This window comes from Octopus sinensis, linkage group LG18 (assembly GCF_006345805.1).
Source record: "Octopus sinensis linkage group LG18, ASM634580v1, whole genome shotgun sequence".
NCBI lineage: Eukaryota > Metazoa > Mollusca > Cephalopoda > Octopoda > Octopodidae > Octopus > Octopus sinensis.
In genome coordinates, this window is record NC_043014.1 from 17,618,744 (window position 1) to 17,673,743 (window position 55,000).

Sequence of the window (55,000 nt, forward strand, 5' to 3'; positions counted from 1 at the left end):
CATCTTTATATTTATCTAGCATTACTGCTCCTATACCGTACACATAAGTGTTTGAAGCTACAACAATCTCCGCTGCAGTATCGAACTGAGCTAACTACAAATCAGATATTAATATGTTTGCATATTTGGGATATAATTTTGGTAATAATTTGCCAGTCCTAAAAATGCTTGTAAGGTTGCTAAATTAGTCAAAGGAGACATATTTTTAATTGCCCTCGACGGGTCAGGTCGTCGTCCATATCTGTCAATGAGTTATCCTAAATATCTTATTTCCGGTAAGAAAAATTTACACTTTTTCTTCATTCAAATTAAAATTGTATTCCTTAAATTTTTTAAATAGATATTTTACGTGCTCGACGTGTTGATCCCTGGATTCGCTTTTAATGAGTATATCATCAAAATATGAAATTGCGAATTCACAGTCCGCTAAAATTGCATCCATAATCTGTTGAAAAATCGCTGGTACAACTTTTAAGCCAAATGGTAACCTGTTGTACTTATACAGTCCTTTATGTGTGTTGACTGTTATGTATTTCGAGCATTCATCGTCTACTTTAATTTATTGGTTCGCGTCAGAGAGATCCAATTGAGAAAATATTTTTCCACCGTTTAATTTCGCAAAAATATCCTCCGGAGTTAGTAGCAGATATTGGTACATCTTAAGACATTCGTTTAAACCAATAGAAATATCAGCGCACATTCTGATTTTATTATTCTTTTTCTTAGTATACACAGTTGGTGCTGCCCATTTAGAATATTCCAATTTTTGGATAGCTCTATTTTTTTTAGTCTCTCTATTCTTCATTGACTTGCTTCATCGCTGCGAAGGGTACTATTCGTCTAGGTTTAAATACTAGTATGGCGTTTTCCTTTAATAGAAAAGGCGCCTTTGTCATGGTACACAAAACTCATTTATTGGACAAAGTTTCAGGAAAAAAAAACTTTTTACTTTTTCGTTCAATTCGTTTGACGACTTGTTTTTACTGGAGGAAAACCATTTATATTTTTACAGAACAGATTTATGGGGAGGTCCCATAAATTAAACAATTCCATCCAATCAGTACCGAACAAATTTGTTGCATTATTTAACACAAAACTTTTTGCTTTCAAAGTTTTATCCCGAAATGTAACCTCAGTTATCATTCGTCTAAAAAAATGTAATTTTTTTCCTGGCACACCTTTCGCAACTTTTAAAGTGTCCATTGATTTAGACTTTCCTATTTTTTTCCATGTGTCAGTGTTAATAATTGTAATATCATTGCCTGTATCTAACTGCAACCTCACATTCACGTTCTTAATTTTCATGTACATAAATTTTCTTTTGTGAGCCTCGCCTGGACTTTCTATTGAGAAAACTTTTCCAGAATTTTTTCCATTTAGCCTTTTTATTTTTTCTGCTCTGCAATGTGAGCTTTTATGTCCGAATTTTTGACAGTTAAGACATTAAAAACTTTTAAACGTACAGTTATTTCTAAAATTTAGAGCTTTATTTGCGTCATATCTTAGATAAATAATTCTCTGACATTCCTCTGCCACTGCCTGCAGGGTCAAATTCTGGTCCTGTTCTAATTTTGTTAATATCCGGGCACGTATCACTGCATCTTTGCTTGCAATTAACAGTTGAACAAAAATTAGACATTTGAACATGTCCGGGGTTATTTTTCAGTTTGAAATTTTCGCACTCTCTATTGACGATTGCGGCATAGGTAAAGAAATCTTCATCTTTTTCTACTAAATTCAAGCACTCCCAGCTGGTATTGAACAGGGAACTTCTCTCGCTGAAAATTTTCGATAATAACTTAATTGTTTCATCGAAACAAATTTCACGTGTTTTTTTTTTTTTTGGCAGAATGTAGTTGCAGTATTTTTCGCGTTCGGTAGGGGATAATTTTCTTAAAAGTAGTCGTACCTTTTCATTGTCCGTCCAATTTTTGCATTCCTCTGAAGATTTCTTCATATCTTCGGAAATATGCAGAAAAAGTAATGCCTTCTTCCGGATTATAACTAAATTCTGCAATTGTTTATGCTATGCCGTCTGGCGAGAACGAGCCTAAAGTATTCTTGGACTTCAACCTTAATTCCAGCAACTGTTAGTATTGCTGTTGCAGTTAATAAGTCTTCTTTGTTAACTAATTTTTCTTTGATTTTGTATCAAAAGAAAAATGTCAAAGTCCGATGTTAGCTTCGAATAAACTCGTCGCCACTTTTAAAAACGGATATCCTCGTCGGCACTTTTGTAAGTGGATATTCACGTCGCCACTTTTATAAGTGAGTATTCTCGTCGCCACTTTTATATCCTTCTATACGCTGGATATATATATTTCACGAAGTGGGGATAGCCACATCTGTCTTCAAATTACTCCACTAAAACACGATAATCCAATAAATACAAACTCTCAACAATCTCAACAACTTCCTACGACTTCCACGAACTCTCAACAGTTCTCACGGCTGGTACCCATCTCAACCAATACGCTACTGTTATAAGAGTTCGGCTAGTCCATTCTTCCAATCCCACCGGGCTATCAGATTCACGCCGCAACAATATATATTTATATTTATATAAATAAGTTTTTGAGCCTACGAAACTCTCTGATTTGAATAGGGCTGAATCAAACTGTTTTACATAATAATAATTTCAAATTTTGGCACAAGGCCAGCAGTTTCGTTGGATGGGATTGTTGTGGCCAACTGGTACTTATTTTATCGACCCCTACATGATGAAAGGCAAAGTCTACCTCCACAGAATTTGAACGCAGAACGTAAAAGATGGGCGAAATACCGCAAACCAGTTTGTCCAGCGTGCTAACAGTACAGTACCGTGCAAATGTCCTTGGCCACTTTAAGCTATTGTAAATTTCTACTACTTGTCAACTTACAAGTGGATGTTTCACATTGCGTTGTTTTTTATAAATGAAACATTGGCCCTGTTGGAGTGATTTCAGTACCTAAACATTATGTCTTGTAGTAGGAGTTCTGAATGAGAGTGGAAGATGCGAGACGACCCTCAAAATGACTGTGCAAATGTTTTCGGTCACCTTATATAAACCAGTCAAGATACAGTGTTTTAAAACAGAAAAATGTCTATAATAGAAAATTTATTACATAATGCCCATTTCAAGAAGTTACTGTACATTGTTAATATTTCATGTAGCTTTCCTTAGCTTGAATAATTGCTTTAGTGCGCCTGGGAAGAGATGCACACAAATCCTTCACTATCTTCACAGGTATGAGATGCTATTCTCTGTGGCCGAGCTCTTCAAGATTGCGTGGATTCTTCTGACGAACTCTTCTCTTTAGTTCTGTACACATTTGCTCGATGATATTTAAGTCATGGCTCTGAACTGGCCAATCTTTCGATACAGTAACACCTCCATCAGCCAGACAGTTGTGTTGCACACGATCTGTGGCATAGAGATCCGTTATGCTGAAAAATCTCACCTTCACCCAAGTCTGGTATCAATTTGCCTTTCAGCAACTGGATGTATTTGGCACTATTCAAGTTACCGTCAATTTTAACCAACTTTCTTGAATCTTTACTGGGCTCGCATTAGGCAAGAAGTTGACCCATGACACTGCATGGACCTTGGCTTTTGTATTTGACGTTTGTTGCTTTAAGTGTTTTATTTATCTTAATATATATAAGCCAATGAGGGAGACCTGTACATGGTAGCTAGACCTGATAGAAATAGCAGCCAAATCTCCCTCAAAACACCCTACTGTCTTAATCCGGCAATTCTACCTATTATGTAGTTTGAATGAGAAACTGTAACTAAAGACTAAGATTATAAACCCCACAGGGAAGGAAAGAAGAGAGACAGCATAGAGACGGTTTTGGCTGACTGTCATCCGGTACTCCCCTTGTTGCTAGCTAAATGGTATGTGCCGGCTGTCTGAGCAACTGGTTGTTTTAATAGCGGAACAAACAGGCCATAAGGATTACAAAATACCGATTCTCACTTTGAAACTAACAATTTTGAAAATCGTTTTAGATCACGGAACATCCTCTCTCTCATGTATCCATGTTTAAAATTTCGGCGCGATCGGATGAACAATACTCGAGTTATAAGCGCACAGACAGACAGATAAGATTTTATATGTAGAGAGAGGGGGGGAGAGAGAAAGAGAGAGGGAGAAAGGGAAAGAGAAAAGTGGTGAAGGATAATTGTGCGCATGATGGGAAAAGTAGCTGAAAGAACTTCTTGGCTTTGGAGTCAGAGAGAGAGGAATTAAGCTGGAAGCCAGGAGGAAATGAGGACCAGTAATTTGGCCACCTCTGCTGACCTACTAATGGATGGGTGGAGGTGTTACGGTTCAGGGTCGAAACACCCGATGAACGTTGAATACCGTCTGATGACATCAATTCCTTCTGGCGAAAGCTCCATTCTCTTTGGTAAATGGAAAAAGGCACTTCCTTATAGGTGATATTAATAAATATATATACACACACGCACATGCATATATGGGTACAGGACGTCACCAACAGCAAAAAACATGAAATACGAAAACAAATGAGTTCAATACGCAAACAGCGAGAGAAACAAATGGAAAGCAGGACAAGTAACACAAAGAAGGACCCTTCATCAGTTGTAGGCTGTCTATCTACTCCTCATTTCGAGCACTGAACGACAATATAAATCTTCGAAGACAGTTGCTTCCATAAGTACTAAATTAAAATTTGGGACTTATAGAGGGTCAAAGTTGGGAACAAAAATAGGACAGTGGAAACATACAAGGAAACCGAACGAAAACAAAGATGGAGGGTCGTTAGACCAGAACGAGGGTAAAATAGCGAACGCTGGAGAAATATTTTCTTTTACAGGAGAAAAGATAGAAGAGAGGGATAGGATAGTGCTATCCTTAGGACAGCCCTGAAAGAAAAGAAAGATGATCAGGCGAGGAAGAGAAAGATGGACGATGGTCACATGTGAACAACGAGAGAGAGAAAAGGAGAAAGAAGAAGAGAGTGAGCGACAGATAGAAAACGGTGAAGGGGAGAAAAAAGGAATTAGAGAAAAGGATGAGCAAAAACGATGGGGTAGAAAACAGTACAGAGTAGAGTCGCAGCCAAAAGATTAAGATAAACTTACTTGGAAATGGATGCGTGGTGTTCAATCAAATAAGAAAATAAATAAGATATATATATATATATATATATATATATATATATATATATATATATATATATATGTATATGTATGTATGTATATATGCCTATATGGCTACAGGACGTCACCAACAGTAAACAACATGAAATACAAAAACAAATGAGTTAAATACGCAAACAAGAGAAACAAATGGAAAACAGGACAAGTAATATAAAGAACGAACCTTTATCAGTTATCGGCTGTCTATCTACTCCTTATTTCGAGCATTAAACGACATAGTGCCCCAGTACGACTAATAGAAAAGATAAAAGATTAGATAGATAGATAGATAGATAGATAGATAGATAGATATACAATTATACATGCACGCATATAAATATATATATATATATAATATATATATATATATATATAATATATATATATATATATATATATATATATACATACATACATATATATATATACACATATATATATACTTCTATGCGTGTATATATAATTGTATATCTATCTATCTATCTATCTATCTATCTATCTATCTATCTATCTATCTATCTATCTAATCTTTTATCTTTTTTCAGTCATTGGATTGCAGCCATACTGGGGCACTGACTTGAACGTTTTAGTCGAGCAAATGGACCCCAGTACATGTTTTCTTAAAGTCCGTTTTCATGCTATCTCTCTCTTTTGCTAAAAACAAACAACAACTGTTGTCAAGCGGTGTGGGGATGACAAACACACATACGCACACACACACACACACACACACACCTATAAACCTTGAACAGCCTTCATCACCGATTTTCGAATTTTATGGGGTCCTATAAGAACTGTCAACACCACTTGACCAATGCTGGAGAAATAAGTAGCAAACGGGCTTCCACACAGTTTCTGACTATCAAATTCACTCATCAGGCATGTGGCTATAGTAGAAGACACCCAATGAAATGCGCAGTGGGACTGAACCCGAAATTCCATTGTCGCAAAGTGACCTTCTGAATCACACAACCATTTGCATAGTTTTATTTGTTTGCTCATCGCTCATGTTTAAGGGCGTATAGGAAAATTTATTATTCGCTTATTCCTTTCATTTACGAACCTTTTCAATTTATAACTTATTAGTGTCGTTGATTAAATTAGGTCTATTTACTGCATATTATTCATTCAATTATCCATCTATTTATTCATATATTTCCATATTCATTATACTAGTAGGTATATTTAAATACCATCCTGTGATTATGTAATTATGTTTTATATATGTGTGCTTACTTAGCATAAAATAATGTTGCTTGATTATACTGTGTGTCTCTAATTCTTTGACGCCATATTTCATGTTGAATCTAATTTCATTGTTATAAATCAAATCCAGTTCAATGTGTATACAAACACACGCGCGAGCACACATGCACGCATGCACACACACACACATGCATGCATGCACGTACGCACGCATGCACAAACACATGTGTTAGAATCATAAAAAAAATATTATGAAATAATTCAGTTGCATTTATCGACTCAGAATATTCAGTTTCAGATGAGCTTGCTGAATTAGCGAAAGCAAAGTTTTTTCTGCTGCAAAATGAAATCTGTAAAATACAGCCATTTGTTTTGCAGTCATGTTTAACTCGTATAGAGTCCTCTTGGATTTCTGGTCTCCTTGATCTCTGACTCAAAAATTATCCTTTCTCTCTGTTTTCCGCTCTCTCCTCTCTCTCTTCCTTTCTCCTCTCTCCCTCTTCTCTCTCCCCCTCTCTCTCATACATACGTACATACGACTCTTTTCCTCTCTCCTCTCTCTCTTCCTTTCTCTCATACATACTTACATACCAGTAGGAGGGATATTTGAGGAAACTTTATTAGTATAACCAATTAGACATTTTTATTTCTTTCAGTCCGCCATGGCAGATAAAATGCCAGTACAAGAAATAAAATGGCATGCTCTATGGTTAGAACACAGCGATTTAAAAATTGTAAGCTTTCTAAATGTTGCAATACCTTTTGTGCACAACATTCGGATAGAATTGGAAGTGTCTGGCGAAAATGTTTCAACTGTATCAAGAGAAGAAAATATCCTACACAGTCCGACACAATAAGGACACCGCAACTTATCCAACAGATTCATTATTAATGACAATTCCAGGAAATCCCTGAGGACCATCACCAAAGAACTTCAGATGGTAGGGTGGACGATTAGAACTGTATTGCACGAAGACATTCGATACAAATCTTATATACTAATTCATATATTCAAAACACAGAAAAACCATTTCACCCATTCTAAACGGTTTCTTAAAAACGTTAGCAACCCTCACAGACGTGACATGCTTCAGTTCTTCTCTGAAAAGAAAAACTTCAACCAAGGCAAGCGTTTATCAGGAAAACTGGCAGATAGTTATATGCAGATCATTCTGTTGTCCTCAGAGTAATGCACATTAAGTTCCCAACAACTGTGATGGTTTTGGGAGTGGTGAGTAACGAAGTTCGTGTCATACCATCTCACATCTTTCCACAGAATTAATCTTACTGGATACGTTGAAGTACTGGAGACAGTTGCTAAGTCCTGGATGGATAAAATATATAGCAGAAGGCCATACGCGTTTCAACAAATCTTAGTACCATCTCACAAAGCCCACATAACCCAATAATGGATATAAGATAATCTTTAGCGTCATGTAACACCAAACTTGTCAGATTTAAATCCTATAGAGAACTAAGTTTAGAACACTGTTGAAAGGGAGACTAATCGACATCCTCATAACGCCATAGTTTCACCACAGGCCGCCATAGCTCAGATGATGTCCAAAATGAATAATGATTCCGGTCCTACATTGAAACTATCATGGATGATATTATTTGTCAGTTGTCTATTACCCGCCTTTTGACACGTGTTTTTGGTTTATTTAAATAGATTTAAGTAGTTATTCAGTTCAACCCTTTAATGAAATCGATTGGACCCCGAACACTGTATCCAAATTGCTCTGGAATCAAAATACTCTAATTTTGATGCAATTGTAACAAAAATGAAATGATCACTTCTCAAAAACCTGAAGTTTCTAAAAAAACACCTTTTGCTTCATAATGAAGATACTAATTTATTTCATTGCATTTGTTTTATACTTTTTATATTCATAATTGTATTCCCTACATAAACAGATCCAACAAACCTTTTGAATCCAGAGAATCTATGATTTCTTCCTTTCAAATCAATGGGGTAATGTCGGCGTAAATAAATATATTTTGGGGTAATTGGTTAAAAAATTTCTCCGACCCCTGTCATAGACGGTGCATTGGCCGAATCGTTAAAGCATCAGACAAAATGTTACGAGTGATTTATGTTTTATCTTATAGTTGTTTCAGTCTCTAGACTGCGGCCATTCTGGGGCACCGCCTAAAAGACTTTTAGTCTAATGAACCGACCACAGAACTTGTTTTCTTTTTTTAAGACTGGTATTTATTCTATATGTCTCTTTTTGACGAACCGCTTGATCATGGGAAGATAATTAAATCAACACCGGTTGTCATGCGGTGGTGGGGGACAGATATAGACGCAAATACCTCCCCCACACACACATGCGCGCGCGCGCACACACACACACATACACACTCAGACTTCTTTCAGTTTCCATCGACCAAATCCACTCCCAAGGCTTTTGGTCGTCACAAAGCTATAGTAGAATATACTTGTCCAAGGTACCGCGCAGAGGGACTGAACCTCGAACCATGTTGTTTGGAGGCAAGTGAACCATGTGGCTGGGAAAGCATTTTTATATACTCTGAACTGAAATCCAACCGAAATCAACTTTAGCTTTCAAACTTCCGGGAGGTGGGGCGGTAAACAATAAAGTAAAGCACCAGTCAAGCAAATGGAGTTGGTTGCTGTAATGTATCCAAAACGGAAATAGACGACAAAATTAGGTAATGGGAAAAATAAAAATAAAACTAGAATTTGAATTTTCAATTCAACATACATACATACATATATAGATACATACGTACATACATACATATACAACGATGTAGGTTATACCTACTTAGTTGAAGCTAACCTATGATATGTATATGCTATCTCTTTAAATGATACTTTCGAAAGTGCCCATAAACGCCTACGCACTTCAGACACACATACACACAGTCATAGCTCACTCGGACATACACACACGCACATAGACAGGCGACCTATATACAGAAAGTTACTGAAGCATAAACACCTTCCGCACGCAGTTATACACTTATTTACACATACATACACGCATTTAAATGTACATACATGTGGATGCTAGCCACTGATAAATCATCAAATAATGATTTTAACCTAATATATATATATATATATATATATATATATATATATAATATATATATTTGTATGTATGTATAAATACACCCCCTCTTGGTGGGGGCTATATAAAATTTTGTTGCTGAAATTTCTGTGCAATAAGCTGGTTATAATTTTACAGGACACAAAATATTTGTACAATTTTTTTTTAATACAATTCCTAAAAATATCTAATTGTAAAAATATATTAAAGTTTTTTAAACATTGAATGGCTATGAGATCTGGGCCAAGTGGGATATGAATGAAAGGGGTCCGTAGGCAAAAAATGGTTGAGAACCGTTGGACTAAACCATTCAAGACGGTGTTCCCGCACAACCGCATTACAATGACTAATATATATATATATATATATATATATGTATGTGTGTGTGTGTGTGTGTGTGTGTGTATGTGTGCGTGTGTGTGTGTGTGTGGTGTGTGTGTGTGTGTGTGTGTGTGTGTGTGGTGTGTGTGTGTCTGTGTACACATGCACACAAACACATATATATGCGCTCACACATATTTGTCACACATCAACACGCATATATGCATTTATGCCACTCAGACATCTAGTCACGACAAACACACAATACACACACTTCCGAGAACATCATACTCTCATAGACCAACAAGTATCATATATATAAATACGTATCAGTCACAATGACAACGTCGCACCCACTCTCATATATAAATATAATTACTGGGAAGAACTTTTATAACAGTCACCCAGCTTTTACACACACACACACACACACTCTCTCTCTCTCGTTTTGTTTATTTCTTTCATCTCTCTCTCTCCTCCTCACGCACACATACATTTATATGTATATACAGATATATATATATATACACACGAAGACAAATCGACTGTGCAAAAACATCATTTACGTCAAGTACGTCGAGGTTTAAAACTGTTTTTACCCACTCGCAGTCACAGACAAAAAAAAGTGAGTAGAAAAGTTATTGGAATTAATTTAATAAGAATTCAATTATGGCTCATTACTAAAAATGAATTAACAAATAACAAATAGAAAACTTTTTCTTTTCCTTTTCTTTTGATGTGCGCAAAACAAACCATTCCGTTTTTGACGTTGAGACAGGACAAAGTATTGAGAACACTTGGAGTGGTTTACTCTTTCACTTGTTGCAGTTATTTGACTGCGGCCATGCTGGAGCACCGCCTTTAATCGAGCAACTCGACCCCGGAACTTATTCTTTTGCAAGCCCAGTACTTATTCTATCGGTCTTTTTTGCCGAACCGCTAGGGGGGTGGTGGCAAACACAGACACATACACATATATATACATACATATATACGACGGGCTTCTTTCAGTTTCCGTCTACCAAATCCACTCACAAGGCATTGGTCAGCCCGGGGCTATAGCAGAAGACACTTGCCCAAGATGCCACGCAGTGGGACTGAACCCGGAACCATGTGGTTGGTTAGCAAGCTACTTACCACACAGCCACTCCTGCGCCTATATACGTATATATATATATACGATTGTATATTATTTTTTAATTTTTATATACTGTACACACACAAACACACACACAGACATTTCTTTTAGTCATTAGACTGCGGCCTTGCTGAGGCACCGACTTGAAGAATCTGTTAGTGGAATGAATTGACCCCAGTACATATTTTTTGCGAAGCCTGGTACATATTTTATCGTCACTTTACCGAAACGCTATATTACGAGGGTGTAAACAAACCAACACCGATTATCAAGCGGTGGCGGGGGACAAAACACACACACACACATCTATCTATCTCTCTATCTATCTGTCTGTCTATCTCTGTCTCTCTCTCTCTCTCTGTCTCTCTCTCTCTCTCTCTCTCTCTCTCTCTCTCTATATATATATATATATATATATATATATAACAACAACAACAAAAAATATATATGACGCCCTTCTTTCAGTTTCCATCTGCCAGAACTATTGACAAGGCTTTGGTCGGCCCGATGCTTTATTAGAAGTGGGTTGGAACCTAGAACCATGTATCCACACAGCCATGCCTGTGACTAAATATGTGTCTTTGTATTTATTTACTGGTTCTATATTTGAGCTACGGTCAGGCTGGGGCACCATCTGAAGGAGATTTTTAGACGGGGGATATCTACTCTAGATCTTATTTCAGTTTGACTCTGGGCGCTTATTTTCATTGATGTCTACTGAATGGTTATCTTTTTGTTTTTGATATAAAAGAATGTAACTTGATACACCGGAAAGCGCGCTCGCTCGTACACACACACACACACACACAATCACACCTTTTTCTGTGTGTGTGTGTGTGTATTCCTTTAGGAATGTCAGATTTTTTAATTCATATTTTTTTTTAAACTAAACAATTTGAAACTTCGGATACTGGTTGAATGTGTCACGTAGAACACGGTTTACTCTTAACGTTTTATTCACTAATTAGGGAATGGGTGAGAAAAACAGAAAGTTCTTTTTTAGGGAATACATACGTGTGTGTGTGCGTGTGTATTTTTCCATCTTATCCAATGTATCTTCTCGTCTATATAATGTTAGCGTGTGACATTGAGAGAGATTTGTCTGTTATTTCCAGCACATCAAGCAACTATACAGATTCTCACATTTTCTCTCATACACACACACATACATACACACACACATACATGCATATATACACATACATACATACATACATGTACATATACACAAATATACGTTTTAATCGTTTTCAGTTTACCCGATTATTTTTAATGTGACAAAGCGTAGGGAAAGAGAGAGAGAGAGAGAGAGAGAGAGAGAGAGAGAGCCGCTGATATTGAATAGATCCGAAATCTCTATATTCCATTATTTTCGTTGGTAATCACAAATAGAAAAAGGAAGCATTAACACTATTCCGCGCGACGTGTGACGTCCTGGACATCACATTTTTCAAAACATTTCTGATGATTCTTTGGTTTTCAAAGTAAGAAAACAAACAAGGAGAAACGGAGAAACCACCTATTCGATTTTTAAAATTATCTTTCTATCTCCTTTACCGCGCAAATCCTTCGTTTTAAACTTACTTCGAAACTTCTGGTGGTGAGGGATGATTCCACGTTAAAAGTACAGAAGTTAGGATTACGAAAAGAAAATCTTTATTTTCTTATATTTTCGATGCCGATGGCTTACGATAATTTACCTCTTTGAATTTGTGGTCATAAACCGAAAGTATGGCATGTAAAATTGTATTGATCCTTTGTCAGATAATTGATGAGGATTTGGCGACCTTCTGTATCTGTGTTCCGTTTGTGCATTTGCTTACGAACCACATGGTTCCGGGTTCATTCCCACTGCGTGGCACCTTAGGCAAGTGTCTTCTACTATAGCTTCGGGTTGACCAAAGCCTTGTGAGTGGATTTGGTAGACGGAAACCGAAAGAAACCCGTCGTATATATGTTTGTGTGTCTGTGTTTGTTCCCCACAACATCGCTTGACAACAGATGCTGGTGTGCTTACGTCCCTGTAACTTAGCGGTTCGGCAAAAGGGACGATAGAATAAGTACTCGGCTTACAAAGAATAAGTCCTGGGGTCGATTTGATCGACTAAAGGCAGTGCTCCAGCATGGCCACAGTCAAATGACTGAAACAGGTAAAAGCGTAAAGAGTAATATATATGTATGTATGTGTGTGTGTATATATATATATATATATATATATATATATAATATATATATATATATATATATATATATATATATATTAATATATATATATATTACAATACATTCTACGTTTGTATGTGTGTTGTGTGTGTGTGTAAGAAAGTTGAACAGGCGGTAATGGATTCAAAGTAAGCATTTATAAACAGAAGTGAGTATAAATACATATCAGCGGAAAAACAGGAAAATCTGGAAAGTGATAGTTCATAGTAATTCTTCACATGTGTGTTGTATATATATATATATATATATATATATATATATATATATATATGCATATGTATATAATTAAGAGAATAGCCTCTATTAAGTAATTCAATAGTGAAAGACTTTATCTATATCATATAGAAAAATTTGATATTCTATAATAAATATTATTAAAAAATCACTAAATTAAATAAACATTAAATTGACTACGCGCGTTTCGTGACTATATCTTTATATATATGCTTATATATATATTTTTAATGCATGTGTGTGTGTATATATATAAATTGTTTGGTATGCAGATTTTATGTATTATCCAAAATTCTGATTATCTCCTTTTCCTTAATATATGCATGTATGTATGTATGCTTGTGTGTATGTATATATATATATATATATATATATATATATTATATATATATATATATATATATATATTAGCCATGATAAGATGGCTTCTATACTTTACATTATCAAGCGATTACTGTTTCAATCTCATTCTGAGATTTAATTATGCTATATATATATATATATATATATATATATATATATATATATATGCATATATGCATGTAAGTATAAGAGGTGTACATTAAAAATTGGCATGTTAAAATTAAAATTTTTTCTCTGACTAGAAATTTACAAAATACTTGAAAGTAGACACCAAGCTCAAACTACTTTCATTATGTTAGACTGATAATGTTTAAAATAATACTTAAGTTCTGTAAAGGGATTGCTACTAATAATAGCAAAGCGATGTATGTTTACTTAAGTATCATCTTAAGTGGGACCATTTCCTTTCATCCTAACTACGCTCATTATTTTTGACGAATATTCAGTGTCATTCTCAGGGTTCCTGTTTACGTTATTAACATCAAATTTCGAGCTTTCGTTAAAGGAATTTGATATTTATCGGACTACGATAAAGAACATGAGTATTGACATAATGAGATACGCCAAAATCTTTTTCACTCAATTTTACATCGAGAATTTTGCAGACAAAAACGAAGTAATCTTTTTATATAGGCGCAAAGTCTGAAATTTCAGTTGAGGTGCGGGGGCTAGTTGATTACATCGACTTCAGTGCTCAACAGGCAATTAATTATTTTATCGACCTCGAAGGGATGAAGGCAAAGTCGACCTCGGCGAAATTTGAACTCAGAATGTAAAGTCGTAAGAAATGCCACGAAGCATTTTGACCAATAACGAAATAATGAAAATATTAACGAATAAAAGTATTCATTAAAAAACAAACAAACAAAATAAACTCTTTTTCTGTGTGTCTTTAAGGTCCGCCTCAATCAATGCTTCTCTATGTGGAACGTGGGTTACTTAGGAACGTAAGAATGAGACCTAGGTAACTAAGAAGTGAATAAAAGTACCAATATTATATATATTAGATGAATATATACATACATATACATATATGTATTTCTCTCTCTCCCCCCTCCTTCTCTCTGGCAACCAATGCCTAGTGCGCGCGTGTACATGAATTTGGTAAACAGAAACTGAGTCGTGTGTATATGGCATCCGGACAAAAGCGCCCTAAGGACAAAATGGCCCCGAACAAACCCCCCTTGTTAAAGTGTGAAAGTGAACAACCCACCCTCGGTTATTCTCCGCCTTCCTTATCGACCTCAGAATGTTTCTAGTTTCAATCCTTAGACTATTAGACTGCAGTCATGCTGGGGCACCGCCTTGAGGACTTTTTTTATTACTTGTTTCAGTCATTAGACTGCGGCCATGTTAGGGCACCGCCTTGAAGAATTTTTAGTCGCAAAAAATGAGCATTTTAAAATTTAAATTTAGTCTTTTGTCTTCTTCTCTCAACACTTAGAGATTAATGAGAATGAGCTGACCTTTTGAACTTTCTCCGGCCGTTGAAGGTCTAATAGAATTATGGCGCCGAAGGCTAGTCGTCCAAACGTACTTCTTATCGTTTCTATCTTTCTACCCATCTCTTGAAGTAAATACTTTTGTTAGAATTCAGACAATATGTATACATTGAGCAGTAAAGTCCTGTGTTCTGTCATTCTATTCTATTTATTTTCGATTGGATATATTTTTGTCTACTTAAACATAGTAATTTTGAATAATAAAAGTTTTTTTACAATCGCGATTTCCTGTTTTGTTTACGTGAAATTATAAAAACAAATTCAAGAGATTTGGTTGTTATTTCTAGCATGTGTAGAGACCTTTTAAGCTTAACTTCATGTGCTGGTTGAAAATAATCTGAAAAATATTCTGGGGGCAAAATATTTGACTGAAAATTTTTCAAGGTGGTGCCCCAGCATGGCCGCAGTCATGCAACAAGTAAGCAGAAAAAAAAGAAAGTTCTGGTGTCAATACATTCGACTACAAATTCTTCAAGGTGGGGCCCCATCTTGGCCGCAGTCTAATGACTGTAACAAGTAAAAAGGGGGAAAAAAAACGAACCCCCCCCCCCCGAAAAATATAATCAAGAGGGGTTTTGACCACTTTCACACTTTAACTATGTGGGTTTTTGTCCTAGGTGGGGTTAGGTTTATCCTAAGGGTCTTTTGTGCTACACTTGTGGATATATATGTATATGGTGGTCGTGGGCTGAATGTATATGTATATGTTGGTAGGGGGGGGGTATCTCTGTGTTTGTTCTCCCACCGCTTACCAACTGGTGTTGGTTTCTTTACATCCGCATAACTCAAGATATTTAATCACCAAGGCTCTTACCAACTAAACATGTAGTTTAAGCAAATGGGATGAATTAACCAAAAATAAACCACACAAAGAATACAAACATCTACATGCATACATACATATACACACACATATGTACATACTAGCATATATATATATATATATATATATATATATATATATATATGCTAGTATGTACATATGTGTGTGTATATGTATGTATGCACGTAGATGTATATATATATATATGTATATATATGTATGTATGTACATACACATGCATACACACATATATTTATATATACATACATATACTAGGATTCTCTCTTCAGGCAAGATAGCTTCCCAGTACCTCAACCCACATCCTTTCTCTCTCTTTCTCTCACCCTATAACTGCCATTCCACCTTGTCTCCATGCTTTTATTTATTATTTTGACATTCTTGTGCAGGGAATTTGGAATTTGGGGCAAAGCATATTATCCACCCTACCCCCACCAACCACCCCTTCCAACCTCCCATATTCCTCTCCTCCAAGCCTGACTATGTTGTACTCGCTTAAACCTTTATAACAACTGTCTTCTTTGTTGGATATTCATATATATTAAATATCACGCACCCACATACACACAAGCGTATATACATATATATATGTATATATATGTGTGTGTGTGTGTGTGTATGTATGTATGTATGTATGTATGTATATATACACTCACTACATTCTCAGCAGTATATAACCAAAACATATGGGAAAGAAAAAAAGTGTGAATTTGTGCTGGGGTATATATTCCATGTATTTATTTGAGAGAGAGGGGATGGGTTGAAGCAAGACACTTTTACTGATTCACTGACTAGCTGATGCCTCTCTATTTATCTCCATATATTATCTAAATTCATGTTAACCATAGCAACACAAACTGAACCTAGTACTTACCAGAACTATGATGCCAGATGTTGAAGTTGTGATCATCACATCTTTTAAGCTCATAGTATGTGATTTGAAGGAGCATTGACTGGTATTCCTAGCAGGTCAAACAACAATGTACAGATTCCTTTGTGATCTCTTCGTCTCTCTCACTTTATAAGTTCATGTATATATACACTAGCGTAGCTAGAGTGTGTGCCACCTGGGGGGGCCCTTCCATTTGCTGCCTCTGGATCCCACAAAAAAACCACATATTGCCTACAGCAGACCCAAAAGTGCTGCCCCCACCACAAGCTATGCCAGTATGTATATATATTATACATATGTATGTGTTTGTCTGTGTATATATAATATGTATGTATATCTATCTGTATGATGATAATAGTCCCTTGTAGTCCAAAATGGATGGTTCTGCAATTGTTTGTTGAACAACCTGCATAAATGGTTTGTTTACAGTGATCAAATGTTTGTGCTGTACATCAGCTCATTTCCTCCATCAGATCAACATTGCCTGAACAGGGGCTTGATGTATCATAGGTCAAGTGTCAAGATGAGATAAAGAACACAATGGCACTACCTGGTCCGGGAATTGAAACCATGATCTCACATTTGAGAGTGCAACAACCTAACCACTAGGCTATGTGTCCTTTCACACACATATACACACATATACACACAAACACACACACACACACACATATATATAATAAATATATTATATATATATATATATATATATAAAATAGATATAGTATATATATATATAATAAAGATATCAGGGACAGGAGTGGCTTGCTTACCAACCATATGGTTCTGGGCTCAGTCCCACTGTGTGGCACCTTGGGCAAGTGTCTTCAACTTATAGCCTTGTGAGTGGATTTGGTAGACAGAAACTGAAAGAAGCCTGTCGTATATATATGTGTGTGTGTTTGTTTGCCTATGTTTGTTCCCCCACCATTGCTTGACAACCAATGTTGGTGTGTTCACGTCCCCGTAACTTAGCGGTTTGGCAAAAGAGATCGATACAATAAGTACTAGGCTTACAAAGAATAAGTACTGGGGTCGATTTGTTTAACTTAAGGTGGTGCTCCAGCATGGCCACAGTCAAATGACTGAAATAAATAAAAGAATATAAAAATAAATAATATATATATATATATATATATAAATAATATTATATATATATATATATATATATGTAAAAAATATATATATATATAAAGATGCATATATGGATACAGGACATCACTAACAGTGCAAATAACATACGTATGAGAGATAGATACAAGACATGGACAGTAATTACAGGCCAAAATGTGTGAAATACGTAATCAATGAGAAAAAATGGAAAACAGGACAAGGTTACACAGATGTCAGTGGTCTGTCTACTCCTCATTTCGAGCATGTGTGTGTGTATGTATATATTTGTGTGTTTGTGTTTGTACTCCTACCATTGCTTGACAACCAATGCTGGTGTGTTTATGTCCCTGTAACTTAGCAGTTCAGCAAAAGAGATTAATAGAATAAGTACTAGGCTTAGAAAGAATAAGTCATGGGGTCCATTTCTTCAACTAGTGTGTAGTATATATATATATATATATGTATATATATACACATGTGTGTGTGTGTCTGTGCGCATGTGTGTATTATGGTTTTGCTTGGGCATGACAATACTAGTATCCAGTTGTTAAAACTCAATATAAATATGCTTTAGATAGAGTACAAAGTATGATATAGATTATTGGTGTTATTGATTCTAATGTAGATCATTATTACTGGATTACGTAAATCCTGTTGTCTTGTTATTCAACAATTTATCTACTTACATATACATATATGCATGCATGCATATGCATGTATGCGTGAATGTGTATATGTGTGTGTGTGAATGTGTGCATATGTGTGCAAAGATGTGCGTGTTTAGGAAACAAGAACCACTGTCATGAGTTCATGTCAGAACATGATAAAATTGAAGCCATATCTAGCAGTCTCACCTCTCATACATGCCATTCACAATGACGTTTCACCCTGATTTTGAGCCTGATGGCATATTTCTAGACATTCCACTGGCCTTTGGTGTGGTGAATGTTTAAACAGGTGGTTATCCACCAAGGCCTAATTGAGTTAAGGTGTGGTCAGAGATATTGTTAAACCTTCAAACAAACTGACCTACTTGTTAATCATGATATCATGACATGTATCTCGTGTCTCAGTCTCTCTCTCTTATCTGTCTAAATATATATACATAGATATATATGTTTATAAAAGAAATGATAAAGTTGGAAAGTGGAATACATGTGGAAACCTTATTACTCACAACGATTGTTTCATTTTTGCACATCCTGCATTGGTCCCTCCCATGTGGGGAAATGTACAACTAGTTTTAGTGCATCCCTCAGAGCAGAAATGTCTCTTCAGGTGATATAATAAGGGGTAACTTGTTAAATAAAGTCTGTTTCTCACAGATTTAATACAGCCTGTTGTTTGACTATAGATATAAGCTGTTGGGCAGGTGTGGTGAGGGATAGATTCTGTTGTGAAGTTATAGATACAGACTGGGAGTAATTAAGAAAAATAAGAAGAATAAAAAGAATAAGATTAAAACATACAATAAAGTGAAGTGAAACATGTGTGTCAGTATCCAGATATAGATACTTCTATACCCACACTTTTGACCCTTTGTATACACACACTCACTCAATATGTATAGTTAAGTACAATGTGTGTGTGTACACATTCACATGTATTAATATTTAAAATAGTTTGGTGACTTGAAGTTTCATGGGCTTCTAATAGAAACCTTGTCTTGTTCAGGCTTAGATTACACACATACACACATATATACATCTTTCATTCTCTCACTCTCTGTCTCCATCTTCCCTCCCTGACTCTGTCTCTGTCTCTGTCTCTCTCTCTCTCTCTCACACACCTTTCTTACTTTTTATTTCTAGCCGTAATTCTTCCATGAGTTCTGCTACTTCATGTGACAGAGAGTGAAAGAGAAAGAGAGAGACAGAGGGAGAGTGTATGTTTGTGTGTGAGAATGTGTGAGTGTGTCTGCGTGTACACATATATGGGTGTATGATGTGGTGTGTGTGTGTGTGTGTGTAAAATAAACTTACAGATAACAACACTTTTGGTCACAAACAAAAATAGCAGATTGGTTATTGACATATATATCACAGTATCACAGGATTAACCAGACCATCAGATGCTGTTATATGTGGTCTGATCAATAAGTATCTGGAATGTTGCCATAGTAACGAAGCTAAAGCATGCAGAGTGAAGCTGCTTGGCACAGTGATAATGGACTGAACTGAATTGCAACTAATCTGCACATCCTCTGATAACTTACAGATGGTTATTCAATGATTTCCCCTCACAGCTGCATGCACATCTGCAATGTTTTTTCTCATTTCTGCTGGTTGCAGGTCACCCAGAATGTTCGTCAATATTGACATTTTTTCAGCCATCTTGGAAACGTCTAAACCACGTGTGGCTCATATACTCCTCTCCATACACTTCCTACAACTTTGCATAGGTCTCTGTGCAGGTATCGACATGAACAACTTTCTCTGTCATGGTCAATATGATGATCACATGCTACACACCTTCCTTCCAAGCACTGCTGTAAGCAGCAGAAGTGAACTAGAACATCAAAACTTAGTGTGCATGTATAGCAGAGTTAAAGGTCACTCTTGGCCAAGTGGCTTCACTCTGTGTTCTTTAGCTTCATTACTATAGCAACAGCCGGATACTTATTGATCAGACCTCATACACTGCTTCTCACAATATGTTTCCAATTCTGTCTTGATTCTGTATTAACCCAAATTGCTTTACAAAATTATCTTCACATAATCGTGGAGGTTTTCCAAGTGGTGTTTCCTCATGCACACATATACGTATTTAATGGTCAAAACTTCAAATTCTTGTGGTAATGTCCTTACTTGTCCAGTCTTTATCTGTCCAGTCTACGATAAAGAACAACTCACATCAACATCTTCCTCTCCATCCAGATATCGAAATTACGGAACTTTACAGATCAGAACGAACTGTAAAGAACTCATCTGAAAATATTAGCAAACTTTTACAATACAACATCTACAAATACATCTCTCTCTCTCTCTCTCTCTCTCTCTCTCTCTCTCTCTATATATATATATATATATATATATATATATATATATATATATTATATATATATATTATATATATATATATATATATATATATATATATATATATATATATATATATATATATATTAATATTATATATACACACACACACACACTCACACATATATACAGGGGTGTCTTAGTTGTGTTATAGCCCCCACCTCACTGCTCCCTGGCAAATCAGTGCACTGGGCCATATAGTACTTATTTACTGAGAGCAAGCCACAGTATACATACACTGATCAGAATTGGCCTCTTAGCACCATGAACAAGATATCTATGTGACACTGCTAGAGACTGTGGTCAATCCCTGGCTGGAGGGAGTTGCTGCTGGAAGGCCATATATGTGATAGTAAGATTTAGCTCCTTGCTATACCTCCAGAAAGAGTCAGAAGTGGTTGTTGAAGAATTTCTATGACTTTACCAGGCCCAATTTCTGGCCTCCTAATCCCTTCAATTGTAATCCCATGGATTATTATGTGTTGGATACAGTTGAGAAAGAGACACTGACTGCTCTGTCTGAAACTGCAAGGCTGAGCTGGTGGCCAAGATCAATGAGGTATTCAAATATTTTCCAAGGGACACAGTGAAGAATGCATGCATTAGGTCCAAGAACTGTCTTGAGACCTTTGTGGAAGGTGAGGGTGGCTACTTTGAGTAAACTGCTATCACTCTGCCATAATTTAGTTGATAATTTTTGATTTTGGATGGGATGTCATGTTTCCTTTTCTTTTTTTTTAAACTATCAAATTTAGCTTGAACATCCTGTATATCATCATCATCATCGTTTAACATCTACTTTCCATGCTAGCATGGGTTGGACGATTTGACTGAAGACTGGTGAACCAGATGGCTGCACCTGGCTCCAATCTTGATCTGGCAGAGTTTCTACAGCTGGATGCTCTTCCTAATGCCAATCACCCTGAGAGTTTAGTGGGTGCTTTTATGTGCCACCTGCACGAGGGCCAGTCAGGTGGTACTGGCAATGGCCATGCTCAAATGGTGTTTTTTTTTACGTGCCACCTGCACAGGACCTTGCTTGAATGTTACTTTGTTGGGTAATTTATTGAGTGTTAAAGAAAGGCTAAGGAAGTCCAGCAGCACTGGCAACGACCTCGCTTGAATGTTTTTTCACATGCCATCTATATAAATGTATGTGTGTGTGTTTGAGTCTGTGTTGGAGCCCCACCTCTATTTGACTACTGGTATTAATTTGTTTACATCCTTGTAACTTAGAGGTTTGGCAAAAGAGACTTAAAACTGTGAGCACTGCAGTCAATTTGTTCAAGGTAATGCTGCGGCTTGGCTGTACTGAAACAAGTATAAAATAAAAGAAATAAAGGTGGTTGGTTGTGAGCTGAGTGAGACTTAGCTGTTATTTCTAGCAGATTAAAGAACCATGTAGAAGTTGGCCTATCCACTGTTTTTGGACTGATGTAGTTTTTGTTGTTGTTGATGATGATGTATAGTCCCAATTCCACTACAACCAAGTAAATTTACATCAAATGTCACATTGTAGCCATACACACCTCAAGTTTTTTTAAGGATATCTCAGTCAACATTATCTTATGTGCCTCGCCTTTTTAAGATGACTATGTAATTTGAGAGGGATTTGACTGCTATTTTTTATTGCAGGTCACAGGAGCTGCATAGATCTCCCTCCCCACCCACACACTGCCTTGTAATTGGTTGGTTAGTTGTGTGAATATATTATTATTGTTATTTGCTGTTGTTATTTAACCATAGATCAGCCTTGTTCAAGCACATTTTTCATTAAAGTCATCCCAGCCATAATTTGTCTCAAACCTATTATAGATCCTTCTACCAGCCAGCACTTAATGCCCTTTTCATGACATTTAAGTGACTCAGAATACAAGACTCCTCCCTGAACAGAATGCTGATCTATCACAGAGACAACCACCCTACCCTACCCCAGCTGTTGTTGGCACTCATTTTTATTTGAATAAACTGAAATAATGTGAAGTAAAGTGACCTGCTTAAGTACCCAACACATGGGCCTGTCTGAGGAGCCAACACTGAAACTACTATGCCATATGCCTTCACATTCCAGCTATGAGCAAGCAAGATTTATTTTCTAGCATAATGTATCTAGGACTACATTATTCAATATATCCTTTTTTTAGATAGTAAGCCATAGAGTTTGACATCAGAAGTAGGTCATTCACCGACACCCCATAGACCTAGGGCAGATGAGGCCTTTCATTCAGCTCTTTTGTTGCTCATCTCCATTCAAATTCTTTTTGCCCCAGATTGATACAAGTTTAAAGGACAGAAAGTGGAACTTACAGTACAAACCATGCCCACTATAAAATAAATCACTGTTACTTTGTGGGGTAATTTACTGAGTGTTAAAGAAAGGCTAAGAAAGTAAACCCAAACAGAAAATACAGAGAGGGAAACCCTAAGGCAGATATGTATGATTATACTTAACCATTATCTGGCATCCCTTGCAGCTCCATGGATGCTGCAAATGTATTGACTTGTCTTTCCCTTGTGGTGTATCCAGGACTGGAGAGGTCATGGTAAGTGTACTTGGGATTAGTCATTTGCTTCTAGAAACAGTCCAAACAGAGCAGAGGTGGTTAAGTTACTGTCTCTGCAATTATGAAAAAGGTCAACCAAGGTTGGTAACAATGGCTTATGTATTGTTTGTGTTTGCTGTTATTGTTGTCACTGTTTAGCCCTCAGATAACAACTCTAATAGAATAAGTCTGTAATGAAAGGCATTCCAGTCTTCACTCTCCAGTCATTTTAGGAGTACAAAAGACTGCATGATTTAGTGTGTCCTTTCTTTATTTAAGACAGTGTGATATAATTGAAGAGAGAGTTGGCTGCTATATCTAGCATGTTGAGTTTTAGCAAGAAGGCCCCATCACTGGTGCATTCAATAATTCCTTTGGGGTCTGGTTTCCTTTTGGTATGTTTGTGATTTTGCCAGTCTCTAAGGCTTCTGAAATTTTGAATTTCTTTTTGCTTTTCTGAAGTCAGATCAAAGGAAATGATCAAGTTATCGTGGGAAGGAATCCTTTGATAATGGCCAAAATAGGTCACCTGCCTATGAAAACTCTAAAAAGGAAAAACAAAAATAAAGAGATAAAAGGGTTTTTTTGTCCTTAAGATCAAAACAGTAGTTTAATATAACCTATGAATTTGTAAAATTAAAGATTTATTATTTTTCTCAGTTTGGCTAAGTGGTAAGAAGCTTACTTCCCACCATGTGGTTCCGAGTTCAGTCCCACTGCATGTTCACTTGGGCAAGTGTCTTCCACTATAGCCTTAGGCTGACCAAAGCCTTGTTGTGAGTGGATTTGGTGGATGGAAACTGAAAGGAACCTATTGTATATATATATATATATATATATATATATATATATATATATATGATTATGTTTATGTGTATGTGTATGTGTCTTTATGTTTGGGTTTGCCCCACCACCACCACCACCATCACTATTGGTTGACAACTGATGTTGGTGTGTTTACATCCCCATAACTTAGCGGTTCAGCAAAAGAGACTGATTGAATAAGTACTAGGGTTACAAACAATAAGTCCTGGGGACAATTTATTTGACTTTAAAAAAAAACCTTTAAGGCAGTGCTCCAGCATGGCTGCAGTCAAATGGCTGAAACAAGTAAAAGAATAAAAAAATAAAAGAACAAAATAAAACTTAATTATTAGCAACAAAGGCAGTATTAGTACCAAAAGGTAATCTCTATTTAACATGAATGCCTTGTTTGAATACTGTGCATAAAAGTGCACATAAATTTCAGCAGATGATAACCTTCTGTCATGGGAACCAGAACTCACATATCATATGATTTCAGTCTAAATGCAGTTTAGTTGTGTTGCCGTTGTCTGTGTTGTTTTTATATCAGCATGTGTTGTATACATTCAGTTTCCATCCAATGACGATGCTTTGGAATATGTTATGATGCTTTACATTGTGTGTGCGTGTGTGTGTGTGTGTGTGTATGTTGTAGTAGAATTCTTGATGCAGTTAATAGTGCTATGTATACAGTTTCTGCATTGATGTGTTTTGCATTGCTGCTTTTTATCTTGAATACTTGTAATGCATATTTTTCTGAACAAACAAGACATGTCCCACAAAAAAACAGCCTTTATCTTTTAAACACGAAGTTGGGGTTTAAGTTACTGACAAATAGCATTTTAAGAAAGTATCTGTCAAAATTAAAATGTGACTTTTAAGCACATATGTACATACATACATATATACATACATATATATATACACACACACATATATATATACACATACATATATATATACACACGCACACACACACACACACACACATATATCTATATACACATATATATAAAATTAGTCAAGGGACATACTAAGTATGTTTACCTGCTGGAAATAACAGTCAAAACTCTTATTTAAATCTTCAATTTAGATAAGAGTTTTGACTGTTATTTCCAGCAGGTAGACATACTTTGTATGTCCTTTGATTAATTTTAATCCTTTAGCTATTTATTGCTTTTTGGGGGCCTGCAATCACCTATATTATTGATTCTGCTATTATCATTTTAAAATTGTTACACTAGATAATAACAGAGTCAATGATATCTTTGCAAATTATTTTTTCATGAATTATTTGCTCTGTATATATCTAACCAAGGGAGTAACAGAAAAGAAGTTTGCCTATGTTCAGCAACATGAAGAACTGAAGCATTTCGGGTTGCAAGACAGTGTGTGAGAGAAAATTGTAATGTCATAAGAGAGAGATGTGTCCATGTGGATGATGGTGCACTTGCTTTTAATGATTCTGCAAAGAAAGAGGCTTGCAGATACCATTATGAATGATTGCTGAATGTGGAGAATGAATGGGAGGAGGAGGGTCTGCCAAATGTTGACCCAATTGAAGGACCAGCTACCCAAATCGACAGTCCTTAGTAGATAATGCGATTATGGATATGAATACAAGGAAAGCCCTCGGCCCATCAAGGATCACTGCCGAGATATTTAAAATATCTGGTAGTGTGGGTTATGGTCTAGTCACCTGTATTGTAAATCAGGTGGTTCATGAAGGATGACTGGTGTAGCAGCACTATAGTCAACTGCTGCAAAGGTAAAGGTGATGTCTAAGATAGAAATAATTACAGAGGTATCAAATTGTTGGATGAGGTAATGAAAATTAGAGAGAGTCATAGCCCAACTAATTAGGAAGAGAGCTTAAATGAGATGCAGTTGATTTGTGCTGGGGAGAAATACCACTGATTCTATATTTCTGATAAGGTAGCTGCAGGAGAAATACATAGCTAAAGATAAACCTCTGTACTTGGCCTTTGTTGATTTGGAGAAAGCCTTTGACAGGGTCCCCCGATTCTTTTATCTAGTGGTCAAACTAGTGATAGATGAGCAGGTAATGAGAGCTGTACAAGCTATGTACAGGAATACTACCAGTAAGGTGAGGGTTGGCAATGAGTATAGCAAAGAATTCAGAGTACAAGTTTACTAGGGATCAGTGCTCAGTCCCCCCCCCCTCTTGTTCATCATAATACTCCAGGCAACAACAGAGGAATTTAAGACAGGCTGCCCTTGAGAGCTCCTCTACACTGATGACCTTGCTCTTATTGCTGAATTACTACCTGAACTAGAGAAGTTCCAGGTATGGAAAGATGGGCCTTAGAGTTAACCTAGCAAAAACCAAAGTCTTAGTATGTAGGAAGGCAGAGAAATCCCTTCAGATAGAAAAGGCATAGGTAGAAACTCTATAAGATGCACCTGATGAAACCTTTGCGTACACAAAAAGATGCTGCAAAATCAGAGGAAGGTTAACAAGGAAACTAGCATTTGTATGTGGAAGATGCACAGGTACAATAAATGCTGAAAATGAGCAGAAAGTAGACTCCATCATCTGCCAAGGGGCAAGCTACAGTTAGTAGATAGCTTCTGTTTTCTAGGTGACCAAGTTAGTAGTGGAGGTGGCTGCTCCAAGAGCATAGCTGTGAGAATAAGATTAGGCTGGACAAAGTTCAGAGAGCTCCTACCTCTGCTGGCAACAAAGAGCCTCTCTCTCAAAGTAAAAGGCAGATTGTATGATGCCTGTGTGTTAACAGCTATGCTACATGGCAGTGAAACATGGGCTGTGACAGCTGAGGACATGAGTAGGCTTGAAAGAAATGAAGCCAGTATGCTTCACTGGATGTGCAATGTCAGTGTGCATGTTCGACAGAGTGTAAGCACCGTGAGAGAAAAGTTAGGCATAAGAGGCATCAGATGTGTGCAAGAGAGACCATTACACTGGTATGGTCATGTGATGCATATGGACAAGGACAGCTGTGTTAAGAGGTGCCGATCTCTAACTGTTGAGGGAACCTGTGGTAGAGGTAGACCCAGATCTTCAAACATTGAGTCTCACAGAGGCAATGATTAGTGAGTGAGACCTTTGGCATCGCTGTGCTTGAGAAGACCCATCAAGCCAAATGAAATTGTAGTCATGGCTGATGCTGGTGTCACATAACTGGCACCTGTGCCTTTTGGTATGTAAAGAACATATTTCAAGTGTTGGGCCTCATGGAGGCAAACTGATTGAGTTCCTTTTGAGTGTTGGCATTCACAGGCAATGACTGAGACCTTTAGTATTATGTTGTGCTTGAGAAGAAAACTCATCAGGTCAAGCAAAATCACAGTTGTGGAAGATATTCAGTCCCACTCCATAGTACATTAGGTGTCTTCCACTGTAGACTCAGGCTGACCACATCCTTGTGAGTGAATTTAGTAGATGGAAACTGAAAGAAGCTAGTCACACACACACACACACATTTATGTGTGTGTGTCTTTGTTTCCCCACCATCCCTTGACAACCAATGTTGGCGTGTTTATGTTTCTTTAACTTAGCATTCAACTTAAGAGACCAATAGAATAAGTACTAGGCTTACAAAGAATAAGTCCTGGAGGCGATTTCTTTGACTAAAAACCCCCCGTTTAACGTGGTGCACCAGCATGGCCGCAGTCAAGTGACTGAAACAAGTCAAAATAAAACAAAAACAAATAAAAGACCCGGGGGGGGGGGCTAATCAACAATAAAAACAATAGACAAGAAAACTATTCCCACACCTTCCCAACATGTACATTCCCTTCCCATCAACAACAGACAACAACAACAACAACAGCAACAGGACAGTCTTAAACCATTTAACAAGTTTCAAATGAACAAGGAAACAGACAGAATTTCACCTCCACCCTACACCCATCCGAAAATCAGAATTAACCTTTACAAAAAAACGTTCCTACTCCAACACTACTACCACCACATGAACAACAGCTGCAACCACCAACACCAACATTATACTACCACTAACATCATAATCTTTACCACCACCACTACCGCCGCAGCATTAATTACCACGAACTATCTTTATCACTACCATCAAGGATATTTGTGATCATAATCATGACTATTACTACCAATAATACAACCATCACCACCACCACCAACAACAACAACGTCGACAACAACAACAACAGGAACATCACTACCAGAGGCATAACCTGTATAATAGCCATCTCTCTACCAACAACTGCTTACCATCAAAACACACAACCATGAGTAACACCACTACCATTATTAGCCCCATCTCCACTATCAGGATCACTGCTATGACCACAACCATTACCATCACTGCTGCCGCCACCACTACCACCATCACAACCACAGGTGCCACCAGAGTCTCCACCAACACAACTACCACTGTCACCACTGCCACCGCCACCATAACCTCTACAAACACAACCATCTCAGCACAATCATCTACCCTCCTGGGCCACAACTCTCAGTATTGCACACACAGAACAGGAGAAAAAATGTCAAAAGCTTAACTAAAGGAATGAAAAGGCTAAAAAGTAGGTTAACCATGGAAGAAAGGAAAAGATGCCTTGTCTGTTATATATATATTTAATGTTATATTTAGGCAGGTCTCTTTTGAAAATGCTAATAGAATTTTCATTAACAGATTAGTATTATTAATATCTGTAATAACACTTATTTTTTTCTGAAATTAGTATTATTATTAATGCTATCCAAATGGCTTTGTTTATGTACTGTGTCAGACTGTATTTATCATCATGTTGTGTATTTGATACTTTTCCACCCAGACACTGCTAGTAATAAATAGATGTTTTCAACTTCTGTCTGTATTTCCCACCCATTGACTCCATATATACATGTGCGTGCCCACGCGTGTGTGAGCCAATGCTTGCTTATAGGTGCGGGCATGGCTGTGTGGTTCTGTCCCACTTGGGCAAGTGTCTTCTACTACCGGCTCAAGCAGACCAAAGTCTTGTGAGTGGATTTGGCAGGCAGAAACGGAAAGAAGCCCACCATATATGTATACATACATACATACATATATATATATATATATATATATATATATATATATATGTGTGTGTGTGTGTGTGTCTATCTTTGTCCCACCACCACCTCCACTTGACAACTGGTGTTGGTGTGTTTACAACCCCGTAACTTAGCAGTTCAGCAAAAGAGATCGATGAAATAAATTCCAGTGTTAAAAAAAGAAATACTGGGGTTGATTTGTCATTTAATAAAAGAAGGCAGCGAGCTGGCAGAAACGTTAGCACTCCGGGCGAAATACTTAGTGCTATTTCACCTGTCTTTACATCCTGAGTTCAAATTCTGCTGATGTTGACTTTGCCTTTGGAGTCGATAAATTAAATACCAGATGTGTATTGGGGTTGATCTAATCAACTGGCTCTCTCCTCAAAAATTCTGGGCCTTGTGCCTAGCGTGGAAAAGAATAAAAGAACTGGCTTATTTGTCTGCAGATAAAAGGACAGTCATGGACATGTTTTGGTTTAGTAACTTTTGTCAGGACGACAAATTTCTGACCTTATCTCCAGTAGCAGAGAGATTTAGCCCCATTTGAGTAGAACACATTTATGGCCTTTGTGTGTGTGAGTGGTTTTTGTCGGCTAAATTCTATTCATATTGGTCAATGTGAAAGCTGTAGTTGAAGACATGTCCAAGTTTCCACACAGATTGAAAGAGAAGCAACTGAGATGCAAATTGTTCTTCTTAATTAACTGTTGAAGCATGATTGTAGAAATATGCATATACATTCACACACACATTCACACAAATTTGCAAAAAAAAATTTTTAGAAACTAGAAATACCAGAGAGTCAAGACTATTGAAAAGGTTGCAAGGTGCAACGAAAATTTTAGGAAAAAAAAAAAGAAATAAGTGGAAATTTTACTGATGATTATGTTAAATTATAAGGCACAAAAAGGAAATGACTCTCCCCAGACACAATAGAAATACCAGATTTCATGGAGAAAGGGCAAAAGAAAATGGCATAGATTCTCCAATCCAATCTATTAGTGGCACAGTGAAAATTTGTAAGACATTCCCAAAATTCTTCATCTGAGATTCTTTTGTGAATAGATGCACACACTTGGGTTTATGCATCAACATTTCAACTAACACACCAGCTAAACCAGGTATTTACAAACACTGGGAACTCTCTTGACTTAAAAAGTCATGTCACTTTGTTAGTGACCAGCTTGAACTCTCTCAAAAGCTTGCATAAAGTTCAAAAAATCATACATACATTCATACATACTTATTTCTTTACTACCCACAAAGGGCTAAACACAGAGAGGACAGACAAGGACAGACAAACGGATTAAGTCGATTATATCGACCCAGTGCATAACTGGTACTTATTTAATCGACCCTGAAAGGATGAAAGGCAAAGTCGACCTCAGTGGAATTTGAACTCAGAACGTAACAGCAGACGAAATACGGCTATGCATTTCGCCCGGTGTGCTAATGTTTCTGCCAGCTTGCTGCCTTAAATACATTTATACATACTGACAGACAGACATGGTGATTGCACCACCATCACAGATGATTACCATCACTTTGTGCTGCCTTGTTGTCAATAGCACTTCTGACTTTCCATCCATGACCTCTCAGATGACTATTCAGTCCTGCTGCAGATCTGCATGATTTGAAGCATGGGTGACAGACCAAAGTTTATAACTTGCTGTACACCTCCAGCTGGTTAGGTCTGCACATGTTGCCGCTCTTCCCATGCCATAGTACTTTCAGTGGAGGAAACGACAAAGTCTGCATAAAGAGACAGCTATACATCATTAGATGATAGTGATAAATGCTTGTACAACACAAGTACCATACTCTAAGTCTCTATAATTAATACCTAGTGACAGGCTGAAATGAGGTGACCAGTAATCACATGAAACTGCAGGCTTTACAAAAGAGTGTCCCTCTCCGAGAAGGATGCTGTGATGACTCATGGTGGTTTACATACATTTCTTTTATTTTTTTACATCAGTCATTGGATTATGGCAGTCCTGGGGTACCACCATGAAGGGTTTAGTCAACCAAATCAACCCTAATATTTTTTTTTAAGTCCGGTACTTATTCTCAATGTCTCGTTTGCCAAATTGCTATGTTACAGGAATATATATATGGCGTTAGGAAGGGCATCCAGCTGTAGAAACACTGCCAGATCAGATTGGAGCTTGGTGCAGCCTTTTGGCTTCCCAGACCCCGGTCAGACCGTCCAACCCGTGCTAGCACGGAAAACGGACGTTAAACGATGATGATGATGATGATGATGATATATATATATATGTAAGAATTTTTTGTGTAATAAGATAAAAAAACCAAGGCTGTATGCTCTAATATCAATACAGCCTTGGTTTTTTTATCTTATTACGCAAAAAATTCTTATATACACACGCTGACATAGAACCAACGTTGAACCCTTTATTCACAATATTACCGAATCTGGAACTTAACTATGGTCTGTCTATAGCACTTATTCAGCATTACTGGACACCTTTGGGTGTCAATGACACCATTATCTCTTATATATACATATGTATGTATTTATAGTTATATTTACCTGAGTGACTCATGTTCTGATAGTTGTGTGTTGGCACTTAGGATACTTTGAGTCACTCTGTTACTTCTACTAAGTATTAATAAAAATACACATATACTCATACACTCATATTTTGAGTTAAGCTCCTTTCAGTTTCTGTCTGCTAAATCCATTCACAATGCTTGGTTGTAGTAGAAGACACTTGCCAAAGGTGCCGTGCAGTAAGACTAAACTCAGAAGCATGTGACTGAGAAGCAAATTTCTTACCACATAGCCATGCCTATATATATATAGGCATGGCTATGTATATATATATATATATATATATATATATATATATATCATCATCATCATCATCATCATCATTTAACGTCCGCTTTCCATGCTAGCATGGGTTGGACGGTTCAACTGGGGTCTGGGGAGCCCGAAGGCTGCACCAGGCCAGTCAGATCTGGCAGATATATATATATATGCATACACCACACATATATAAATATGGCTTGCAGGACGGCCTGCTGTGCTAACCTTGGATCGTAGGATGACCCGCTGTGCTTGAGGAGACCTATTGAGTCAAGTACATCAACATTTATTTATGCATGTGTGTGGTTTTGTCAAACAAATTTAACAGTGTATTGATCAATGTGAAGCTGTATTACAGTAGTTCTTTACTAGGCTTCATATGACCCTTGAGGGTCATTATCAATCTTGGGAGTCCATTATAAGATTTGGTTGTTAATAATTAGGTGCAATAAATTGGTTATACTACTACAATACACAAAATATTTAAACTAATTGTTTTATACAATGCTACACAGTCAGACAGAGAAATGGGATGCAAGCAGACATCAAACTTTGTGTAGGCATTACCAGCATTTTGCATGGTCATTGCTGCTTAATTTTCTGCATGCACCACAGGGGCAGACTGAGACTATTAAGAGCCCTTGAGCATAACTGTTTACTGGGTCACTTAACATTGATATCAGTAGAGTTAACATGTAGAGTGCAGGCCCCTCAGAGCTCTGGGCCCTTGGGCAGTGCCTGACTGACCAATAGCTCAGCCCACTCTTGGTGCACCATGTTCTTAATGTTCAGTGATGGTCTACCTTGGTGAAGTGTGGACATATATATGTGTGTGTGTGTGTGTGTGTGTGTGTGTATGTGTGTGTGTGCGCGTGCGTGTATGAGTGTAGGTATATCATCATTCATCATCATCATTTAATGTCTGCTTTCCATGCTGGCATGGGTTAGACAGTTTGACTGGAACTGGTAAACCAGAGAACTGTATCAAGATTCCAGTCTGATTTGGCATGGTTTCTACAGCTGGGTGCCCTTCCTAATACCAACCACTCTGAGAATGTTTCTTACCACTGCAATCTTGCAGAAGAGAACTGTTACAGCTTCATTATGGCTGTTCATTTATATCCACTCAAATGCATGTGGTCTCTTATTTGTTGTTAGGTTTTCTACTTTGTTTCTCTTGGTTGTTTCTTATCGTCTGTTTCTTGTTTAACTGTTTTAGTCATTTACTGTCCCTTGTTGGTAACTAAGGTTTACTTTCATTAAATTTGTTTGGTTTGGGTTTTGTTTAGATGCTTGTATTTTTGTGTTCCTTATTTTTACTGTTGCTTATCTCATCTTGTTATATATTTGTTGAATTCATCTGGTGACCTCTTTAACCCATTTAGTCCCCAGAGTACTTAAATATCTGAATATTACTTTTAAATTTTTACAAATGATTGAAAATAGGTTAAAATGAAAAAAATAATTATTAAAACTCCTGTACTTCAAGTAGAAATGGAAACACTTGGTGTCCTATAAATATGACACTGAGACAATGTGATATAGCTTATTTAATGTTCTCATTTAGTGTCCTATTTATAGGACAGTGAATTTAATGGGTTAAGGGCTTGCTTAATTGTGAAGCATCTATGTTGTGTTTGTTTTGTTTCTCTCATCAAAGGCAGAGTATTTCTGGAGAAATTTGTCCCCAAGAAAGTTTTGCATTTCATGGGTCCATATTAGGGTTCACAGTTGAGTGATATTTAATTGGTTGCTTCCAATATGTATTCCTATGTTCTTTTATCTGTGTTTCAATTTTGTTTTGGCTAAGATTAAAAGATTTAATGAATTTATGTGTGGCAGTATATTTTGTAGTCCATGAGACCTGGTGTATCAATTACGTATGGTTGGGTAATTGTTAAGACTTGTCTTTATCTGGGGTATTGTAAACTTTAATGTAGGTCAAATGTTCTTGTGGCCATCAATGCTTCTTTTTTCTTTGAATGTGTTGAAACTAGCTTCCTTGGTGACTGTTTTATCCCTTTTGGAGTGCAGACCGTTTAGTTAAGATGAATTTGTTTTGGTGAATAGTGTGAAATAATCTCTTGTCTATTGAGATTAATGTTTAATTTTTCAGTGATTCACAGTGAGCATGTTCTAGAACTATTTTTATGTACAAGGGCGCACAGACTATTAATTACTATGTAACATGTATTGCAAGATAAATATTCAGAACAAATGATCCATATAACTTACACATATTAAATACTTACTTCTTTGTTTGTTCAAGAAATACTGTTTTGCATGCAACTGTGAGTACATACAAATACACACACAGATGGCTATGTGGATTAAGACTTATTTTATAACCACATGGTTTTGAATTCAATCCCACAGTGTGACACCTTGGGCAAGTGTTTTCTACAATAGCTTCACATTAACAATACCTTGTGAATGAAATTTGGTTGACTGAAACTATACAGAAGTCTGACGTATATGTGTGTATGTGAATATAAATGTATGTACAGGTATTTGTCTGTCTCTTTACAATGAAAACACTTAGGCAACAGTGACATTTGTTATGTCCAATAAGAATAGTGATTCGCAGTTCTGTATGTGAGTGTGTGTGTGTGTGCGCATGTGTGTATAGGTTTGTATATATGTATGCATAGGTGTGTATATATATATGCATATATATATATATATATATATATATATATATATAATATATATATATATATATATATTTGTAAAAAGTGAAGTTCGAAAATGCTGCTGTATTATACAATTTTTAATTTTTATATATACATTATAACATGTTTCAGTTCCTGAAATGAACCTTATCATATATATATATATATATATATATATATATATATATATATATATATATATATATATAATATATATATATATATATAGTGTCTCAATATACTGTTTTATGGTACACCACATTCCAGAAAAATCAAGGAGAATGATGCCTCTTAACCCATGAAACATTCACAATGAGTTTCTGTGATGTCTGCTGGGTCTTGAATATCTGAGACCTTAAAGAAGAACTGTGATACCATTCCATGGCATGAACCCATGTTTCTGGATCATAAACATATGTTCACATTTCATTCCCTCCCTTCAGATCAGAAAGAAAATGTGTCTTCATTGGTTTCAAAAACATCCATCAGACCAGAACATACTTCTAACCTTCTCTTATTCAAATTGTGTAATAACTGATAAGGTGTCCCCCACTTTACATACACTTACTGATTCTCAAAGTCTTCCACCATCTTCTGCAATCCATTGTGATCTAAAACCCAGTTGTGCAGTAAGCACAAAGATTGTGGCTTGTCTGTCTGTGTAAATTATTTAGTCCAATCACTAACACTTGGTGTCATGGATCACAATTACTGGTCCCCCACTATGTGGCTTGTCTTTCATGCTGGTTTCCTCTTCTTTAATCTTCTTCATTTATCTGTGCACATTGTTCTTGTCAATGGTGTCATCTCCTGAAACAACCTATGTCAGATAATTAAAAAAAACATTATAACTACTTGTGCAGGAACTTGTTAAATTTCTTCCAACCACTTGAAGTATTTCAAATTCTCACCAGATTGTATTTTAAGAAAATGTAGCTATGCATGCTGATGACAAAAATCGCATTCATTTTTTAAAAATCTAGAAATTGAAAATAAAGAAGTTACGTAAGTGAAGAAAATTTTTAAAAAATCTGAAATACCTTAAGTGTTAGGAAGAAATTTAACAAGTTCCTCTTTTGCATTACTGTTGATACAGCTGTCATCTATACATATGTATGCTAATACACACTGGCACACATACAAGCACACATGCGCATACACACACACACACACATTCTTTTATTCTTTTAATGATTTCAGTATAACTTATGTATACACATAAATGCATACATACAAACATGTGTATATGTATGTATGTATGTATGTATATATATATATATGTATGTATATATATACACATATATATGTATGTATGTATGTATGTATGTATATATATGTATGTATGTATATATATATACACATATATATATGTATGTATGTGTATATATATATACACACATATGTACATATGTACATATGTGTGTGTATATATATATATACACACACACACACATATATATGTGTGTGTGTACATGTACACACACACACACACACATACACACACAAACACACATGACTATTGTGTTGATGCTTGTCAAAACAGATAAAGATAAAGAGACCAAAGAAATTGGAATTTCATGGCAACCATAACAAAACATCTATAGCAAGATTCGTTGCTATTGACAACAAATATATTTTCCACAAATGGCCAAAACAAATCAGGATTCCGTCTGCAGCTTAGCTTTTTCTGAGTTACAATATAAAAGGTAGTTCAATTTATTTAGTGTAGATGTGTGTGCATATATGTGTTTTGTTGTTGCTGTTCATGCTTAATCACATTTGTGACCATTCTGTCATATTTTTAGACAGTGTATCTTAAAGTATGGTAAAGTTTTACTATTACACTCATCATATGAAATAGATAGAATAGTAAAAATTTATTGGAAAAGTTCATGGAAATGGTGAGGCAAAAGTCCCATAAAAAATTCTTATATTTTAGACCGAAAATTCTTTCACAGTAAGAATAATCACCCAATTTCTTGTTCTTTTTTCTCTCTCCTTATTTAGAAAGGATCAGAGTTTGGAGACTAGTCTAATAGTAAAGAATTACATTGTCTTATTTGGCTTTCCTTTACTTTTTCTAAAGATAGTAGTATATGATTTCAGGGATATTTAGCTTTTACAACAATTACCTCTAACCAGCAGTTCCAACCAGCATTAATACTATCAGAGAATGTCTTGGTTCTTTTAATCCACATTGTAATATTGTTATATTGGAAACTGGTACTTATACTATATCTACATTTTGAGTTGCTTGACCATTTTGTTCTTATTAAGTCTTCATCTACTTTACCCTCTCCTCTATAAACTCACCTTTTTGTCATATTCATTGTACTATGCCCTTGGATCTGTCCCTATTCAATACCCTCTACCATCTCCCTTCTGTACTGATAGCCATAACTCTATCACACCTGATCACTCACTATTGGTATCCTCCATTCCTCTCTATCACTGTCCATCATTTGTCCTCTCTCACACCACCATCCATCCATCTTTATTGCAATCCATCACTTTCTCATGTTACTCCTTTCCTTATCACTCATTATTGTCATACATCACCTTGTCTCCTCACCTCTTTCTCTCTCACCAGTCTCTCAATCCCAATATTCTGTCTCCCTCCTCATGGTTTTCATTCCAAATCACTCTACTCAATTGTTTTTTTTTTTATTTAATCCCTTTACTAGCAAACAACAACAGATAGCTACCATCAGTCTCCCTTCTCCATCACTCTCTACCACCCTCTTATTCCTATCCCTGTTTGTTCTATCATACTTCAATAGGGACATGTCAGAGGCATATGAAAGAAAGAGGAAAGATGGTCTACTTACTATCACAGGTTGGACAGATTGTTAGAGTCCAAGTCAGTTTTTATTTGGAGTTCCTGCTCTCATAGACAGATTAGCAACATTCCAGTTTTGTTGTTCATACTGATGCCAACCACTATACTGTGTATATTTTAATGTGGCACCATTACCAGAGAGGCTGCCTTGTTCTCAACAAGACTAAAGTGTACCCACTGCTGTATATTGACTCTTCTCATTCAATACAACATAACTGTCTCTTCTATTCATTCTGTCAGTTATGTTGTATTGAAAGAGACAATATAGAGCAGTGAGTATACTTTAGTCTTGTTGATAACAAGGCAGCCTCTCTGATAATGGTGGTGCATTAAAATGTACACGCAGTACACACAGTACAGTAGTTGGCATCAGGAAGAGCAACAAAACTGGAATGTTGCTAATCTGTCTGAGAGCAGGAACTCTGAATAAGAACTGACTTGGACTTTAATAATCTCTCCAACCTGTTATAGTATAGAAAGTAGACATAAGATTATGATGACGATGATGTAATATGCTTTTTTCCTCTTTTATCCATGCAACAATCACACCAACCTGGGTGCAGCTGTAACCACAGTAACTATTTTGTTTTAATATTTGCTGAGGATTTGCTTTTCTCTCTCATCTTTCCTCTTTCTCTCATATGCTTCTGATATATCCCAATGAAGCATTTTCCGCGTCTTCCTCCAAATCATGCATCACTGCTCTGCTATCCTTTCTAAGACCTATGCCAACCAGGTAGGGTCCTAGAAGCCCTGCCATTGTGCCTCACACAATTTCCTAAATCTTTCATATTTTTAACCATCCTCTCATGCTGCTTTCTGAAGTTACCATCTGCTCAACAATAGTACTTTTTTGTCAAATTAGACAATACCATAAGGTCAGGGTGCTGCTTCATTATTGCAATAAGTTTTGGGAACACAAACACTTTATTTAAATTCATCAGCACCTTCTAGTTATTAGTGATCAGAAATTTTTCTCATAATGTTCTTTTTTTTATACCCTTGCATTATCCTCTTTTGCCCTTCCTCTAGAAGGCAACAGGGTGCAACTTGATGTTGATCCACATTGCATTGTTGTTTTAAGGCCTCAACAAGCATACTCAAGGCATTGTTATTCTGCCAGATTTACTGTGTAGCAGGATAACGTGCATGCTACTGGAACATTTGCCAGTGATGCCTAGGCTCTGCACTAATGATGACCAAGTCTCAGTTCAACCTTTCTCAGGAGAAATTAATCTTAGCTAGCTCCATTTTCTGCAACATACCACATGACAAGTTCCATTACATGTTTCCTATGTGCATTTGCTTTCTAACCATGCAGTTTTAATCATACACACTCATCTTTGATATCTTCCTGCTTTTGTTACTCTGGTGACATATTCATTTGTTCCATATCTTTCTCAGAGTTGCTTGTGAATTCTGCATGTATGCCCTCTTTGATTTGATTTTTAGGCTGGTTTTGACCTCAGCATTTTTTCTCATACTCCATTTCATTCCTGTCAGCACTATTGGCTGGACTTCTTGAACACTGAGATTCACTGAACCCCAGAGCATCATGTGCTAACAGGCTTTTGCTAACTTAAACTCCTCCACTATTGATGTTAAAGACATGTAGTTTTGTAGTAGCAAAATGCATCTACCTTTAATCCAAAATGGAGAACCAAGCCACTTTCGTAGAACCTTACTAGCACACTTGCCTATTCTATCCACTATTGTGAAAGGTATTTCATGCATTTGGCAAGGCCATGTAAGCCTTGGTAAATGGCTATGTTCACAACTTTACATCTTAAACTTGCATGCCAAACCACAGTTCTCAAGGGTAGTCAGTACTTTTCTCAACATGACTTCAATCTCAATACCAGCTCTTGGTATCATCTAAAGCAGTGCTTCTCAAAGTGGATCATACTGCCTCCTGGTTGGTGAAAGGAAAGGAAAATTTTATATAGGTACTGAAGAGAAAGGAAGCTGTAAGAGTTGGGGTGTTAGGTGAATAGGTACAGTGTAAAAAAATTTTTTTAGCGTTTGTCTCCTGTTTATGTATTAACTTTAAAAAAAAACTGTTTAAATGTAATATCATATAAACTGTTTATTAGCTGTATTCAGAACAGCAGCATAAATAATAATGGATAGACTTTGAAATGTAAATAAGTGAATAAACAAAACTAAATTTATATAGGCGCAGGAGTGGCTGTGTGGTAAGAAGCTTGCATCTCAACCACATGGTTCTAGGTTTGGTCCCACTGTGTGGAACCTTGGGCAAGTGGCTTCTGCTATAGCCTCAGGCCTGACCAAAGCCTTGTTAGTGGATTCAGTGGATGGAAACTGAAAGAAGCTCGTTATATATATATATATATATATATATATATATATATATATATATGTATGTATATATGTATGTATGTATTTTTGTGCTTGTGTTTGTCCCCCTGCCATCACTTGACAACTGATGTTGGTGTGTTTACATCTCTGTAACTTTACGGTTCGGCAAAAGAGACTGATAGAATAAGTACTAGGCTTATAAAGAATAAGTCCTGGGTTGATTTGTTTGACTGAAGGTGGTGCTCCAACATGGCCACAGTCAAATGATTGAAACAAGTAAAAGAATAAAAGAATATCATCTATAAATGCAAATTATAAACAATAAGCAAGAGTATAATTTGAGAAGCATGTCAAAATTTGTGGTTATCTCCATCTACATTATGATGGAGATAGCTGCTTATTAATTAGGTATGTAAGAGTTACTAAAAGAAAGCAATTATTAAAGGCTTGACCATCTAGAAATTTTTTTATAAAATCATGTTCCAAGAAATTTCCTTTAACTTCGATTTCTGAAGTTTATTGAATATTTGAACTATACGTTTTTCACAGAATTAAATATTCATTGCAGGCGAAATTTTCTGTTTTTGTTTGTAACAGTTTCTCACTCTCTTTTGCTTCTATTTTCATTAATGATAATTTAATATATATTCATTTTAATGTTTTGATTTCAAGTTTTAATTCACTATTTGAAAACCTCACAATTTATTCTATATATATAATGTAAAAAAAATTATTGAATGAATGAATGCTATTAGACAAAATAACTGTATAACTTTGTTAAATGAATATTTTTGATAAAATTTTTTTCATATACCAGTATGAAGTGAGTTTGTTGGTATGACTGTTTGGAATGCTATAAGCCTTACAATAATAATTATGTGATTGCTGCTATTTCTATCATGCTAAACGTAGCTGGGTTACCTTGAAGTTTGTTTAAATTAGAGATAAATTACTGAAAGAAATATTTACCAATCAAGTGAGATTTTTTATTAATTGAAGTTTTCAGAAAAATTTACTTTTTGAACTTCCTTTAATTATTGAATATTTCAAGTTCACAAATTTAAATATTTGGTGCAGTTTTTAGTGAGCTTTTATTTATACATGTTTATTTCATTCATTGCTTGTAGTGTTCTCTCTCCTGCTCTCTCTCTCTCTCTCTCACACATACACACGTACATCTTTTGGTTATGCATTTGTTGTTTCTGATATTAGAGCCATATCACCTGAAGAATTGAACACATGAACTATGATCCACCTGATGTCCATGGATACTACAGACTGTACAGTAATCATCCCAGGAATATGGACTATGATCATAAGAAACATGTGATTCGTGGAAATGTGCTACTAAAAGGAAGTTTGTGATAGTTGAAAAAGTTGGGAAAGTACTGATCTACAGGTGTTTTGTATGGAATGACATAACTGTAATAGCTCAGCCAGCCTTAACAAGAGAGTTAATGCTTCTCTCTTTGTTTCCACACATGAAGTAAGATCAATTGCAAACACTTGCAGTAGTGAGGGTACCATAAATCTTATATTCATTCATTTTGAATTATTCTTTAAATTTCTGAATACTGATTCCATAGCCATCACAAAGAGGAGTGAAAGAAAAGTACACTCTGCCATGATGTCTATTTTTCACTCATTCCAGTTACTTGTAAATTCTTTGGTTGGGAAACTGCACAAATGCTAATTCAAGTTATGTGTTAGAAATTCCTTTACTCTTCTTGGAATTTAAAAACATATAAAACTCAATGCTTTATTTATCAGTATGTTGTATACTGATCCTTATACATTTGCCAGATCAATCCAAACATCCTGCAGGGCTTTTCTTCCATTCCTAGCATACTGAATGATCTGGGAATGCTTAAGCTCATCTGGGGATCCTGGGAAACTGGCTTTCTGGACTGATGTGTTTATGAGTTTATTCGGTATGAGGAACCCTGTCACCTATATCACCATCACTCCATAAAACACTTTACTCTCTACACTGGTTTCAAATTTTGGCACAAGGTCAGCAGGTTTGAGGGAAGGGGTAAGTCAATTACATTAACCCTAGTGCTCATCTGGTATTAATTTATTGACCCCAAAAGGATGAAAGGCAAAGTCGATCTCAGTGGAATTAGCACTCAGACTGCAAAGACATGACATGCTGGTAAACATTTTGCCCAGCATGCTAAGGATTCTGCCATCTCACTGCCTTAAACTTTACTCTCTACATTAATGAGATACATTGGGTGGAGCTAGTTAATTGATGATGTCCTCACTTCATTTGGTACCTGCAGGTCCTCTAGAAAGCACTAGTCTTGTATTGTAATTTCTTTTCCACATGCTCACTGCAATAGATTTTCCAATAGTGTGAGGAAGTCAGGGCAGTGTTTGTAACTCTGGTACAAGATACCATTGTTATTTGGGGTATTTTTGGACTTTGCCTTCTTCACAGACATCTTGGTTGAGAGATTAGAAAGGTTGAGATTTGAACTCAGAATGTAAAGGGAGCTGGAATAAAATTGCAACACTAACAATTTTCACCAGTCTACTATTCTAACAATAATAATGATGATGTTACTCCTACTGCTGCTACTACTACTTCTACTATTACTACTACTATTACTGATGATAATGATTGTTTTTTTTTCTTTTTGTAGATTGTCTATTTTGCTCCTGCTTCAATTCAGATCAGGAACTGTTAAAAGAGAAAGAAAAATAAACTTTAAATTTACCTTTAGAGAGATTCAAGCATCATAAAACATGGCTGAACTTTGTCCTGGACTTCTTTGGGCTGTTGTCTGGTTTCTTCTGCTCATATTTGTTGGTTGGCCCTTGGGATTTATGATTGCATTTCTGTACATCTTTCTCTTACCATTTGGAGTCTGCTTGGAACCTATAAAAGGTGTGTGTGATGCATTGCTGAAAGTGGTTCAATTTCCACTGACCTTTGCTGAAAACATGGTTGCTATGAAATCACCCTGCGGATGAAATGCTTGCTGTCTTGACCACTACAAGAAATGGCCACAGCAAGGAATAACCACAAGAAGAAATGGCCACCAGCTTAAAATAATCACAGAACAAAAAATATATAAAAAGAAAATGGCTACAAGGACAAAAATTAAAAAGTAAATTACATGAAGTCAAATTAAAAGTTTTTATATATATGCATATTATATATATATATATACACACATATACATATATATATATGCATAAATTATATATATATATATATATATATATATTATATATATATATATATATATATATATATATGCATATATATATACATATATATACATTTTATATATATATATATATATATATATATTATATATATATATATATATATATAGGGATGTTAAGAAATTAATTACAATAATCATGTGAATAAATAATTATCAGTTAACAAGTGGACGAAAAATTTTGAAAGATAATAAGAAGACTTGATTGAAAATTCAATACAAAGTTAATTATGCAATACTAGTTATTAAGTATTGAAGGCTGGTAGATGCTAGAATCAGTTGAGTGCTGGCAAGATGGATTTCTCTAATTAATAACATCCCTTAATGTTTTATAGTTCAAAATCTACCGAGCTTGACTTGACTGTCTTTCACCTTTCTGAGGGAAAGAGCAAGGAAAGAGGGTCGATGAGATAGTAACTGGACTGAATTCATCTTCCCATAAAATTTGTGTTCTTGTGCCTGCCTACGTTCAATATCATTAATATGACATTAATTAATCATAGGAATAATATTTAAAAAAATAACTTTTGGTTAATCCATCTTAATGATAAATTTACTAATCAAAAATTGATATGTAATTAATTAATTAAATGGCATTTCATCAGTTAAGGATTAACTAATTAATTAATCATAGCCTAAAAATGATAAATCAATAAGTAATTAATTATTAATTAATATATAATGTGTTAATTTGATTAATTACCTGCTAAGTAATTGTTAATGATTATTGTTTAATTAATTATTAATTCATTGCTATTATAAAGCAATTAATTAATATTTAAATAGTTATAAATTAACAAATTACAAGTTTAAATACTTTCAGCTAATACTAATTTACAATTTATAGATAAGTATTGCTGTAGTTTTACTGAGTTTTAAAATCACATACAATTAAATAATCAATAACCTATGAAATGAAATACAAACAAGTACATCAATATATTCACATTTTCGTATCATCCTGGTAAATCTGTCAAGTAAAGAATCTTGAATGTGTTTTACAAAGTGTTGTCTTATTTTCTTTTTTAAAATATGATTTTGATGGGAGATGGGGGTGGGGAGTTGGAGGTTGAAGTAGTGACTATATTTGGGTACTTTTGTTTAGAGGATCCTGGTGTACTGGAAATTGTAGCACATTTAACAAAATGCCTTATTTGTTTGTTGTGGATACATTAACTGTAATGTTTCTTGGTGTCTTTCAACATCAGATACCTTCACTCAGGAGACCCAGCTAGAGTGGGATCAAGCTCTAGCATTTGTCCAGTTAGCATCACATTTAGTAGCACTCCCTCGGGACAGTGGGATTAGCCATTGCAAGAGCCTCCACCTTACAGAAAAAATTACCGTCTTAGTCAAGGCTGGTGTGAAGAAGATGCCAGCAGCCAGATTCACCCCTTACTTGTAACAGTAAATGATAGAAAGTTGAAAGTTCCCATAAATTGCTACCTCAACATCACTAAAGCTAGACATGGTACTGATTTCAGAAGAATCCAAGCAGGTGCTTCTGTTACAACTCTCCGTTCCCTGGAAGGACTGCATTGAAGAGGGAAATGAAAGAAAAAAGAAATATGCTATGTTAGCAGAACTATATGAAAGGAATGCATGGCAAGCATGGTGCAATTGAATTGAGTTGGGATGTGGGGGATTTGCAGGCTAGTCTCTCTGTAGAGCTTACAACATGTTGGGTATCACAGGTGCCAGTAAACAGAAAGCCTTCATCAAGTTGACTATGAAGGAGAGGCTGCCATGAGGGAATTATGAGTCAGGATGCATCAGTCCTGGATGTAAATGATACATCATTTCTACTATAGGCACAAGGCCTGAAATTTTGGGAGAGGGGGCCAGTCGATTAGATCAATCTCCAGTATGCTTCTGGTACTTAATTTATCTACCCCAAAAGGATGAAAGACAATATCGACCTTGGCAGAATTTGAACTCAGAATGTAAAGACGGACAAAATACCTCTAAGCTTTTCACCCAGCATGCTAACGATTCTGCCAATGTCACAACTTTTTGCTATGACCTTCAGGAACTGGTCATACCTTCCAGTAGCAGTACTACAGAGAGACAAGCTTGTGACTCTGACTTTCCTCAGCAAAAAAAGTTGGTTTGATGTGGTAGAACTTCATAAATTGCCTGAATTAGGAATTTTATTTGGTGGGGCTCCACTCTCCAAGGGTCAAGCCATTAGACTTTGCATGCCACTACTTGCTCTCTTTTTATCCAGGCTCCTTACTGGTGTATCCCAACACACTTGCTGGCTTATTTCTATTCAACTAATTCTCCCACCTCATTCCAGATCTGTAGCCTCCTGTCATTATCTTTCACTGTATCAAAGCAAGATGTGATACTACCCAAGCTAGCCCTGAGATACAAACACTGTGTCTTAGCTTTGTCTTTGCAACCTCGACAGCCTCTACTTTCATTCTGTGCTAACTGCATTACCAGCTTGAGAGATTTTAGGGTTATATGAGTCTTGATATTGCAATACTTCCTCGGCACAGGTCACCGTTAATTTTTCTTTCAGGCAGCTGATGAAGAGCTTCAACATATTTTGTTCAAATAAAACAATGTTTTTCAGACATGAACGAAGTACTAGCCAATTTTGCAGGAGCCTGTTAACTCTTCTCAAAACCTTCTACTGTGAATATTGTGACCTCATATATCAAGAGCAGCCAAAGAATCGTTGAAGGATGTCATACTGGTGAATCCAGACCTTAAACTTGCCTGTTTGCTATGGATAATCAGTGGGAATAATTATTACCTCCTGGTGTTAATACTATCTCTATCGCTAATACGTATTTTTTTAATAAACTCCCTGGATAATCACGACACCAGTGTTTGTCCTGTCACTGATCTTCTATATATCGCTGCCTGAGAGAGGAGTCGCTGGTATCTCTAGTAGTCGAGCGTCATCACTGACGAGACCAGCGAAGGTCGAAATCGCGCGATCTGATAGTCTCGGCGCTGGAGATGGCGGTGATTTATCTCCCCGCCAACAATATAAACAAAAGTGCAGTTTGCCCCAAAAGCCTATATGAGAGTTTCTCTCATGATATGTACCGCAGTAAAGTTTGTTCTACCAGAATACCCACGTTTAAGTGGGGATAATTATTACCTCGCGTTATTAATACTGCCTCTGTCACTAATATATATATATGTGAAATCACAGGTGATATAGAACTAAATTCATTTTTTAAATGTCTTGCTTTGAAAAACTGCATTGGGTATGATTAGTGAAATTTTGGTAGTAATGACTTATGTCCCTCTTAGTGTGAGGCATTTATGTGTAATAATGCCCTCTATATAATATAAATTAATATGTTAAAAAAAAATATTATTTTCGAATTTTTCTCTTATGAGGTTTTTCACGCTAACTACCTGATAATTTCTTGTTAAGATTCCTTATTAAGAAGTTATCCTTAATTGTTAAATTTATTCCGAAAAAACTTTTCCTACCCGAAATACAGTTCGAAAAATCCCGCCAGTTACCGAATATATGATTTATAAACATCTCCATGTGCTTCGCCGGAGAGAGCAGTTGCCTGTTCGACTTCGCCAGGTAGTGTTGGTCGTTTATTTATGATGTGTTCAGAATCAGTTCTACCGATGAGCATAGACGCATTTTTTATGCGGTAAGTGTGAAATCACAGGTGATATAGAACTAAATTCATTTTTTAAATGTCTTGCTTTGAAAAACTGCATTGGGTATGATTAGTGAAATTTTGGTAGTAATGACTTATGTCCCTCTTAGTGTGAGACATTTGTGTGTAATAATGCCCTCTATATAATATATATATATATATATATATATATATATATTATATATATATATATATATAATCAGGGGTTGCACAGCAAGCGGAGAACTAACAAAAAACACAATATACGGAAAACTAGACGATAACATAACAAACGGGAAACTGGACAAAAACAAGAAACACGGGACATTTGCAGCCGATTTCCTCCCCAGTCAATGTCCAGAATGTTCTAGTAGTTTTGCGCTTTTTAACATTGAGACTGCTCGATTCTGAGAGGCGCCAAAACATTAAGCTTCTGGGAAAAGCGAACCAATGTATACAAGAACAAGGAAGCTAAAATAAATGTGTATACAATATGTGATGAAATAATACAAGTGCAACAGAAAAATAATTATACATATACAACAGAAAAATGTCTTTCGGCTATACTACAAAAGGAAAATAATTATACATCCTTAACAGAGAGGATCTTTCGACTACTAGACGAATGCAGTAGGTTAGCGCCAAGGAGAAATGGAAAGTCTTGACAGACTGAGCAGGAGAACAGACAAATGTGACCAGCTTAGACGGCGGCTGGTTGAAAAAGAACTGGCTAGGAAAGGAAGAGTTGTAGAGGGCAGATATATAAAGGTAATAAATAGGAAGAATCATTAAAAAGTCTGTCAGAGTGTCTTGCAGTATTCGTTTCGACTCCCTTGCGCTCCGATTTCTAATCCGGTGGAGGTAAAAATTGGCCTTTCGTCCTTTAAAATTCAATAAATAGAGCAGCGGTCCAGTACTGGGATTGATATTTCTTTTCTCGCTCCCCGCCGCCGACTGTCTCCTTTGGAAGAAATCGGCAATGTTCAAAGCTGGAAAGAGATTGACTCCGTCAGGTTTATACTGCTTAAGTACGCGTTATGTTACGACGGTACAGCTTCAACTCAATGCAGAGTGCCATGCCCAATAATATTACTTGCTTTTACGAAAGTGATAGTTGCTGATTTCTTGGAAATAGCTGTGAGAAATTAATCATTCACATATCTTTCTGAAATGGTGGAAGCGAAGGAATGTACGTTATTTGAGTTTGGGAAGAAAAGGAAAGAAAGAGAGAAAAGAAACAGAAAGCGGGAAGGAAAGAAAAAGGGGAGAGAGACTAAAAAGGAGAAATAGGGAAAGAGGAATGGAAGTAAAAAAGAAGAGAAAAAGATGAAACGAAGTAAGAGTGGGAGAAAGAAATAAATAAAGAAAAAGAAAATGAAATTGAGAAAGAAACAAAGAGAAAAAGTTAAAGAAAGAAAGACAAGACAGAAGGAAAGAAAAATTGATAAACAGATTGATCGCTAGATAGATGATAATTAGTATTTTTTTTTAACCGGAACTTATTATGAAAAGAATTAAAACACAAAACTAACGTACCAATAAATTTTGGAGAAATATTTAAGAATCTTGATTAATATTTCTGTTTAGTTTTGTATTAATTTACTTCTATTAAAATAAGAAAGTTCATCCTTTGAACAATGATAACATGGTAACGTTCTCCAACGACCAGTAACTCTGGTATCAACATTTTCGGACCGCTTTGCATTAAAACACCTAAATAACATTTTATCCAGTCTTGGATATTTTGATGTTTTAACAGGTGGTGCCATTAAGTTAGACATGGCCTAGGCTTATACTGGCCGAAACCTATCAAACTTATGTTTGCCACACACCGCAACATCAACTGGTCTCTGGACAAGCAATTAAGTGCACCATGTTTCTTAATGTCATACATAAACTGTTGAAGAACTGTTATATTCTCTCATAACAGCTTTTCACTTCCAGCTTTCGTAGCTCTGTTCTAAAGTTAGGGGGTGTGAGCACATAAAAAAAGGGCGCAGTGATACATACTAAACAATTTTTAACTCATTACTTTATATTTCGCGAAATATTTCATTAGTTATAATATATGTAACTATTTCACATTCATTAATTTTGTTTCATTAGCAATGTCTTTATGTATGAAACTTAACAACTACTAATTGTGATTTGAAAAAGATGAAACTCCACAGGGTCGTCTAGTGTTGAGAGGTTATAATGTCAGGATTTGTTTTGGTACTTCAGATGTCAGCGGCTGCCAACACATCACAGGAGATTGAACAGACAGTTCGAAAACACAAGTTGATAAAAAATAAAGTAATGACTCCAGAAAGTCTTTCCAAGGCCATGAGATGAACAAAGAAAAAAAATTCCACGTTTATTGCACAAGTGAACTGAATGAGTTAAAAAAATTATTAAAAAGACGCCTATTTTGAACAGTGTGCTTTGGTGGGTGAGATCCCCTTGCTCTCCTATTAGCTACGCCACTGTTTACTTCTTACCAACATTGTATAATTTCAAATTCCAGTTGTAATGAGAGAGTTACATGTTTTTTTTCTTCTTTTTTTCGCACCATTTCCACACTGGTTACTCATATTAATATCAGAAGAGATTTTCATCGATGGATGCACAGTATATAAGGAAAGGTATATACTAAACACTTAGGTGCTGGTCACTGTTATCTTCAACTTGTATGTTAACTATAACAGAAAATTGTAACAAAAGTTTGGTTGACAAGAACAAAAGTCTGTGTAAAGTTTACAAAATAATCATTTCGTATGTGTTCGTGAAAGACGTGTGTGTCAGCCAAGATAGTTGACTGCAGTAATTACATTCTGTAGCCGAAGCTGAGCAGCGTAACTTCCTGCAGTCATTGGTCTTGGCTGTCTTGTAATCACTGCTCAGTTATTAAATAAACCCCCTATATACAGCCGATAAGTCCATTAAAGAAAAGACGCTAAAGACAAAATCGTTAATGAGATTTCAATACTTTGTCTTAAAATGATTGTTTACAACTGGGACTCTAATGAGTTAAGCACATGCTGGCTCTACTATATTTTCGCCGGTTAAGGCGGCGAGCTGGCAGAAACGTTAGCACGCCGGGCGAAATGCGTAGCCGTATTCTCACGCTATTGTTCAGTGTCCGGAGATAACTGAAATGTGGGCTTATGCTGAACATCTGATGTCCGGCGAAGGAAGAGTACAGCTGTCGACTGAGTCAATTATAAAAATTGACCCACCGGGAGTTCTAACGAACGAAGGTAAGAATTGTTTTCTCACGGTTGTAGCAATAGCAAAAGAGGCAGTATGGAAGACTAGGATAAAAGGAATTAAGACAGGCAACTTTATCTCTGGTCACAATTTACGATCCTTTTTTTCCTTTTCATTTGAAAAGGAAACTGTGGCTGGAGAAGAGGTGTCTGTCGGAGTGTACGTTCCAAAAGAGATGGAAGTATGTTGCACGAGTGTTGTGCGTGCAAGGAACCGTGTGAATAGACGAGAAAAAAAAAGGAAAAATAAAAAGGTATCAGCGGTAGATCGGGGCTTGTGAGATCGGAGCGTAACTTGATCATCGCTTCATTTGTATTGTTTTTGTACTGTGTATTCCATTCGATTTTTATGTATTGTATTTTATTTTTGAAGTCACATTTATGTAAAATCATATCGATTCACTGATCCCATCAGTTGTACTGTCCATATCTATGTTTGGCCCCCGGTGGGCAATAAAGAAATTCGTATTTCGTCTGCCGTTACGTTCTGAGTTCAAATTCCGCCGAGGTTGACTTTGCCTTTCATCCTTTCGGGGTCGATAAATTAAGTACCAGTTACGCACTAGGGTCGATGTAATCGACTTAATCCGTTTGTCTGTCCTTGTTTGTCCCCTCTGTGTGTAGCCCCTTGTGGGTAGTAAAGAAATATATTTTTTCGCCGGTCAGCCCACGGAGATAAGAATGGCTAGCTATTTGCTGACGTAATAAATCTCCCCAAAATCCTGTTTAATATATTTATTATTTTTTACATCTGAACACAGTGATTCAGGTTCGGTTCCTAGGAGCTTGTGTTTGGGACTCTGCTAATATTCCTGCTACAAATATTAATAGCATAAAATGTACAACTTTGCAATTAATAGTACCTTGCTATATGAAGTATATACATAATATAGCTAATAATAATAGTGCTGAGTCACTAATAGTCGTCTAACATTTACAACTTTACGAATCTGTCTATATCTGCTATTACTAAAGTATTAGTTTTTCTCGATTGTTCATTACAGACAACTATACAGTAATCCCTCGACTATCGCGGATGTCACATTCCAAACCCCTCCCCCGCGATAGGTGAAAATCCGCGAAGTAGAAACAATACTGTACTGCATATTATTTTAAAATTATTTTTATAATTTGTATTTATTTTATTATAAATGCAAGACAACACAACACATTCGCCTCTCGAGTTTCGTTTTCTGTATAGTATGTATGTGCGATTCTTTGTTTACTCATCTACGGTACGCTGCGTATTTTCTTTTAAAATATTTTAATTAATGTGTTATACAGTGCAGTACTGTACTGTATTTTTTTTTAGCAATTTTTAGGAGTGAAATTACGTATAATAGCCACAGAAGTAATTAAAATCTAAAAAAATATAAACACCCATCGGCTGCAGAAACCCGCAATAAACTGAGAGGTTTGCGATATAAATTTACATATAATAGCTAGAAAAATTTGCGATGTGCTGAGAGCGCGATAAGTGAACCGTGAGTCACTTTAAAAAAAACTTCGATTCAAAAACACCGTTTACAAACTCTATGCTTGGAATGACCAATTTTAGATACTATTGGAACTTACAAGGTACAGGAATCTTATACGTATACCATTCTGCCTAAATAATGGAACTGAAGATACGATATTCCTGCAAATCTCACGTCTATTTTCATTCCCCCACTTCACTCTCTATTTCATATCTTATCTAGAATAACTATTGCTTAGCTATTTTCTCACACCGTCTCCGATGAAGGGATATATAAAATATTCCGGAAACAGCTGTAAGGCCTTCTATTTATAAATGCTCTGAAATCTTTACAGCCTTGGACTTCTATCACATTCTGTTAATATATATATATATATATATATATATATATATATATATATATGAAGTCTATTGTCAGCAACAGTGAGACAACGTCCCACACCCTTACTAGCTCTAATACCGTTCTCTTACAACATCATTCTAGCTCTCTCTCTGCAATTACTACTAAACAATGCAGAGAACACAAACACAAACTTTACTTCGTATGCTTTTGGATTTATCATAACCTGCCCGTTGAGGCAAGGTATTGTAACGTAACGGTAAATAAATATTTCCTTAAAACTTCATGCATTGTTTATCTTTCACATCCTACAACTTGCCGTTATAACAAATTTTTATCGTTATATCTGCTTACTCCGACATTTCATATTATTGTGTACCTAATCAATCTTACCCGTTATAGCTGGTAACTACACTAATTAAAACCTAACCATTACACACACACACACACACACACATATATATATATATATATATAGAGAGAGAGAGAATGGTTGTATACTGTCAATCTAACAAGAACGTGACAGTAGGGGGTACACCACCGCTGTATAGCCCTAGGAAGCATCGAACGCCTCCTGATGGCTTTGACACATTCCCCCCCCCCCAAGTATATGTATATAAGGACACTGGGAAAAATGTGTCAAAGCCATCAGGAGGCGTTCGATGCTTCCTAGGGCTATACAGCGGTGGTGTACCCCCTACAGTCACGTTCTTGTTAGATTGACAGTATACAACCATTCTATCGCCACACCACCGTACAAGTCTCTACGAGAGATTTAGAAATTCAATATTTCTTATATATATATATATATATGTATATATATATATATTATTACAGATACAGGGTAAAGAATTATTAATTTAATAATTAATAAATTTTACCAAGTAGTTTCGGTATGGAAAGAGAACCATTATCGGTAGAAGCTTTTGCAAAAAGTTTTTTTATATATATCTCTTATTATAAAAGGCAGATTTTATCTGCCTCCCTTTGTAACTTATAGAAATCTACAATATAGGATTTCTTCAATTACAATTTACCTAGCATTTTTAAGAGTAGAATGCATCGGGTCATGCCAGGTCCAGTTTTTAAAATTTAAACTCCAATTAAGCAAAATTTACAGAAAACTCACATTCTGGTGTGTATGTCAAATGCTTTTCTTAATGTGGTTTACACCACACGCACACACACAGTGTGCAACGAATAAAATGAAAGTAAATAGCGACAGAGTGATTTGAGGAAGACTAAACTGAAAGTATTTAAACCACTACTCAAAAAATAAAAAAACACAGCAAACAGAAACAAATAAATACATAACGATTTACTCCTCACACAATTTCTTCAATTAGAGTTTACCTAAGATTTTTCAAAGTACTCCATTCGGTCATGCCATAATATATTTCTTTCAATTTCACCCCCAATTAAGACAAAATTCGAGAAAACTCAATATTTTAACATTTCACTCCGAAAGCATTGATGTACATGTGTGCGTGCGTGAGTGTGTGTGTGTGTGTGTGTGTGTGTGTGTGTGTGTTTGATGGGTTGTGCGACACAGAAAGTGTGGTGTGTAAGTGAAGTGCTTTTGTTAGTGTGTATAAAGAGACAGACAGAGTGAAAGACAGAAATAACAACTTTTTTTATTCACTTTTTGTAGTGAGTGACTGAGAGAGAAAAGAGAGAGAGAGAGGTTATGTATGTATATATGTATGTATGGCTTCAGTGACACACACACACAAAAACACATACCTACGTACACCTAAAGCACGCACACACACACACACAAGCGGAGCGCGAACTTCAAAATTTTGGTAGTATTAATTTGCGAGCGTACTTCTAAGCGCGCGTAATTGAAAGTTTTCACTATGATATCATCACGTGCGAAAAAATTCGAAGGGTTTTGAACAATTGAGATACAGATGTCACGCCTGTATTGAAACCATTGCTAAGCTGCCGTAATTGCTTAATTAAGACTTTGTTTAAATTGAAAGGGGCAAATATGTGACGAGTTGAAAAAAAATACCCCAGAAAAAAAATGTACTGCTGGTATTTATATAATTCACTACTATTTTGCTACAATGTCATGAAAAAGAAAAAATTTAGGTATGTAAATCGAATTCGCCACCCCCTTTTCCCCGTTCGCGTTTGTGTAAAAAAAATTATTATTTAAGTTTTAAAAATTATTTACTTTGTTCAAAAAATATTAATATTAATTAATTTTCAAGAATTATTTAATTTTATTCTGTAAAATAGTAATTAATTCATTTATCTGTAAATCCGAGGTTGTTACTCAGGCACCTAGAATGGTAACCTTCAACTAACACTATCTCCTCCGAGACCCTGCGGCGCAAGTTGACCAAAATTGAGAGTATGGTAGAAGAAGGGTTGCTCTTCCTTCCGTAGAACATAAAATTCAAATCGGACCATGTTAACACCAAAAATTATTTACATCAAAAAGATGCTTTTTTCTATGAAAATCCCTATTTTTTACGATTCTTTCACTGCTGTGTCGCCACTTTTCGGTGTATTTCGACCAGAAAAATGTTCACAAAATTTTTACTTTTCAAAATTACAATTCCTGCGGGTCGAAACAAACCCGAGCAACGCCGGGCGATACTGCTAGTAATTAAATATAATTAAAGGTTAAGCAACAAGTTGCTTCACCACATACCGATAATTTAGAAATAGCACCCAAAAGACAGCTCATTCCTTTTTACTACAGATATGACTCCATAGATAACAATATTTGAACTCACATAGGCAAAAAGAAGAAAAAATAACAAAGTCAAACAATCTTCGACTAAAAACGCGTCCATAATTAATCGAAGACTGTTTGATTTCGTTATTTTTTCTTCTTTTTGCCTATGTGAGTTACAAATATTGTTACCTGTGAAGTCATATCTGTATCTAAAAAAATATAAATATCTATC

General features: G+C 36.0%; 1 long non-coding RNA gene across 1 annotated transcript; it reads left to right on the forward strand.

Annotated features, from left to right (window-relative positions):
• The first annotated feature begins 10,192 nt into the window (after positions 1 to 10,192).
• LOC115221594 lies at positions 10,193 to 43,238 on the forward strand. The gene is made up of 3 exons (XR_005002807.1): positions 10,193 to 10,382; positions 11,415 to 11,416; positions 42,801 to 43,238. It is a non-coding gene; the product is annotated as an uncharacterized LOC115221594 (long non-coding RNA).
• Positions 43,239 to 55,000: the final 11,762 nt, after the last annotated feature.